Consider the following 72,089-nt stretch of genomic DNA (forward strand, 5'->3'; position numbering starts at 1 on the left):
TTGCGGCCAAAAATATAGTTATTATTTGTCGGCGGAAAGCAACTGCTTGGTCGTCTAGGCCGGCTCTGCATGTATATACAGTTTTTCCTTGGTATGGGAGATATAAGATTTTCTTACAAGATTTTTTTTTTAAAGAAAAGATTATTATTGCAATCTTATATATTAAAAATAAAAGTCACAACCTTGATTCATGTGTGATTTTTTTTAAATGGACCTCTATAGAAAATCATGTTACATTTATTTCTTATTAATATTTTGTGACTTCGTACATCACCTCATATATACGCCTATAATATCGGTTAGTATAACCAACATATTTTAGCATCATTAATTAATCACATACGACCTTGGTATATCTATTTTCAAAACTATTTCTATATCGAACCTTACTTTTTCTTAATAAGATTCAATCTTCAACCCGTTCGCGTTATAGATTTAATAAACAAAAAAAATTGGATTTAACCGGGTTTGACAAACAATACTAATATATGATAGATTGACTACTCAACCTGTTCGGTTTACACAGTTGTTAAACAACATCACACATCGGACATAACCGGACATCAAGTGATCACCATTTCTCATACATTATTATTTTGACTATTCAGCCGTTTCGCTTAATACAGTAAATAAACTTAACAAAATCAGAGTTAACCGGAATGTAATACTATTCATCTTCGAAGTGCTTTCATAGATCTTAAATTATAATTTAGAACCAAGTAAATAGTATACATATATCAAAAGATGATCAACAACATGGTTTAAACAGAATATACGATTAATCTCATTAACATGTTTATCTTTAAAGCACTTAAAAACATATTCAAAACCACAATTCAATTGCAATATAAGATTAATCTCAACAATATTACCTATATTCCATAATATTCACATAATTTATTATGGATTTTCATAAAGTGCTCATCGACCATAACCAATGCACGCAATATCTACTTTTAAAAAATATTCCATAATCGTATAAATTGTCAAATGTAAATTGACAAATCATTTAATATTGCGTGAGGGTTTACTAACTGGATATACTAAGGGTATAATATCAATCAAAGCTATTAGTATAGATCACATTACAATCACTATTGGGTTTAGGATAATTGAATGTAAATATTAACGGCCCATTGGATTTATAGATAGATAGTATATTGTAGCACATTGTCCCAATTTATAAATATACTAGATGATTTTCCCTTATTCATGCACGAGTATAAATATTTTTAAAATAAATATATTATAATAATTGATTGCTACTTACTTTTAATTTTAAATTAATTAATAATTTATATGCATCACTTATATTAATAATATTATATTACTTTAATTATACATATGATTTTATATATGTTATATCTAATCAGTTTTGTTGTTTTTCAGTCGATTTAGTTATCATTTGGGTAAATTAGATTGCATCTATGAATTCAACTATAATATTTTTTATTATATATATATATTAAAATTTTGATTAATTTCTTATTTTCATTTAGGTGGTTGTTGTCTTAGATATGTACATATATTTTATGAAGATTATGTATAACTTAAGATATATTGTGCTTAGAATGAAATAAAAAAAATAAACTAAAGTGTCTGATTCTAAATTACATAAATTAATATAACGAAACGATAATATTCTGAAGTCTCATACATATATATAAATTTTACAAAAGAACTAAATTGTAACAGTTGATTAATATTATATTTTCATTTTAATATGTTTTGAGCTGTCCTATGATTTATATTTATAAAATAAATTACTGTTCTTATAAAATTATATATTCTTATCGTAGTTAAATCTATGATTTTAGATATAAGTTGAATTAGTCGAATCATTCATGTTGTGAGTATATTGAGTTACATATATTCTTTCGAATTCAAAATGAAGTATAATTATTTTTTATTATAATTAAGTTAAATGTGCATGTCTTTTCATAATATTTATCAAATTATATGTTGATTTTTTTAAAAAAATATTAGAAAGTAAAGAGATGATCAATAGGAAGTTACATGCGTAAGTAATTGATACATTTTTAAAAGCTCATGTAGACATATCAACATTTACAATAATTTAAATATCAAACTCTTACTATTTTGTAACTATTTGATCAAACGATGTTTATTTTTGATTTTTTTTTAATATCTCTTAAACATAAGCAGTAAAAAATTATTATTGTATTTAAAAAATAATATTATATAAGTAAAATATAATTTATCGATATTTTTTTGCTGTAATTGAAAGATATTATAGTTAACTAAATTTATGAAAAATAAATAAAACATTTCAATATTACTAATTATAAATATGTTTAGACAATTAAGCATATATGAGTTGATGCTACTTAATTATTTTATGTAATCATCTAAGAAAATATATAGATATATAAAAATATTTTTATTACTTTGAATTTTTGTATTGTTTAAATCTTATATATTAAAACAGAAGTCACGACCTTGATTCATGTGTATTTTTTTTTAAATGGACTTAATGGACATATTCATAGAAAATCATATTACATTTAATCTCTAATCTTATTATTTAAATTTTAGGCTTACCAAAAAATTTTATTGGGCTATCAATAATTGGATTTAAAGAATAGATGATCCATTGAATTTATAAATAGTATAAATTAAATGGATATATTTTAATGTTGTAATACTATACCTTCATATATTAAATATTTAAATATTTGTCGATGTCAACTTTTAAAATTATAAAGAATTTTTTTAAATAACAAAAATCATATTATCTAACAATGATTAATCTTTACTACCTTATACCAATGAAAAAAAAATTTAAACTATATAGTTTATTTTAAAAATTAAACAAAAAATAAATTTTTTATTATTTTCTCGATAATATAAATCTATGACGCAAAGATTTTAATTTTTTTAATCTTTTTAAATTTGTGAAATGTTACAATATCTTTGAATATATCAATAAAACAATATTTACTAATCATTATATATATATAGTTACGATTTTAATAATAAAATAATAATCCGAAAATATATATATATAGAATAAGATACAAATACATTTGAAAATTTAAAAGAATCTATTCGATGAAAAAATATACCGTAAACTTATTATGTTTTAAAAATTGATAGACATATATATTATAATATATACTAATTTAGAATTGAAAACAAAATATTTGTATAAAAATAAATGAAAACAAAAATCCGCGCGATTGCGCGGGTCGAGATCTAGTAGTTGGTTAAAACTGAAGAACAGTCCCACAGGCAATATCTTAAAAATAATAATAGCTCTAGTTGTTGACTTACCACAATAATGGAACATTGTAACGGAGAAACGGTAGAACATTTGAATTATATGTTTCTCAAGATTTTTCTTTGTAGAGGTTTTTAACTTCTTCTTTTTAACCGTAAACTTATCACATTATCATAGCAAATCAGAAATTCTCTTGCAGAGTTCTTACATAGATATTTACACACACTATGAGTCTATCATAGCCAGTTTATTATTAACATATATGTTTGCCTATTAGCTTCCCCATGAACATTATCTGAAGCAAAAAAATTAGACAAAGGCTTCTAGATATCCTGAACATATGTTGCTGAGATCGATCAATATAAAAGTATTATGAATATGCATTATCACAAACTTACATGTGTTTAATAATATATAATGACTGAGAACCTACACCATCTCAATAATGTATAGCAACCACACCTTTCCGGGTTAAACGTTCCTAAATCACTTTTGGTGGAGAAGATGTAATATATATATATATATATATATATATATATATATATATATCTTATGTGTTACAAATCAAAGTACTAAACTTAAGTCAAGTCATTCTATGAGTGTATAAAACCGGATCTATCGTATATCAAAACTATTTCATATTCCTACAAAAGAAAGGAGCATATATTCTCTTCTTGAGTTTCTATTCATCGGTCGGACCAGAAAGCGTGAGCGGCTAAGACCCTATCAAGAAGCTCTTGAGGCACAGGTTCGCCTCTTCTTTGCCTTGCTGATATCTTTGGGGTATGAACCAATGTTTTCCATTTGTCCTGTTTTAGGTTACACATATTATTAAAGACGCTTATTCTATTTAATTATCTTATTAGAGCAAAGATGATTGTTGTAAACAACTTTCTTTTCTTCAAGGGATATATATTCTGGGCTCCTTCGCTACTACAACCTCCATCTTTTGTGGAACAAATCTTTCTTTTTCCGTCCCGTCTTCATAAATCGAAATAAACACTTAAGATTATATAAAAATATTGCGGTACAAATTAATATAGCTAGCGAGTGAGTTTTTTCTTACCGATAGTTTTCTTCTTGTGTAATTGGAGAGCTAGAAATGGAAGGACCAAGAGCTAACCAGTCCTTACACAATAATATTTGAGGAGGTTTCTCCTGACAAGGTTGTGGATTAACCTCAACTTCCATTGTCTCCAAAAGGTAATTTACTACGAAATCTTCCTCTTTTTCCTTTGTTTCATAGGCCCTGTGGTCGCCTGCCACGTGGGCTAAAACTTCGAACATGGATCTATGTTTTTTCATCACTTTTTGCTACGTCCCTGGAATTAAAAAGGCGCAATCTAGTGAACCAATTTTATGTAACTTGTGGAAAAGAAAAAGAAATGTTTTACAAAAAAAATAAGAAGAAGAAATGTTGTTGGAATTCATATACGCACTCTGGGTAATCTATAAGCCCTAGGAACCACATGAGTTTGGTACGCATCGAAACGAAAGTCCAACATGTTCCCGATAGACACGTTACTACGGATTGGTTACGTTAAGCCTGATCCTACACATATTTTATAGTCATGTTTACATAAAACAGAAAGTAGAACAAAAAACGTTGATGAGGAAAATCAAACAGAGGAAAACAAATATTGGATCTAATCATATTACGTGCATAACCTTATAATAAGTCTTTTTTGTTTTTCTGAATCGCTTTCCATTGATTTTGTGCGAGATGGAAAAGTGAGATATATGTTACAACATGGTTGTGACTTGTGGGAAATAAAATTTATAGAAAGATGTGTGCCCCGTAAAACACCTGCCTTTTAAGTTGAGTTTGTGTCTGAACAAAACCCCATGAAACCACGAATTTCTTACAAAATGAATTCTGAAGTTTCAGAAAATGTTTGAACTTATTTTGACATCTGTCAACATCTAATTAGTCTAATCTGATTGGTGACATGTAGTATTAGAACCGAGTTATGATAAAAAATTATGATTTGATGTAACTTGCAGTAAAATCTATGTGATAAAAAATGTAGATTTATGTGGATAGTTTGCTGTAAAGATATGAGTTACTATTTTAGCAACATAATTGATTGGTAATATTTTCGATGTATACACTGAAGTATGAATTATTTTTACATTATAAAGTTCTATAAATAATATTAAATACACAGTTAATAAAATTATTTATAGAAATTAAAATATAATAACTTAAAATTAACTAAAGATATTCAAATACATATATGTTCCACATATATACATATACATATATACTATTAATAGCAATCCCAATTAATTATAATTGACATGTCTTTTTATTATAAATTTGTTCATGCCCGTTTGTGGTACCTTTCGTTTATAAACGCTTTTTTTTTAATTGTATTTTTTTTTTAAATTTATGTCTTTTCAATTCTATTTATTATGTATATAATTTAATATTTGCAACTGTTTTAAAATAAACCATTACAACCTTTAAATGTTAACCATTGCAAGTTTTGGTGTTCAAACATTACAACATTTGGTGATCAACTTTTGAACTTTTTTTTTTTCAACTTTTGAACTTATTAATCATTGCACTCTTTAATGGTTAACAATTGAAATCTCGGGTCTATAAATATCGTAGTGTGAGCAATGAAAACTGCAACAACAAAGAAACATCTAAACAAAAATGAAAGGGTACTTTCATTTGGTACCTTTGAGTGGAGTCTCTTGAAAATAGGGTTAGATTTAGGAGTATCTATTTCGTGATGATGCATCCTTCTCCACAAGTATCTAGGCCATGGTAAAATTGAATCCATAACTTAATTCCAAATTAGTGATAGGGAAGATTGAACACCTTCAGAGACTTTATCGGAAGGATAATTAAAAGTCGTACGTTAAAGAAAACAGAAAGAAACGGACAATACAAACATGTGGCTAACATATATCTACCGCCAGAGAGCAACACTCTCATAGGGAGACAAAAACAGTGACAAAAATCAACTAAATCACCGGTAAGAGAAGACAATTTGAATCAACTCAAGCAAAAATGAATGAAATTATGTGTAAAACAACGCAACTAAGAAATTTTTATATAGCAAAAATACTTTTTTGGAACCATTTTTTCTCTGAGGATGATTCATACACGACCAGTTATAGACTCTCCTTTACTGTTTTTGGATATTCCGGCAGCTTAGGTCGTCCGAATTTCTCATTTTTTTATTTTTCTGTTTGTCTCATAACACATCTACTTGATGGCGATATTGGCGGGATTGGATTTCTTCAATCGATGTCAACTTTCTGTTGATTATTTTCCGATCTATAGAGTGATTGACCGGTATTCTCTAGCAGTGATATTGACACTGTTTTTCCTCCTATGGCTATCGGCATTTTCCCGTGTCACTTATGGCGTGGTGTTTGTCTCCTTTCCGGAGTGTTATTTTCCGGCATTTAATGGTTGAAATGCATGGTGTGTTGGTGTCGGCGTCTTTCTGTTGTCTTTGGACTGTAGTGTTCATTTATCTGGTAAGTTTCTTGGCATTGCTGTGTCAAACGGAATCTTAAGCCGCCATGGCCGATAATTCCAGTGTGTGCATTGCACTTTAAATATAGATACTCTGTTTCTCTTTTACTTCAAGTCAATGGAAAAAGGTCTTGTTACCTCAGATATAGATACTCTGATTGTGCTGGTTCCCTTTACGTAGGTGTGTACGTCATGCATGATGGAGAGTTGTTGTTTCCTGTGTGTCACCGTAATTGTTTCTCAAAGGCCTCGAAGTCACTATCATTATTGTGAAAGGTTGTATCTTTCTATAATTAGCTACGTTGCACGGAAGCTTCATCGGACGTTCGCTTCCCGCTTTGGAACCGGAATCGGAATCGGAACCTTGTGGAAGCTTGCGGAATCTCGCTTCCAAAACGTTTCTAAAATATTCTCTTTAAAAACCTGTTGGAAGCTTATGATTCCGTTTTGGAATCTCGCTTCCGTTTTAAAAAAAAATACAATGTATATCAATAAAATTTAAAACCATGGTTTTAATCTATATAAAATAAAATAAAATTAATAGTAATGAATATTGAGTTATAAATATGCATATATCAAAAATAATACTATAAATTATCTTTATGCATTGAGATTTTTTATTAAAGATATAGCACATATTGAAACATATTGTGTCAATTATTTATGAAGTATTAAAAATAATTAATATAATATTTTTTGTAAACATAATTTATGTGTATTTTTACAGTTTTAATATAAAATCATTTCAAAATTATTATAAATGAATAAATGTTTTATTTTAAATTTAAATCATATAATTTTTAGTGCTAATTTTTTAAAATTTTTGCATATATATATATATATATATATTTATATATGGATATACGCTTCCAACACGTATCCGCTTCCTAATATTTTAAAAAATCTCGCTTTTGCGCTTCCTTACGCTTCCGCTTCCACGTACCCGCTTCTGTTTCCATGTAACATAGATAATTAGGGTCTTGTCATTATAGTGTTTTCAAATTAAATACTGTGTTTTTCAATATGCAGTTATTGGAAAAGTTGTGAAAAAGTTTAATGTGTTTTGTCATCAACTCATCATGAATATGTATCTTTACATCAAAAAATATAGAGTATTTTTTTTTTCATTTTTTTAAATTGTATTAGTTTACTTCCTCACACTTGCCCTTCATTGTGACCAACAAAAAAGGAAACATCAAGCAAATACCCATCTCATTTTCGTCAAACAAAATTGTATTAGTTTAAAGAATTGTCTCCTTCTATTTAAAAATCAAAATGTTTTTAAGAATAGTTAAATCAATAAATGTTTTTCTACAATTGTTAGTGTTAAGAATGTTTTAAAATTATGTCTTTTCATTATAAAAGACTAATTAGTTTCAAAAAGTAGTTTAATCAATAAATGTTTTTCTACAGTTATTAGTGTTATGAATGTTTTAAGATTATATCTTTTCATTATAAAAGACAAATTAGATTTAAAAAGTAGTTAAACTAATTAAGTGGTTTTTATAATTATTAGTTTTAAGAATTATGTGTGTTTATTATATATATTAAAAATTAAATTATTTTAAAAATATATTAAAATATCTTCATAAGCATCTTTATTTAATTATGTGTCTTTTCAGTAAAGGCACTTATTAATTCAAATCTGAAAAGTCTGATTGTTGGTATAGATCTTTTAGAAAACTATAAATAGTCCTTATCCATTATTTTTTTTACAATATTTTAAAATCATGATTTTTCTATTATAACTGAACGTATCTCATCTTCTGATGACATCACATTTTCTAAAGCATTGGTTCCATGGTGGTTTCCATTGAAGTCGACGTGTTGTCAAATCTATTATAATTTGTTCAAAGCAACAATGACTCACCATATAATCATGATGAGTTGATGACCATTGAGAATACCCCCAAACTAACCATAGAAATTAGTTTGGACAAAAAAACATTAGACGACTACTAGCATATATGCCGGAAAGCAAAATATAGTTAAACAAAAACAACACATCTAGAATTGGCTTACTACATCCTGACCAGAACAGATGTGAACAAACTTTTTTTTTTTTGGTAACAATGTTAAGAGTACAAACTTTTGATCAGAAGAGGAAGACTTTAAGTGACTGTAATTGTCAGCAGACAACACCAAAGGAGTACGATAGATAAATAAAAACTGCATATGAATCCATTCTTCTCTCAACTCCTTCGATGATTTCAAATCTAAAAATAAGGAAACAAAGAACAAAGCTAAAGAGAAGATAAGTTGTGTCGCAACTTTGGAGAGAAGAAACGGTTACTGTGTTATGTCAAAAGAGCAATTTTGTTAATTAAGGATGCTAATTAAATAGTTCACAAGATTGAACTTTTAAGAATTTCTAAAAATTGTATATGTGTATCATTTCCTAAATATTAATAGATTTATATATTCCTCCTTATTTGTATGCGTGTATCTTTACTTTATATAGGGTGAAATAGTCTTAAATATAATTTACTTATTAATAAAGCCAACTCTTAATATAATTAACTTTTGATAGGTTGTCAAAATATTCAAAATGTGTCTTTTCAAAATGGTTTGTAACATCCTGTTTTGGTGTAGGTTTTTTTGCTTGATTTAGTTTTGTTTATTTGGGTTTTAAATCAAACGCTCGAACTTACTTAGACAATATTATTTACTAATAGACAAATATTAACAAAATTTAAACCAAGAACAAATGTTTTAATGTTTTTCGATATGCACATTTTTCATCTTTGCATGAATTTTATATAAGTAATATTTAGTTAGTGAATCTCTGGTTATATTTAAATATGGAAGAATTGTTAGTGATTTAAGTGAATCTTTGCAACCGTTTAAGTGGGATTTTGAATTTTTTTCACTGAACAGTTACAACTAATTAAATGGAATATTGCAACCGTTAGTGCTGAACTATTACATTTTTTGGTGATGAACAATTGCAATTATTAGTTATTGATTGTAGATTTTAGTTATGATCTATGCGACTTTTGGTGTTAACTATTGCAACCTTTAGCTAACCCTTGCAATTTTGATTATCAACCACTGCAACCCGTTTTCATCTATATAAATAGTTGTGAGAAACGAAAAATTACAAAAACAATTACACCAAAGAAAAAATTACAACATTCATAAATAAACTAAGAAAGAGAGAGATTCATGGGGAAATTACATGTTTACCACTTTCATGGTACCAGTTTTCATTTTTATCACCACTAATAAGATATTTTCAAAAATACTTTCTTCATTAAATGGTAAAAGACTCTTATGCCATTGTTATTTATATATATAATAAATCATTATTTAAATAAAAAAATAAAAATAAATAAAAAAAAAAAAAAAAAATTAAAATTAAAAAAATAAAAAACTAAAAATTAAAAAAATAAAAAAAAGTAAAAAAATAAAAAAATGTAAAGTTTTTTTTATGTTTTCGAATTATAATTTTTCAAATTCGAACTTTTTTATAAAAAAAAATTTTCAAATTTTTTTTTATTTTTTGTTTTTAAATTTCTGTTTGAAAAACGAAAATTATGTTTGAAACTATTTTTAAAAAAAAGTTATATATTTTTTAAGTAATTATATATTTATTAGAATCATAAATTTCACATTTTAAAAACTCTACCCCACCCCTCAACTCTAAACCATAAGTTTAGATTAGTTAACGCTAAGAGTATAATTGTATTTTACCGTTCATTAAAAGTGAGGGTAAAAGTGGTTAGTGTAAACATGAAAAGTGGTACTATGAATGTGGTATTTGTGGCAATTTCCTGAGATTCATTGTTTAGATAGATTTGTTGTTTAGAGCATCAAAGATCACCGCATGGAATTGTATTTTTTTTAAAGAGGTTGTCAAAATGTATATAAAATTGTCTTTTCATCATAAAGTTGTATATGTTTTTAAGAAGTTGTATTTTCATTCATTATCATATTTTCAGAACTTTTCATTCATTTTCATATATATACTCTTAAAAAGAATCTTAAAACTATAAATTATAGTAATTATATCTGTATTACATTGGTTTTAAATTATTTTATTGTTGTGTAATTTAATTATTTTATGATATTATCTATTTACAAAACTAAATATATTGTTTTTAAACTGTATATGGTTTATAGCATCATGTTTTGGTGCAGGTTTTTCCGTCTAATACGGTTTTGTTTATTCGTATTACAGATAAAATATTTAAAGTTATTTATTATTTAGAAAATATTTATTATTAATAGATAAGTATTAACAAAATGTTAACCAAAATTTTTATGTGAGTCAATTGATCCTCTCCCTAATAAGTGGTCTCTGCCACTTATTTGATATATCACATGTGCTATTTATTTATTGAGTTACTGCTACGTAACTGTTTCAATGAACAGTTGCAACTAATTAAAAAAATATTGTAATTCTTGGTGATGAACAATTAGAATCTTTAGACCAACTTCAATGTATTTCTTTATTTTTACCTCTAAAATAGAGAAACTCTATAATAGAAATATATTTTACTCCAACGTATTTTTCTAAAATAAAGATTTTTACATTTAGAGTAAAATATAGAAGAATGTTATTTTTTCCTCTATAAATTTTTCCTCTATTTATAGAGGAAAAAATAACAATCTCTATTTTAGAAGCATAAATAGAGTTGGGTTGGAGTGATTTTACCTCTATAGAAATAGATACAAAAGTGAGTTGGGGATGCTTTAAGTGATAAATCTTTACAGCCGTGGGTGATTGTTACGTTGGTAATGAATTATTGTAACATTTGGTATTAGGGCATCTCCATCTCAACTCCATTTTTCTTTTAAAATAGAGTAAAAATAAATATGGAGTAATGAATGCTCCAACCCAACTACATATCTCACTCTATAATGGAATTTAGTCCATAAATGGAGTAATATATTTTTTTTTGTTCATCACTCTATTATGGAGTAGGAAATGAAGTAGGGTTGGAGTATTTTTACTTCATATTCACTTTTACTCTATTTTAAAAGAAAAAATGGAATTTTACATTAGAGATTCTCTTAATCATTACATTTTTTACCTAACCATTTTAATTATACATGATATAATATTGTTATAAAATGAGTGTCCATGCGATATTGCACGGATTCTTACCTAGTATATATAAATAATTTATGTACATAAATTTTTAGTTATCAAACAAAATTAAAAATATAAAAACAATTTTCATTAACTAATTATACTGAAAATAACTTTTCTAGGAGATCTTTGGCTAACAATTAGATAGCTATATTAAAAGATCAAATATATCGTATTAATTAATAGAACTAAACGTACTAAACTATTAGATCTTGTTTTGTAATATTGAATTGGCTAAAAATAAAAATAAAAATGGACGAGGGTAGTTATTAGAAAACCCAAAAAATTTTAAACTCAATTCTTAATAGATGAGATTTTGTTGATGTTGATTTAACATTTGAGTTGTCACTTTTACAAAAGCTATAACTCAACAATAATCAATCACAACTCAAATACAACTTCAAAAATTCAAAATTAATTCATGTTTGATAATATTTTTGAGTTATGTGTCTAACTCAAACTAAATCAAGGGTATTACATGTTATCAATCAAAGCCTAAATTTCAGTACATTAAAAACGTTTTCGAGTTTTAATTTTTCTTTTAAGAGGTTGATTGTTTTCAGTTTTTGGATTAGTTTTTGGTTTCTGTTTTTTCAAAAAACTATTTTTTACCCGATCAAGCTTTTCGAGAAATGGCTTTCCTAAAATTTAGGGAAACTAGTTTTTTAAATAACTGCATATTTCTAAGTAAAAACCAAAATCCAACTTTTTCTAGTTTTTTGCTTAAAACGTGTTTTACATTATTTATTATTACAAATAAAAATCACTAATCCAACAAAACTACCGTATAATCCAACCCTGGACCCATATAATTAAGGCATTTTCTATGCTACTTTCTTTTGGTACACACATCTAACAATAAACTGATGTAAAATACAAAATAATTCAGATAAAATTTGAAAATTACCACTAATATAAATGTATTTATTTGAAGTTAGTCATTACAAAACTTTATAATCTATATAAATATTGTTAAAAACTTTTTATTTTATTTAGTGAAATGAGATTTTTTTCTTTTACTATTTGATACATATAAATTATGTTTATTTTTTATTTTTTTGGTGTTACTTAATATTAACTACGACTAGCACAAGTATATTTCTTTTACCATTTCATACTTATAAAATATGTTCTTTTAATTTCCACTTAGTTATTAAATAAGATTAGGAATATTTGCTTTATATAAACTTTACCATTATGAAATAACCTCTTTATAATCTGTTATAATCCAAAAAAATAACCGCTTCAAAAACGCGGATCAAATGTAATTATTTTAAACTAGATCTTTTTTCCGCGCTACGCGCGGATAATATATTTAAATTTGTTACATTGATCATTTTTATTTGTATGTGAATTTTTATATATTAAATTATATATAACTAATTTTTAAATTTGATTTTTTAGTGTGAAGTTAGTATTTCTATTATATGTAACACAATTAACTAATAAAATATGAAGAATCAAGTCCGAGATTTTAGAGTTATGTAAAAAATATATATAATTATGTATAGAACATAAATTATCTTAGTTTAAAAGATCGGAATCTCATCTCGAATAAATTCATGAAAAGAAAAAGTACTCCAATAACCTGCTTAAAATATAAAACCCCCTTTTCAAAAAAAAAAAAGCATACTTAATAATATTTTTTACGTGTAATAGTTGAAAACTAACAATTGAATATCGATCTAGAATATTATTTCAATATATCTAATGGTAAAATATTAATTGTAATAAACAAATTTTGAATTTTGTAATATTACATGAATTAGAAGTCTTTAAAATCTAAAATCTATTTTATTAACATAATATATTTTTTATTCATTTATTATTTTGACGTTAAAAAATATTGTTTTAGTTCTATTTGTATATTAATTTTTTAATAATTTAGTTTCTTTTAAGTAATTTTAAAATTATCTATAATATAATATATTTAAAATTTATTTAAATATATCCAAATATGATGTCTCATTTTTATGTGTGTTTGCGTTGAGCATATTTAATTTGTAGTTTGTATATTTAATAACACCTTGTTGCGTCTTGTTCTATGGTTTAATAAATGTGTTGTTATTACATTTTTATTACTACTAACATGATTTTTTAGTGATCAGTGATAATGTATTTTTAACGTTATGTTTTATATTTTATCGGATATTTTCTATCTCTTCATGCTGGTACCTTTTTTTAGAATCATTTTGATTAGATAATGGGTTTGAAGATGTAAATAAAACTGTGTATGTTGTAAATTTAGACTTTTTAGTGTAACTGAGCACTATCAATTATGAAAATTATATTATGATTTTATTTTACTAAATCTTTCTTTTTGTATATATGTTTTGTTTTATTTTGTATTTTTAAAATTTTATTGCCTTATTCTTTAATTGCAGAGAATTGCTATTTTTAATTTTTGTTTCATATACCTTAAAAGTCTTCGGTTGATTTTTGTTTGTTTTTTTTCTCCAATTACAATGTACAGTTCAACCGTTTTTTTTGGATCAAACTACTAATATCATCAGATAGAAAAGTAATTACACAGTAATTTACATAATTTAGTTGGCCACACAATATACAATAAGTATAAAGTTACATTGAAATATAAAAACAATTTATATAATGAAACAAAAAATACTTTTAAACCATTATATTATAAAACAAAGAGAATATTCAAATTATATTGAAACATTAGAACAGTAAGAATCAAAAAAGTTGAAATCTCAACGTCTATCATTTACATCAGCCATGCTTTAGACCATCTCTAATGTATTCCTCTATTTTTTCTCTAAAATAGAGGAATTTCATAATAGAGATGAATTTGTTTCCGATGTATTTTTCTCTTTTCTCTCCTGAAAAAGAATATTCTTGATATATTCTTTTCTAAGTTTACAAATAATACTTTTTATTTGTGAAAGTTGAAAACAACCCCAATTTATTTTAATATTTTATAAAATTATGATATTATTTACACTAAATATTTCTTTACAAAATATTATGTAAATCAAAAATATAATTATATTTATATAAATAATATATTTCACTAAAAAAATATTTTCGGTTATAATTGTTTAAGTAAAAAGTTAAAGGATCATTTTTAAAAAACAAATAGAGGAGGTGACATGGCAAAAATATAGTTTTTCATTGGCCGATTATTTTCGCCTACGTGGACACTCTATCTAAGGCTTATATCCTCCTTTTTGTTATATTTACTTTTAATTCTATCATTTTACTTTATTTCAATATTATGTATATATTTACATTTATTATTAAAATATAAATTACTAAAAAGAATTTAAAATTAGACTTTATTTTATTAATTTTTGGTCTAGCAAATTTTAAATTTGTACTACTCAAAATTTGTTATTTTACTATTGTAAAAATATTAAAATGATTTAAGCTTAGTTTAATTTGGATATATTTATTACCGCATTTATTTAAGTTTAGGTAAATAAATTTTAAATTAACAGTCGTTTTATATTTTATTTTTTTTTTAATTTTTTTTGGCTTGAGACCCGTTAAATTTATAACTTTTAAGGGTACTAGGACATTTGATCTTTTGATTTCTTTCGTTCCTCTCCATTTAAGTTGATGTATTTGCATTATATATATAATTAGTTTGGATAATGTCATAATTTTATTTGTATAACAATGCTATTTTCTCAGAATGGGTTGGTGAGCAAAATAATTACTAACAAAGTATAAAATTTTGCATTGTGGTTAAAAGTTTATAATATAGTTGTCTTTGGATGATAGTTGTCTTTGGTTGTCACATGCTAATACATGATATATAACTGGAGTTTTTTCTCGTATACGAAATAGGCTTGCATGATCATCAGATCATCCATTTTTACAAATGCTTCTTGTTTTTATATTTATTGTCCTCAACCTTGAAGAGCAAAGCATTAACATATGTTTCATTTTTATGCTTACTCAAGTGTTCTTAAGTATGTTAATTAAGTACTTCCTAATAGTTTAGTCACTCTTGTGTTTTTTGTTTTTTCATAAACCGTCTGCTCACATCTCGGTCATCCAACCTCCAACTTTACATGAAATATGTATATAACATTAAATTTTTACTATAGTGGGCATATTCATTCATGCTAAAATGAGGAAGGTGACTGACTTCATCTTGTTTAAATATAATTGTTCTTCCTTTCTTCTACCACAATTTAAACTATGTAAGAGACGAACTTATAAAGATTATATAACAACCAAAATCTAATAAGCCATGTATCAAACTAAAATCAGAAAGAAAAACAATAATAATATAACTTCTAATAGCATACTAAAAATTTGATCATCATCTTTCTACCTTATTTTCAAAAGAATGTAAAAGCTATCTTCACTCTTGGAGTTGATGTTTATGTGCTTCAAGGGATTGAAGGATGGCTAGCAGAGCAAGTAGAAAGAGGAAGTGATGCTCCTGTAGATACCCTTGAAAAGTCAAAATCAGTACCTAAGATTAAACGTTTGCAAGCAATTAATAAGGTGTATGAATAATAAGACCTTTGTGGTCCATGAACGCTTTAAACAATTGGACAATAGTTTTGCAGGAATAGTTTATGGAAATACAATGAATCAGAGGTCCATGGATTTGCATAATGGTCTACTTCAGCAAGCCCTTAAAACCATCTAAGAAGCGTTAACAAAAATCAACTCGGAAAGGAACTTACTGGTTTACATTGTCAGAGAACTTCTGATAGTGCGGATAGGAGTAATCTACTTCTAGACAACAGGCTCAATCTCCCTTCTCATCCCTCTTGTCTCCTCACCTCGCCACAAACCACCGCGAGAACACGGCACCACAAGAATTTCCACCACCGCATCCGTTGTTGTCTTTCTTAACTTGTGTCCCATCTTGATCTCTGCTGTGATGGCTATTATCCAACTATATTTGAAAATCATGTTCACATCACTCTTCTCTAAGCATTTTCGATTCAAAGCTTCTGTTCATCAAAGTAAGAGTTTTGGTGGCGTATTTGAGAGCTTCTCTACTGACATCGTTTTCATAACGAATCCTATAATTCTCTTCCTTGAGTGCACAATTATCAGCTCTCTTGAGCTGAGCCTGCAAGAAGAAACGATGGAGAAGCAAAACTAAGGACTACTCTTTAATTTATTTTTTCGAGAAGAGACAAAGCGAGGAAGAGAGAAAGTAAAAAGTAGAAAACCTTCGTCTGTGTTCTTCGGTTCTGAAACCAAATCTTGATCCGTCTTGGAGCTAAACCCAATTATATGCCAAGTTGCTCATCTGGATGCTGATACGCTCTGTAAACAAAACCATAAGAGAACAGAAAGAAAGAGATGGAGAAAACAACTGAGTCGAGAAGAACATAGAATACTATTCAAGCCATTGGAGCTGGTGAGGTGTGTGGCGAATCCAACAAAAAAAAAAGAACAAAATTCCAATCTACAATACAAATTAAAGAAACATGATTTCTGAGTGAACCACTCAAATGCTTGCGTTCGTGAATGCAAAATTCAATTTAATAATGTGCCTTAAGAAAAGATAGTACATTTACCTTTTTGGCAACCAAGATCTGAGGGAGTATGGTAGGCGCATCATCACTCGCAGGTATAAACTCATGTAATTAGTTGAAGTTCATCCATGGCTTCTTCTTTATAGCCTCTTCTTGATCTCCAGATTCAGATGATGCAGAATTCCATCTACAACTTGCTATTTGGCCTTGACCACTCTCGCAAAACTCAAGCAGTGCATTCTACGACTATGGAAAACCGAAGAAAGCACAAAGTCAAGTAATATTCAGATCACTTCGAAAACATAAGCATGCATATATAGGGCATACTCTACTCATCATCTCCCAGAAAACAATTTTGTAAGATCTACCGGAACTGACATTAAAATTCTGATTTCACGGAACTGACATCGCCGGCTTTGGCATCGCCGGAGGAAACACTGGTTTGATTGACGGGATCGACTGAAACGGGGGGAACCGTAGCTTCACTGCTCGCTTGCACTGTCTCGGAAACATCGGATAACATCATCGCCGGAGGTATAATATAATCGTGAGTAGATATTAAGATTTTGGTGAAGAGAAGAGCTGGAGTGCGAGATCTATATATACAGAATCTCAGATCGAGAAAGCCAGGAGTCTCCATTAATGAGATCAAATTGCATTTAAGAATGGAGATGGGATTGATTGCTAGTAAGCCAGATCGGCGATCGCACGAAACGAAGATGACGGAGAAAACGAAAAGAAAAGGGGTCGGGATCGTCTTTGTTCAATCCGTGTCTGACGTGTCGTAGAGAAGCCTCCTGATTGGCTGATTTAATTGCTGACGTGGACAGCTTCTCTGATGCTCATATAACCCTTTTAGTATATGTTAGATTTGAAAGAAAAACTAATGTGTAATTAGAATATGCTCGAACCGGTCTTCTTACTCTTCACACACTGTTTGAGTTTGACCGCTTGATTATGAGTCTTCCATCAAAAGATACATTAAATATTTATGGAATTTTGGCAAATCCCACTCGCACATGACACACCAACGGTCAAAACAAATACAGAATATAAGAGAAATATAATATTTGATAAAATTATAAAAACACACAAAGTATTATGCCAAACACAAGAATCTAAACTCAGAATCTAAACTAATTATTCCTAAACCGGAAACATACACGAACAAACCGGAAACATGTCATATGGAAAGTTGGTTTAGGGGGTAGGATTGTGTCATTGTGTGTGATGTAAATTTGGTCAAGACAGTTGACCAACTCTTTCCTTTTTTTGTTTTCAGACACAATCTACGAAGATAGAACTTCCTTTAACTCCAATGTCCAAACCAATATAAACCCCATAGAGACAGACACCAAAAGCAAAAACCCAATCTCAAATCTCTCGAATTTAGCTCAAAAGCTCGAATCTTTAATTGCTTCAATGGGTGAGAAGGAGTCAGAGACAGCTCCGATTTGGGGAAGAACACGACAGAGCGAGAACAACAACATCCACCCAATGGATGTAGAATCGTCTGCTCTATCTGAGCAACATCGATCTCAGAATCGAAGTCGAGGAAGTTCTTATGAAGAACGAGGAAGAGGAGTTAAGGAGTTTCGTAGCTGGTTCTCTTGGCTCATCCCCTGTTTCGTGATCGCTAACGTTGTCGTGTTCGTGATCACCATGTATGTCAACAACTGTCCGAAGAAGTCTGGAGATTGTTTCGCCGGGTTCCTGGGTCGGTTCTCGTTTCAGAGCACAAGGGAGAATCCTCTTCTGGGTCCTTCCTCTCTCACGTAAGCAGAGACTTGAAAGAAGTAGTTAGTGCGACTTGTAGAATCATTTAGGAGTAGGGAATAGAGAAAGTGTGTTTAATTTCTTTCTCCTAATTTGAGATTGATTTTGGTTTATTTTTTTATTACTTGGAAACAGGTTAAGAACAATGGGTGGGTTAGATGTAAAGAAAGTGGTTGAAGGAGATGAAGGGTGGCGTCTGCTTTCTTGCAACTGGTTACATGGAGGAGTTGTTCATTTGTTGGTGAACATGTTGACTCTTTTGTTCATCGGTATGCGTATGGAACGTGAATTTGGTTTTAGTAAGTACTCTCTCTTGTGCCTCTCTTGATAGAGAGATTTGTTACACACACATCTTTGATGAAACATGTGTATAACCTATAGTTTCCATTTTTTGGTTTCTCAGTAAGGATTGGATTGCTTTATTTGATATCTGGGTTTGGAGGAAGTATATTGTCAGCTCTTTTCCTCCGCTCAAACATCTCTGTGGGAGCTTCTGGTGCTGTCTTTGGTTTACTTGGAGGAATGCTCTCTGAGATCTTTATCAACTGGACAATCTATACTAACAAGGTAACCGAAACACATTCAAAAACATGTTTCATATAGGAACAATACACCACCACATGGTCACACATCTGGATAAAAATAATGTGTTAAAAACTACACGAAATGTATCACATTATAAGAATTATTATGTGGTTATGTTGCTAATACCATTTACATTTTTTTAATATCCGAAAAATCAAATCACATATTAGTTCATTGATGTTATTAAAGTTTGGAAGTTCATGTTCTTTGCTAATGCTTTGTATAGGTTGTGACGATTATAACTCTTGTATTGATTGTGGCGGTTAACTTGGGGCTTGGTGTACTCCCTGGAGTTGATAACTTTGCTCATATTGGTGGTTTTGCTACCGGTTTTCTTCTTGGATTTGTGCTCTTAATCCGTCCTCATTACGGATGGATCAACCAAAGAAGTGATCCTGCAGCTAAACCTCACAAGTACAATATCTGTCAGGCCATATTATGGACCGTCTCTCTTCTCCTCTTGCTTGGTTGGTAAGTTCTTTAGTTATATTAACCATAAACCATTCAGTTTGTTTATCCTATAGTAAAGACCATATAGAAAAAATAACACAAAACCGGTTTGTTTCCTTTTCAGGTTCATTGCTGGTTTGATCTCACTTTTTAACAATGTGGATGGAAACAAACATTGTTCATGGTGTCATTATCTATCATGTGTTCCAACTTCTAGATGGAGCTGTAACCGAGAACCAGCCTCTTGCACGGTAACAATCTTTACAGCCATTTTCATTATCCAGTTTCTTTCAGGGTCTCTAATCAACATATCTCTGAGATTCTTTCTTTTTTTTCCTTCGTGCAGACGACTCAGTTAGGCAACCAGTTGAGCATGACTTGTTTGAGGAATGGGAAGTCAGGATCATACATTTTGGCAAATCCCTCCGATTCACGGATTAATAGCTTATGCGTTCAGCTTTGCCGTTGATTTAGAATACACTCATTCACAGTCCATTGTATCTTATTTTTGTGTATATTTAATAGGAGCACCCTGTTGAATAAATAAAATAATGGTATTCTGAATTGCATGGGAGTTTTGAGATCTCTGGTAATTGGTAAACTATCACATTCGTGGTTTTTAGTAAATTTTTGCATGGTCGTCCTTTGAACTTTAGAAGAACTTCATTATTTATAAAAAAAACTCAACCCCAATACATGAATATAGTGGATGAGGTTCTTCATGTGGACAAGCGTTCCTTGATATAAAAGTTGTTTGGAGAACATAAGACAAAAGAATTAGATGAAGCCGAGCTGTTAATTCTGGAAATGGCTTAAATTTCATTGCACCACTAGAATACTGTTAGTGCAAAGATGACACCACAATAAGGTAATGCAGAAGATAAATCAAGAGACAAAATGGATACAAGCAACCAACTATGCTTTATTAGAAATCACCTAAACAATCTATTACAAGACTTGCTTATCAGCTTTTACACATCAGTGTTAACACCCTAACACACGTTACTGACAGATTCCTAATCTACCCAAACATGTCTCTTTCCCGTCAGTACTTCAGCATCTGCTTCAGCACGACCCAAGAACACCCCTAAGGGATTTTCACCCTTCCTCTATAATAATAGCCAGTGTCTTATGGAATACAGACGACTTCATAGCTCTTTTATAGTGATCTCCACGTTCCTGAAACCCTAGTCTCCAAGGCAACATGAATATGGACAACTTCCATATCAATAAGTACACTTTCCTTTTCTTGAAATGTACTTATTCCTCAAGGCATAAACTTGCTCTCCAAGTTTATCTCTTGCTTTTTTCTCCACGGTATAAACTTGCTCCTCAAGTTTATCCCACGCCAGCTCAGCCTCTTGCGTCCACATGGTCTCTACCACTCCGCATGCCTCCTGGTTCACTCTCTGACACACACTGCCTCAGCAACTACTTCAACGACTACGTCAAGACATAAACCTCCAGTTTATCCTTTTCCATCTCAGCATCTCTTGCATCCACATGGTAACCCACCACTCCGCATGCCTTATGTAGTAACGACTAATGCATCCAGCATCAGTGACTTCGTCGTCTAGTTAGTCACGGAAGACCATTGACATCTACAAGCTCCACTTGCATCTTCAAATACCACAATTTTCGATCGGATCGAATGTGGCCATCGTTGGTCCAAGGTATAGTATACCTTCTAAGATTAGGAAAATGCATCTAGTAGACAAGGAAGTTTTTCTGAAAAGAAAATGAATATCAGGTTTTGAGGTTGTATAAATGTATGTCTAAAAAATTATAAATTATTTATTCAAATAATCAATATACTAATTCTAAATGGGTATTTGCCTCAATCATGTTTTCTCTAAATATTCGTGTTTTATTCGCGTTTGTTCACGAACACGAGCAAGATTTGAGTTGTGTAATGAGACGATGTGGTTCCAGTCAGTTGAGTAATCAGTTGTAAGTTGCTTATGTGAGATTCCTACGAGCTATAACAAAGTATAGTAGTAAACGTTCAACCCAGTGCCGTGCTTTTTTTTTTACGCCAAAGAATCTAAATATATAATACGGTATGATACAACTTCATAGTATAAATTTTTGGCAAATATGCTTATTATCTTACTTCAGCATTTGGCCTCTTGACCTGACTACTAGATTCATCTTATTTCTGAGAAAGAACAAAAATAAACTTTTTGTGAAATTCATTTGCCGCAGAAGGTAACTCTGAACCAAACAGTTTCAAATTGAATGAGCTATAAATGTAGCAAATAAAAACATAACAAGTTGTACTTTATTTCTAAGATTCAGATCTGGAAGCTAACCCACACACTGACGCATACTCATAAATTCAGCGGAACTCAAGCTGACAGGCTGGCGAACGCCTCGACGACGAGAACAACTCCTTGATCACCTCAAGTTTCTTGTCAGTGTCATTGGTTTTACTGTGGAAATTAATGGTTGCCTTCTTTAAACACTTTGCGCTTCTAAAAACAAATGCTACTACTTCTTTCTCTTCTTCTGCTCCTTCGTATTTTACCCATTCGAAAGTTTCAATACTTGATAACAAACATTCAGGAACTGAACTCGATTCATTCCATGCCGGGTTCCAGCATGGGCGCGGCTCCTTAGATCGAAGGAAATGACACTGGTGAAGTTTGAGAGCTCGTAGACTAGGAGAATCTTTGAGCACACACATAAGTACATTCACCCATTCTGTCTCACATGTGCATATCTTCAAATGCACAAGACTGGAGAAGACACTACCGGCAGGATACATATCGTTTAAGGATGGTAGGCACAGATAAAGGCGCTTGAACGAAGCAATAGAACCCAACTTCTTCCATAACTTCCAAGTATTAAGGACAAGTTTTGCCTCCACAATCTTACTCATATTGCTCTCAAAGGTAAAAAAACCCACTAAAATGAAAAATGTCGAAATTTTCCAAAGAAGGAGCATCTATCACAAACCCATGAGCATCGTTTCCAAGTTTGTTTTCTAATGTTTTCAAGACTAAACTCTTTAAAGAAGGCACGATAACAGTGAAAATGGTAGCGTTGTCAGCTTCACATTGTTCCACATCCAAGTTTTCAAGGACATGGCAGTTGGATAAAAGATTCTTCACAAATTCACCACTTGGATACTTCATGGACTCAAGACTCAACGTTCTGAGGAATGGGAAAGAAATTGGTTGCTCAAGATTATCCACAAGAACTGCATTGCGTATATTCAAGGTCACAAGCATGCTACATCCCCCTCTATACAAGCTCCAAGGAAGTAAGACTGAATCAGTATCAGTATAAATCTCGATAGTCAGCTCACGCAAAAAAAAAAAAGAAAAAAAAAAGATAGTCAGCTCACGCACACAACGTTTATCAGCAGATCTCATCCACGCGTGAATATCTTCACTACCACAAATACTACCAAGTTTGAAATGCAAAGCTTCTATAACTGGAGCCTCGTGCCTAAAGAAAGATCTGTCTACAAACAGAGAAAAGCTTCCGTACTTGGGGTGCTTATAGGTATCTTTGTATTTGATTCTTGGAACCATCATCCAAAGTAACTGCCATCGCTTTGACAAAAGCATAGTGTCCACAACATCTTTCATGGTAGGAAGCATTGCCAATATTTTCAGTAGAAGCTCATCGGGCAACTGATTTATCCTGTCCATAATTAAGAGCTAGCTTCCGGACAGAACCTATCGCCTGAAAAACATTTGAAAAACGAAACGATAAAAAAACCCTAGGTAGGTGTAGAACAAACCAATATAAGAAAAGAGAAGCACTAAAAATATTGAAGCATTCGCTTAGGGCAACACTTTTATGTTTTTAGGGCATATTTACATAAATATTATTATGTACATGTACTATTATAGTCAATTGGTGAAACACATTTTGTTAAGTACTTTTAACTTAAAACCTAAATTATTGTTCATACTAGGGATTAACCCGGGCTACGCCCGAGATTTTTATTTTTTTCTAATTTAAGTTGTTAAATTATTTATATTTAGGTTATGATATATATTTTTTATAAATCTTAAGATGCATGTCATAATTAAAATTTATTTTAAATTTTAACACGTTCAATTAACATATTTTTACTATTTAAATATTTTTTTGTAATTTTGTTGGCTATCTAATTATCATATTTAGCAAAACTATCTGTTGAGTGTTGGAATAAATGTTTTAGATATTTAATTAAACTGCAGAGTATTTTCGGATCGATCACATGCTCAACAATCGATCGATCCGTAAAAAGATGGTCGATCTCCTTGGCCAGGTAAGTACAATTTTAGCAAAAATATCTTTGATTTTCAAATATTAAGTATATAAGTATTCTTTTGGATATTCTCTTTTTGAATTGTATTTTTTGATTAAATTATTGTATTATAATGTTTATGTAAATATTTTTTTGTGATGTTTGAATTTGTTTTGTTCGTATACTTAACCTAGATGATATTGATGTTTAACAATTTATTATTTTCTAGAAATAAAAAATAATGATATATCAAAACGTATCTAATACTTGTTAAATGATACTATAATGTAAATTACATCCATTATTTGAAAATAACCATTTGTTGTTTTTATTTTTTTTTATATCAGAAATTATTTTTATTTAAAAACATTATTCATATATAATATAATAGTTTAAGTTTGGAAGATTAATATATATATATATATGAATTATGTGTATGTTTTAAAAAATAATTTAAGATGTTATATATTGAGTAACTGAATAAAATCTGAATTTCTTATCTTGAAAATCAAATAATTATATTTTTGTCTTCATGTTATACTCATCAATCCATCATTGATATTTATAACTCAGTATGCTTAAAAAAAACTTAGTTTGAAGTAATAAATGAATTTAATAAATTAAATTCATCACCTATAATGTTCTGTAAACTATATTTGAAAACTCTCTACAATTATATTTTAAGCATAATTACTATTATTTAATTTAAGTTATTTTAAGCATAATATATGCTAAATCAACTTAAATTATATTTACAATAGGACCATCCTAAACCGGTTAATAAACCAAAAACAATACTAAACCAACATGAACTAATACCTGATTCGGCGAGGAAGGAAGTGTTCCGTGATAAACGCTTGAATGGATATTAACTGTAATGGTTTGATCATGAAAGAGTTAGTATGAATATTAACAATAAAATTATGGATTAGATTAATTTAAATTTGTAAGAATACCTTTGAGTCTATGAAAAACAATTCAATTCCCATGAATAAGTTTGCCCTTTGGAAGTTGCGGGGTTCCCAACAATGAATCCACCTAATAAAAAGTTCGTTCTTATAAAAAATCTCCTTCAAGGTCATTAAAAGTTTTTGGGACGGCAAGAGTTAATGGTGGAACCATTTTTTTGCTCGAGTGCTTTGAAGCTTTCCTTGATAGTGTGAGGTTGATGTTGATGGTATAATGAGTTTTATAGGGACTTTCTTGATGTAAAACTATACTTTTTTTTAATGTGGTATTTCCATTTTTATATAATTTATTACCATTTTAAGATAGATGTACATTTTAAGAGAGATGTTTAAATCTTAATATACTTTTTCCATTTTTTAAAATGTTTATTTCCATTTCTTATTTTTTTTACGTAATATCTATATTTTATATTTTAAAATAGATATTTAAATCTTAATGTACTTTTTCCATTTTTTAAATTGTGTATTTCCTTATATTATATATTTTACATTTTAAGATAGATGATTAATGCTTAATGAACTTTTTCCATTTTTTAAATTTTGTTGTGTATTTACTTATTATTATATATATAATTCATATATTATATATTTACATTATTTACTTATTATTTACTTATTATTTATTTTTCTGTATATGTATTTCTATTTCATGTACTTTTTATTTACTTAATATCTCTATTTTACATTTTAATATAGATGTTTAAATCTTAATGTACGTTTTTCATTTTTTTTTAATTGTATATTTTCATTTGTTATACTTTCTATTTACGTAATATCTATATTTTAAATTTTAAGATATATTTTTAAAACTTAATGTAATTTTCCATTTTTTTAATTGGGTATTTACGTATATTATATATTTACTAATTTTTTTTATATTGTGTATTTCTATTTCTTATACTTTCTATTTACTAATAATTTTATATTTTAAGATAGATTTACATTTTAAGATAGATGTTTAAATACTAATGTACTTTGTCCATTTTTTAAATTGTGTATTTCCTTTTCTTATACTTTCTATTTGCGTAATATCTATATTTTACATTTTAAGATGGATGCTTAAATCTTAATATACTTTTTCCATTGTTTTTAAGTTGTGTATTTCTTTTTCTTATACTTTCTATTTACTTAATATCTATATTTTGCATTTTAAGATAGATGTTTAATATTTAATATACTCTTTCCATTTTTTATAAATTGTGCATTTACTTATTATTGTATATATAATTTGTATATTTATAATATTTACTTATTATTTATTTTTCTATATATTGAGTATTTCTCTTTCTTATACTTTATATTTAGTTAATTTATATATTTTACATTTTAAGATAGATGGTTAAATCTTAATGTATTTTTCCATTTTTAGTGTAAAGCGGCAATGTTTAATAGAAGAACTTGGACAAATAGTCAAATAGTTAAATAGTTATATTTATGTTTTTTTCTTTTTTTATATAATGGTAATGTTACATTATGGAGATAAGCCGTTTTTTTAGTGAAAATTGTAAGCTTACATATGTTTAATGTAGTTTTTCTATTTTTTTTATGTTGTGTGTTTACATATTATTGTTATTTTTAAATGTAAAATGGTAATCTTACATATGTTTAATGTAGTATTTCCATTTTTTATGTTGTATGTTTACATATTATTTATTATTTTCGAAATTATATATATTGTTTTTTTACAAAATAGTAATATTACATTATGGAGATAATCCGTTTTTTTATAGTGAAAAATGGTAATCTTACATATGTTTAATTAATGTAGTTTTTCCATTTTTTATGTTGTATGTTTACATATTATTATTTTTAAATAAAAATGTAAAATGGTAATCTTACATATGTTTAATGTAGTATTTCTATTTTTTTATGAAGTATGTTTACATATATTTATTATTTTTGAAATTATATATAATGTTTTTTGTTTTTTTTTATAAAACGGTAATGTTATATTATGGAGATAATCGGTCTTTTTTTTTAAGTGAAAAATGGTAATCTTACATATGTTTAATGTAGTTTTTCTATTTTTTGTGTTGTATGTTTACATATTATTTATAATTTTAAAAAATTTGTAATATTTTATGCCACGTGTCATCTTTTGAGAGAAGTTTTTTTTGCTGATGTGGACGCTCTATGGAGCCTCAAAAGGTCCCTTTTATTAGTAGAGATTTTAAGTTTCCTTATGTACAATCACAACTTAATTTTTTAAAATAGTTAATTACAACTATATACATTCAAACCTTTGAATTTTATTATTTCTTTTTTTTTGAAATATGTTATTGTTTATACTTTATAAAGTGTTGCAATAAAGTATATTTTCTTGAATCTAGACCACTATTAATATCCATAAGCTTTGTAATTTGAAATCAATAGTAAATAGTATTTATTTTAATGGTGTGGTACATTACATTTTAAACCTAAAAATAAAAATAGTTATTTGAGTAAATTTTTCTATCATAATTTATTTCATAAAAAAAACATTTTTTGAATTGTTTTATTGTAAAACAATTTAGTGAAAATTAAAATATTGTTTCATTTGGCCTATGGCATAAAATCCTCTTGGTAACCTTTTGCTCAGAATTCCAGCATTTGATCATTTATAGCCAGCCATGATAAGAACTAGTAGTATTTAGATATAACAAATAAATAGTGTATGTGATCAAGAGAATTAAGCTTTATAATATGGAACTTTTCCAAACCAAAATATCTTATTTCTTTCATAAGTATATATATATAAGACATGACAACTTGTTTATTGAATGATTCACCACATATAAACCCAACTTGCTTATTGACATGTCATGTTGCTACTTGCTAGATAAAGTCAGTACGGTTGATCAATATCAATGAAAAGAAGCATGCGAGGCAAATATTATTTGCCAATACTTATTAGTTCACACGTCAAATTGATGAACTAGAATGAGAAAGAAAACACACATGTAGAGATCATTTGGCTCACAAGATCTTTTTACTCTCGGTGGTTGGAATGCATTGACCGTAGCTCAACGGCATCGAGCTCTCTCGCAAAAGTATCAGGGCGATAGAACCCGGTTTGTGGATCAGGCATCCACCATAACTTTTCACCTCTCCTCATTTTAACTTCAGCATTAGAGGTTGTCACAACGTATGAATCTAACTGTTTTGTTATGGTTTCAGGTCTGTAGTATCCGGTTTCACAGTCTGCTGTCCATGATGGCTTTTCTCTGCTGTTTCCTATTGCATATGCCCTTTGAGTAGCCTTTTTGATCAAAATGTATCCTCTCCTGCAATAGTAAAAAAACTAAGAATTGTCATTCAAGTTAAAACGCTATATATTCAAAAGAATTAACGAAACAAAATATAGAATTCTAGGTTTTACAAAATGGATTGACTTACATTACAATTATGTTATTGAGAGAGCAAGAGAAACTTTTGAGATTGAAAAGCGATTGAGACATTGCTCCCATCATAACTTCTATAGATAACAATAAATGTAAGATAATTTCGATAAAGATTAACATATGTCGGAGCATATGGCTTTATGTTGTATATATAGGGAAGTTGCTACTAATAATAATTCGTCTAATAAACTAATAATGCTTTGACTTTGCAATGGGAGTAAAAGAAGTGGTAGTCTCTCGCTCGATCTTATATGCAATTAAGAATGAGATCTAGAATTTTACACCTGGACAATGACCTATTTCCTTTTTAAAAACTTTTGGATATTTCATACTTCATATCCATAGAGAGGTGCAAATTAATTCCCATAAAGGTGGTGCATCCCACAGATTGATTCTCATTATATGTATTCAAATAATTCCTAAAGCACGGTTTAATATCCGTGTGGCCACAATGTAACATGCAGTAGAATGCCTTTGGGATTATTTAGAGCATGTTTAATGGGTGGGTTATTATTAATTTAAGAACAGGTTTTTAGTTTTTTAATTAAAAGTTAAGAGATGGATTCATATATTCCGCTAAGAACTCCACCCTAAAAACCCTCCTCCATTAAACATGCTCTTAGCATCCTGGAGCCGCCTACCACTACACCACCATGTTGTAGTTGACAATGATCTAATTTTGCTTCCAAAATTATGAGTTTAAGCGTAAGTGCAATTTTTTTAAAAAAATTGAGCAAATAACTAATAAATAATAACGATGAATATAAAACTTGAACAAGTAGGTTGTGCGTGAAAAGGTTCGATAGGCTCAAGGGTTTCTCTAGAACAGTAAGATCGTTTGGACTTTGGAGGGGTCAGAAAGAAAAATGGCTTTTCTTCAAATAAAATAATTACATTCGTGTTTGGCTCAACTGAATACCTGACCAATGGTTACAATTTAAAACATTTTTTTATTAATTTTTTTGTTTTTGGAATGTGTATGTTGATTTGAACAGTTAGATAATAGCAAGACGGTGCATGGTTTCGGGCATCTTTTATGCCTGTCGAGTTAAGAGTATAAAGACAAGCTAACCAACGTGCAGGTGTAATTGTGAAGAGAGCCATTTCTTTTCTTATATTTCATGCATGATGCTTGCTATCTCCAAGAGAGCATCTTGGATTTATAGTAATCCCGGCAGGCCCGGCTCAAAGATTTTGTTTGAGGCATTTGGGCAAATTTGTTTTTAGGTTTTTAATAACAAAAGTATATTTTCAAAATAAAAATAAGATTAGTAGGTTAAAATTATTTTATATATGATATTTTAAATAACGAAATTATTTTTACGTTATACAGAAAAATTGACTTAATTAAAATATACATATTTCACTTTTAATATATTTAAAATATTTTTTATTTAAAAATTAGATCTCTAATATCATATGTCTTATGACAATCCCATACACCGCTTTCTAACTCAGCCGGCTCTGTGTAAACAGGATAAACAAACGCTAATATTAGGTACTATTTCAGTTAAGGGTATGTTTGAGTTTTAAAAAAAAATGGAAAGTAGAAGTGATCACAAGTGTCATTCGAACTTATCCTCTTATATATGGAATCAAATAATTAGCTGGTAGAGAATCATACATTAGTTTCCTCACACTTCTCACCATTGTTATGTGTTATATGATCTACATCCATCCATGTGTATTCTACTTCTGGATAAGAATCGATTTCTATAAATAATTGGTTTATTTGATCTTCAGTTTAGTTGTCATAAAAGGAGTTTTTTCAGACATGGGATTGAAGTTTTGCAGCAGCTATGACACGTACAGATAGATTGGTCTGATCTTAAATCACGATCACATGACGCCATCAAAGGGAAAGTGTATCCATATGTGGACCTACTTTGTTCTCACACGCCTGTCCTTTTCAGCTCAAGAACATAAACTGCCATTTGTGTTTTCTTTGAGTTTTAGAGATGAGATACTATCTATGAAAATTATGTAGAGGGACGAAATTAGATGTGGTATTTTAATTGTGAGTTGTATACTTTTCTATTATAACAAGGTTATATTTGCAATGCAAATATTCATACTGTGAGATACAGACGACATCAAACAATAGTATAGTCTATACGTGATATATGACACTTTTCAAATAATGTCTTCTATAGATTAATGTGTTACTGTAATAATTGAGTTCCACAAAATCAAATATGGGTATACAATGGAGCATACTTTACCCTATAAAATTCGGAAAACTTAGATGTTGTTATTCGCTCACACAGTGGTCTTATCCAACAAAAGAGAAGAAGGAACAAGACAACCATGCTACATAGAGATACTTAAGTTCTTTGAAATGTCTTAGGCCAGAATCTGAAAAATACTGAAGAACAACAAATAGCAGCAGGAAGAACGAAGGTAAAACTTATCAAGGATAAACTGGAAACCCCACGGGGCAGAGACTTAACTTTAAACTCAAAAGCATTTCCTGTGAACAATCGACGGGCCTGACTCATCATATTCTGCCTTTGCAATCCACATCTACAAAAATCAAGAACAGAGGTTGGGCCCAATCAGTCAAGTCACACATGAATAGGATCATTTGATTTAAGGGAGATGAAGTTACCTGCTGGAAGGTACTGAGGGAGGCCAAGATGGACCCTCCAATCCAGACAGAGTATTTCCTCTCAGGCGGTGCAACGACTTTGATCTTCATGCTGCTTGGTGCCAAAGCAGTGATCTCTTTGCTCATCCTATCAGCAATCCCAGGGAACATAGTTGTTCCACCACTGAGCACAATGTTACCATACAAATCCTTTCTGATATCCACATCACATTTCATTATGGAGTTGTAGGTGGTTTCATGGATACCAGCATTCTCCATACCGATCATAGATGGCTGGTAAAGAACCTCCGGGCAACGGAACCGCTCCGACCCAATGGTGATCACTTGCCCATCTGGTAACTCATAGTTCTTCTCAACGGACGAGCTGGTGTTAGCCGTCTCAAGCTCCTGCTCATAGTCCAGAGCAATGTAACAGAGCTTCTCCTTAATGTCTCTGACGATTTCACGCTCAGCTGTCGTGGTGAAAGAGTAGCCACGCTCAGTGAGGATCTTCATCAGCGCATCAGTGAGGTCACGGCCCGCGAGATCGAGACGCAGGATGGCGTGTGGAAGAGCGTAACCCTCGTAGATAGGTACCGTGTGGCTCACACCATCTCCAGAGTCAAGAACAATACCAGTGGTACGACCACTAGCGTAAAGAGACAGGACAGCTTGAATAGCAACATACATGGCGGGAGCGTTGAAAGTTTCGAACATGATCTGAGTCATCTTCTCACGGTTAGCCTTTGGGTTGAGAGGAGCTTCAGTGAGGAGAATGGGATGCTCCTCGGGGGCAACACGGAGCTCATTGTAGAAAGTGTGATGCCATATCTTCTCCATGTCATCCCAGTTGTTGACGATACCGTGCTCAATAGGGTACTTGAGAGTTAGAATACCACGCTTGGATTGAGCTTCGTCGCCAACGTATGCATCCTTCTGTCCCATCCCAACCATGACTCCAGTGTGACGAGGACGGCCTACGATACTTGGGAACACAGCCCTCGGTGCATCATCCCCAGCAAAACCAGCCTAAAGAGTCAACACAGAACAATACAACCAACTTAGATTATCATAGGAAACAGAGTAATGATGATTCACAAAAGATTCATTTTTTTTTACAATCCAGTGACATGTTACTGATGAAAGATTCAAGCTTGAACAAAAAAAAAGATTTGATTTTTAGGGATTACCTTAACCATTCCGGTTCCATTGTCGCAGACAAGGGGTTGAATGTCTTCACCGTCAGCCATTTTCTAATTTCTGCAAAACAATTAATAAAAAGATCAATTTGGCATAAAAATAATAATTAAAAGGAAAAGGAATCAATGTTCTTTTTCATCATATATGCTAAAACTAGTGGGGAATATATATATGACATTATAATAAAACAATTCTATATTCAACGAGTCAATCAAAGATGTAAAAGGAATGTAACAAAGATTCTAGATCCAGTAGAATCACGTTATCAATTAGATTTTTTTATAATATTAAACCAACATCAACCAGTTGATAAAACAATACTATCACACTTGCGCTCTGAACACAGATCGAATTTCAAGAAAAAATGTGATATTCTCGAATAAACATAATGAGGAAACCACAGATCCAGAAAACAAATTCAAAGTGACAATTGCCAAATCATAACGAGGCAGAGAAATATCGATATCGCTGGACAATATTTACCGGAAACGGGAAAAAAAAAGGTAGATGAAAACCTTTTGATCGCGGCAGGCAGGAGGAATGTAAATCGAACAAGGTGAAATGATGAGGGAGGAGGAACACGAAAGAGAAACGAATGGGAAAAAGTAAATTAAAAAAAAACGGGTCAATAGGCTTCGAACTCGCGGCTCACCTCTTTTTCCGCTTCTATTCCTTGTCCAAAAGACCTTTTTACCCTCTTTTTTAATTATCATCGGTGGGGTCAGTTACACAGTTTAAGTCCAAAACTTACCCCGAGTATTAAGACCCAATACGGGCCCATATTATGTGGAAATGAGTTTACGGTTTTTCTCGAGTCTCCCTCCGTTTTCTTATTAAGAGTTTTCATTTTTCGGTTATCTTGTTCCTTACGAATCCAAAGACAAAGGTAGGATATGAGATTCAACTTTCTTTTCTCTCATTGTTTTTATCACTCTGAAAATGGATTTCTTTTCATTGATTTTATTACATGTTTGTTCATTGTGATTCATGGCATTCTTATTGTACATTTTGATGTGGATATAATTCTCGTGACATGTTTCTCATGTGTTTTTCAGAATTCAAGGTGTTGGATAGATCTGATATGTACCATCATAACCACCTAAACCGAGAGAAAATTGACAATTACACCATTTTCTCCTGCCGAAGGTAATCTTTGTGCATGGTTCAGCAAGTTGATCAGAATGACTCCAGCAGATGGTTTAGAAGATTGCGTAGGAAGTTGCTTGGGTAGCAACTTAAGAGATTGTGCTCGATATATATTTGTCATTCAAAAGGATGACTAACCTGGTGAACATGAACTTTAAGAGTCTGCTGAACGGCAATATGAAGACTCTCCTGAATGTGAATCTGAAGACTTTGTTAAATGGTAGCTATCCGTCAGCAACCTCGTGAGCTGCCACCCGAGCAACCTGTTCACCTGCATCCTGAGCAGCTTGCCTATTTGTCTCTTGAACCATCTGCCTGAAGGCATGATCAATCTGCTGAACCACAGACATGCCTTTTATCTGATACTTCATGCGACAACATGATCATCTACAACCTCATGAGGTTCAGCCCTGCTATGGCTATTTGTGTACGGTTAACTCTTCTTGGCGAGAAGAGAAGAACAAAATGGTTAACTGCGGCTGGAATCGGAGTATTAACAGCTAAGAAGTTATCAAACATAAATGAAAATTTGTTTTTTAAATTCCCAAATATATGTTGGAAGTTTTTAAAAACTGAGTCATGCCATTATACAAGGGGGCTTCCACCATGACAAGTTCTATAACTTGATTTTATGATTACTTTTTGACAAATATATTTTAATGATTTTTTATAATCTAAAGTGTATTAGCAAATTACCTTCACATATAACTAAAACACACATATAATTAAAAGCAAACGTATACAGAACAAAACATGAATGTGAACAAAAGTTATATGCAAACACAAACGTGGATAAGAAAATGGATTTGGGCGCAAAGGCTAAACGTCAATTATAAGAGGGACATTTGCTAAAACCAACCCAAATATTCAAGTCAAATATAAAAGTGTACCCCACTTTCAGTCAAATGCAAAACCAACCTAAAGGGGTAGTGAAAGTACTATTTAACCCTTATGACCAAACAAAAAACATAAATGTATTTTACGTTTTTATCCTTTGGAAGTCTACACGTAAAAAACGAAGTCTACAAATGTTTAGACTTTCTTAGAAGTCTACCTTATAGACTTAGTTTGTAGTCTATACTCTAATTTGATCTAAAATTTTAATTTTGAAAATGTATAAAAATAATTATAGTGATATTTTTAACTAATCATCAATATAATGGATAATATGAACTAAATAAATTAAAATTTCATATAATTGAACAATTTTCAAGAATATATACTAATTTGGTTATCATGTGTTGGACAATGTTTATAGTTTACAAACAAAAGGTTATAACATGTTATGTCTTTTAGTGGTTGATTTCATAGGGTTAGATTTTAGATTTTGTTTTTTTTTGTTTTATTAACTTAAATCTGCATATTAATGTTTAGTAGTTTATATTTTGTATAATTGGGACTTTTTGATTATCAAGCAAAACATTTAGGGTTTGATATTTGGGGTTTAGGGTTTCGTAGACCTACAGAAAAGTCTATTTAGCTGGAGACGTCCTTTTCAGTCTATTTTATTGGTGTTCACATAAAATCTTTTTATTTTAAATTAAATTTCCATATTTATGAATAAGAATGTTAAATCATATATTAATAAATATAAAAAATAAATAAAAAATTTAGTAAGTTATCTTTTTAATTTTCGCAAATAATAAAGGGAAAGAAAAAAATCGTTGTAGACTGACAAAGAAGTCCACATATCAAATTTAACCTAACCGGATTTAACCAATATAATATTAACCAAATCGAATTTAAACCAAACCTCTTTTAACCTAACCAGAAAAGTTACCCAGAATATAAATACGATTTGTTAAGCTTTTTGGGGTAAAAAAAACCCTAATCCCCGCCGTTCTCTCTCTCATGCGATTTTCGGGGAGATTTCCGGCGAACTCTAGCCACACCGTTTCCGCCGCTTAAACTAGTCGTTGTCCACTCCGTCGCTCTGGTAAGTTAAATGTCTTCGGCTTGTCTTCGGCTTCGTCCGCTCCGTTGCTAAAAGTAACCACCTTTACCTTTTTCTTTTTCAGATCTGAGCCGGCGACTTCCAAATCTCTGCTTCCTGTCAGTCTCACGGCTACTACTCTAGCGAGCTAACAAACTGTGTTTCATCTTTTCAGGGAACGAACGGTACGTCATCTCTCTATGTCTTCTCTCGTTTAACTAATAACCTAACTAGTTGACTTATATTCCTGTAACCTCTCTCTTAGTTTGTTAACTAACCTATTAGTTTCTTCTCTAATCCATTTTCTGCTTCCGGTCAGTCTACTTTAAGGTACACATCATTGTTGATATGTAGACATATTTTTTGAATTGTTGTATACTGTTTTTGGCTTCCGTCGAAGGATGACAAATTTAGTTTGGTTAGATGGTTTCGTATTCTCGATTTATGATAGAGTTTGGGTTATTAATTTAGTTTGAATGGTTAATTCTCGTGTAGACTTCATTTTGATTTGTAGACTTCTCGGATAGACTTCATCTTGCATTGTAGACTTCTCGGGTAAACTTCATCTTGCATTGTAGACTTCTCGTGTAGTCTTCACTCTGCATTGTAGACTTCTCGTGTAGACTTCACTCTGCATTGTAGACTTCTCGTGTAGACTTCATTCTGAATTGTAGACTTCTCGCATAGAATTAATTTTGAATTGTAGACTTCTTTTATTCGTTTGTAAACTTCTCTTGTGTAATTTTTTGTTTGTGCTTTTTTGCTGCAGGTTTCAAAATGGATAAACTTGATTTCCCACAAAGGCTGTATAGTGTAGGCCAGGAACCTTTTCCGAATAAAAGCATTGCCTACTACAGCAATGACAGCAAGCTCTTCCCTGCTCTTAAAGAAGCACTCGAGGCAGATGAATGGGAGGAGCTCAAGAACTCGAGAGTAGGAGTGTTCTTAAAGTTCCACGAAATGAAGTTTGGATGGGCTTCAAGGCTGGTGCACTATATACTGTGTTTTCAGCTTGACTGCAAGAAGAAGTTTGAGTTGTGGAGTCTCGTAGGTGCTGAACCATTGAGGTTTTCTCTTCATGAATTTGAAGAGATAACTGGCCTGAACTGCGAGTATGTGAAGAATCTCGAGAATCCGTTGGTTGAGGTAACGGCTGACATGAAAGCATTTTGGGCGCAGATGGGAGTGAATTTCGACCGGGGGCCAAGTATTGATGAATTAACTGCAGCGTGTCAGATGTGCAGAACATGGTCTCGAGATGATCGGCTGCGTTTAGGGTATCTAGCCATCTACGCTGGCTTCATCGAAGCAAGAAGAACCTCGTCACCCACACGGGCTAGCCTGGCTAGGTTAGTGATGGATCTAGATGCTTTTGAAGATTATCCGTGGGGAAGAGTAGCCTTTAAATTCTTGATGGAGTCGGTGAAGGGTGTAGACTTGACAAAGACGTATGCTATTGAAGGCTTTGTTCAGGTTCTTCAAGTCTGGGTCTACTGCTGTCTCCCTGAATTCGGAGCTGGGTATGGTCTCCCTATAGAAGGTTCTCCGACCCCACCTCTACTTGCCTTCTTAGGTGCCAAAGGCCAGAGAAGACTCCAGGAGAATATCTTGAAACAGGTATGCTTCTTATGTTTATATATGCATTAATTTGATATAAAGTGGTTTTATACTAACTTAATAGTTTTATCTTCTGCAGACTAGGACTAAGAACTTTGCTATGAAGGATTACTCTGAAATGTTCCCTCGCTGGGATGGTGAGCTGGAAGATGAGAAGGCTGATAACATAGTGAAGGCAATGTTTTCTTCAGGCTGGGCGTGGGAACAAAGTCACTGGCCTCTTGTCGGAACAAAACTGTGGACAAATGTGAAGGTGGAGATCCATCCGATGAAGACAGAAGCTGGTCAGATGATGCGAAGCTTGAAGACAGTGTCCCCTTCTCGCACAGAGTCTGATGCAGAATCACGCAAAAAGGCTCGTGAGTCCCCTGGCCTGGATGTGGAGACCATGAAAGGAGAAATAGTTCGTTGGCTAACTGGCCTGACTTCTAATATGGTTGAGGGGCTGAGCAGATGCGAGAACACTCTGAAGACACAATCCCACATGATTGAGGGCCTTACAACTCAAGTGGGAGCTGTTGAGAAGATGGTGCGTGAAGGTTGGAAAGAAGACCACACCAAAGCTGGTTCATCTACTGATGTACCTGAGGCAAACAAATCTGATGGAGACAAAGCTAAGAAGGACAGCGCTGAAGGAAGCAAAGGTGATGAAAGCAAAGGTGATGAAAGCAAAGGTGATGAAAGCAAAGGTGAGGAAAGCAGAGCCGAGAAAAGCAAAGCTGCGGAAACAGCTCCCAAAGGAATGACAACAAGAGCCAAAGCTAGAGACACCCAAGCCACTGTGGTTAGTACCAAAACATCTCCCAAACCACTTGATCCGAAAAGAGGAAAAAAATCAGTGAAAAAGAAGTAACTTGTTTGCATTTGCATTTGGATTTGGAACGGTGGAACCTTTTTCATGTTGTGCGGAACCTTGGAATATTAGCCCTTTTTCATGTTGTTTTGGAACCTTGGAAAATTAGCTTGTTTGGTTTGAAAAACGTGTGCATTTGTATGTTCTCTTTTGGTTTGTATAAAATTTGTGGCTGTTATTAATGTGTTATTTCTACTGAAAACAAATGCAGAGTGAGAGTGAAAATGAGAATGGAGGCATAAGTGTGGTTGTAGTAGATAAAGAACAATCACACATTGATTATGGTTCTGTGAAAAAACTGAAACAAGTTGGTAAACTGAGAGCTGCTCGCATTGTGGCCCGTGCTAAGAGTGAGCGGCAACGTAGGCTTGCTGCAACTCAGCAGTCTCCTTTTGATGGAAACAGCACGGCAAAGGTTATTATACCTAACCAGCCGAAGCAAGGCCAGGGATATAACCCATTTGCTAATCCTGATCGCCAAAAGCTCTCTGCTCTTCTTGATTGGGTGAAACTTGACCCGTAAGTCATCTATTTCCTAAATTAATTGCTCTTTATATAAAGACTTTGTAGTGTTTTATTTATTTAATTTGATTATTCACAGCAAATGGCGACAGAAGGTCAAAGGTTCATCAAGTGATTGGTTCTACATACTACTAACTCCAACAAAATGGTTGATTGACACGGTATGTAGACTTCTCTCTCATGTAGACTTCTCTCGCATGTAGATGTCTCTGATGTAGAAGTCTCTAATGTTGTAACTGCAGCACATGGATGCTGGCATTAATCTTTTAAGGCTCCGATACACAAAGCACCCTGAATGGTTTAGGTCGGACAGAATTTGCATGTTGGATGCTGTATTTACTCAAATGTGGACAGCAAAGTACTCAGAGTTTCTGGCCTCTCCTGCCAATCCTGACGGCTCAGGTAAACTACTCCCTCCTGGCGCCTTAGACTACTACACAGGCGAGGAACCAGCGTATAGCAGATCAAATAAGACATGGGCACTGGAGATTGATGATATATATGCGCCATTATTGGTCAAGAACGATCATTGGGTAGCTTGCTGGATATCAATCCCGAGGAGACGCATAGTCATTTGGGATAGTGATCTTGCTTACGCTACGGATGCAGAAATTGCTAAGGCCGTGAAGCCTATTGCACACATGCTGCCGTACATGCTGCGTATGTTATCTACCGGTGCGGAGAGGGAGTTGTACACGGTTGATTTCACACATGAGCGTGAATCTGGGGTGCCACAAAACAAACAAAGTGGTGACTGTGGAGTGTATTGCTTGAAGTATATAGAATGTCATGCACTTGGCATGCCATTCCCACCTCATGAGCTGTGTGATAAGAAGATCAAGACAATCAGGTCTCAGATGGCGAGTGAGATATTTGATGAGACCAGGATAAACGGCACAGAGAAACGTGATTACAAGCATCTCGGTGTCTATGACTAAGGTTAATCCACTTCTTTGGGTAGAATTGAGGGAAAGTATGAAGTTTTTTGGTGACTTTTCTCATCGGATATATGTAGGTTGATGTAGTAGTCTTTTGTACCAGACTATTGTATTGTGCTGTGAGTAACATGCTGATGTAGCACACTTTTGTTTGTAACAAACTTATGTAATTTGCTTGCAGCAGACTTAAGTATTAGTCTTCTTTTACAGAAGACTTTTACAGAAGTCTGCTACTCGACTACTATCTAGACATCATCTTTTTATCAGTATATTAGTCTTTCTTAGCTCATATTCGATCAAAAATACAAATTCGAGACAACTCAGAGACTTAGTCTTCTTTTCAAAAAGACTACAAAAGAAGTCTGCGGTAAGTAAAAGAAGACTATAAAAGAAGTCTGCGTTCTGTAAAAGAAGACTACAAAAGAAGTCTGCGTTCTGTAACAGAAGACTAACACATTAAGACATAAGACATGAGACAACATCCAAAGCAATAAGACAACTGATAAGCTTCACACATCACATAAGACATAAGACAACATCCAAAGCAATAAGACAACTGATAAGTTTCACACATCACATAAGACATAAGACAACATCCAGCTTCTACTTGGCTCTGGCTTGATACACAAAGGCGTACAAAGTGTGTCTTGGCCAACTCGATCAAGTTCCGCACTTGTCTATCATTCGTGACATGCATAGGAGGAGTATCCGGAGCCATTTGCTGTAGAATGACGTCTGGTAAGGAATATGTTAGCTCCACCTTCTCGATTTTCTTGTCCATACCATAATCTTCTTGTGCCATTTCATGAAGTTCACCATGTGTACAACCATCTGGCACAAGAAACATTCTCCCTCCTTTCCGATTATTGACCACAAACTCCCACAAAGAGCCTTTCACCACCCATTCTCCATATACAACAGGTATCTGAGCCATATCCTGCAAAAAAAAATACAGGTTTACATAATCAGCAAAGAAATATTTCATGTTTCATAAAACTATAAACGAAGACTTACAAATACGTCTACAATTATTAGCTAACAACATTGTCAAATCAAATAAATTATACCTTCATAATTATAAAAACAATTCTTTTCAAAATCACCCAAACCCATTAGGATTAACTAACACACAGTTTCAAACAAAAAAAACTAGAAAAAACTTAATGAATAATACACAAATTTGCATTTTTATAGATTTTTCTACGTAGACTTAATATTCCGTCTCTGACAATTTAGACGTTCGTTTCAGTTTACAAACGTAGACTGTGAAATAGGTCTACGATTTGGGTTGGTTTTTGCAATTGACCATTTCACGGGTTGCTTTCTATAGTTGAAAAAAAGTTGTGATTTTGTTCATGTAGACTTTCATTTCAGTATACAATTTAAAAAGGTTAGTTTTTGCAATTGACCAGAATTCATCCAAAATTTGACTTTCAGAACTAGACTTCATATGCAGTCTATATGTTTGAATTTTTTTGAAAGAGGTTAGTTTTGCAATTGACCAAGTTTGACTTCCAATCACTAGATCGAAATGAATGTCTACGTTGTGTGTAGACTTTTTTGAAATCTACTTTCAAATCTGACGGGTTGGTTTTGCATTTGACCAAAATAAAAAGACAGACTTTATACGCAGTCTACAATTTTTTTTCTAGGATAAGAAGACTGCATATGAAGTCTACAATTTAATAAATTTTTTACTGCTTTTTAAACTTTTTGGTCAAACACAAAACTAACCTATTCCACGAAGTCAAAATTTTGGTCAAATGCAAAACTGACATTTTATAGACTTCGTTGGCAGTCTACACTTTGTAGACTTCCGTTGAAGTCTATTTTGTAAAGTCAAAAGTTCGGTCAAATGAAAAACTAACCTCTTTTAAGTAGACGTCTGAGTAAGTCTACCGAAAGTTTTATTTTTGTTGTCAAAGGTAAAGACAGAGACTACTGGGGAATTCTGCGTTAGAAAAAAAATTTGTCTGGTCAATTGCAAAACTAACCCATGTGTTGACAAATAGACTGCATCGTAAGTCTCCATGGAGGCGTAGACATACAAAACAGTCTACCGTCGCGACACAGATCTGAAAAAAAAATGAAAACCATGTGAATAGTTACCTTTTTCCTGTGTAAAGCTCGTTTCCAACCTTTTCAACTGTCCAAACTCCAAGTATGAGCAAAAAGAAGCATGTTTAACGATTCACTAATGAAGAAACTCGAAAATATGAAGTTTGTGGTTTTGAAAATGAGAGTTATGAGAGTTTTTTAGATGGAAATGTAGAGGAGATGAGAGGAAATGAAGTTTTTTGGGTTAGAATGAGAAAAAAAGTGGTTGAAAATTGAATTCTAGAGCTTTAGAGCTCAAAAATGGTGGTTCATGGTGGTTGGAAAAATTGATGATGATGGCATTTTTGTAAATAAGAAGAAATGGTTTGGGTGTATTTGGTTTTTTGCTAATTTCGAAATTAATAAAAAAATAAATAAAAATGGCAATTTTGTGAATAATTCAAAAACATAAGGATAGTATGAAAATTTTATTGATGAATAGTATGGACAAAAAAAAAGGGATTGGTTTTGGATTTGAATTGAAAATATGGGTTGGTTTTGAAAAACACCCATTATAAGAAGACAAACGTAGACAGAATGAAACATAAACGTGAACCAAAGCTGTATTAAACGCAAACGCAAATCCGATTGTCAACAGAAACACGAGATTCAAACACAATCAAATAACAAGCACAAAATCAATTCAAACCCGATTTCTAAGATACTACTTTTGTCAATACTGTTTTTCAAATAAATATTAATTATTAAAAAAAACTCTGCCACAACAGTTTATTGATGAATTATATAATTAGGGCAAAATAAAAATATTGAATTTCTTTTCTAATATAAATCCAAACTTTTTGAATTTTTTTTTACGTTTGAAACAATTAATAACGTTGCGAATCTGATTGACTCTACTAGCTTATAAACAATCCAGGTGAGAAATATATCAAACTTATAATATTAAGGACAAAGCATCTAAAGACTGAAACGAGCGACCAGTAATAGTTCAGATTCACGAAACTTTGCTATCTATTTCCTTGAGATGTGACGTAGAAGAAAGATGGTAAAACCAAACTTGCTATGTTTTTGAACTAACTGTTCCTAAAAAATTTGGACGACCACTTGTTGGCACTTTTGTCTTGTCTTCATGAAAAGTCCAAATCTATTTCACAGAAAGAGAAACTGAAAAAACGCTCACTCCGTGATTTGCAATTTAATTTTTATATATTGCTTATTTATTTTGTAATCAGTATTCTCGTGAATTCTCCTACTATTATCTTTTGTGATCTGAGACTTTTTTAAAGTAATATGTTTAACGTTTCTCAAATAATAGGTAACTAGATTTTGACCCGCGCTTTCAAAGCGCGGGTTTTTTTTTGTTTTTTTTTCAATTGACAAATATTTAGTAAATGTCACATTTTCATATATTTGCGTTTTATTTTATAAAAGACTTAAAAATTTTATCTTTATTTATCGTATTTCATTTTAAATGACTATTTATGTTAAAAAAATTAAACTTTATTTTTTAATGAATTAAGTTGGTATAACTCTGATAAATTAATTTTATTATGGGGTTAATATTTTAATTAAAAAATTATATACTTTTAATAAAGATTTATACTTTTCAATAAAAAATTCAATTATTTTTATGAATGCTTAAATTATATTAAGAAAAGAAAAAAATAATAATTAAGAATAGTTGAAAAAAAAATATTTGAACTTGGACTCAATGGCCCAAAAGAAAAAAAAAGTGAGAATTGAATCTGATTTTTTAATAGGCCCAAATGGCCCAAGAGAGATTTGATTTGGACTGGATCCAAAAATAATGACCCAATATAGATTTGTTATTAATATTACTTAATTGCCCTTAATGAAACATGCAAGGTTAGTGAAGAAAACATGCCCCTAAGGTAATTATGACAATAGGATCCTGCTTTAATAGTATAGACTAGGTTAAGATCAGCGCCTTGCGTGGGATGAACATTATATATATAAATTATTTTATATATTATATGTTTATAGCATATTATGAAATAATAAATATATATTGAATAATTAAAAAGTCATTATCTACTACTTATATAATTAAATTGGTGCAAACATATAAATAAATTTAATAAATCGAAAAAATATTTTTTCTATTTGATATGATATATAATTAAATTTAAATGATAGTAATATATATATGGTATATGTTAATATTAATATTTATTAGATGATGCTTTTTGCTCATATTTTTTTTATCATTTGTATTTGTTATTGCAAAAAGTCTAAATTAGTGATAACAAAATTTTTATTGTGGGAATAATGGTTTAAGTAATTTATAATATTTAAAAAATTAAGTTGTCAATATTTTTTCAATTTTTTTATCAAAAAAATGCTCAAAGTAAATTTCAAAATTACGATATTTATGTATTTTTATATGGCATATAGTTTAATTTAAAATGATACATATATTTATATATCTTTTATTTTGATACTTATTAGATGAGACTTTCAACTTATATTATTTTTCAATTATTTCTATCATGTCATAACAAAAGTTTTAAATCATAGATCACAAAATTTGAATGTGAAACTTTTGACAGTTTTAGTAATTTATACTCATTTTTAAAAATTCAAAATATAATATATAAATAATTTTTTTAATTTTTATTATATGGTTACTATGATTGTTTAATTTATTTTAATAGCTTAAAATTACACAAATATAATTATAATACACACTTATTTTTATCAAATCTTTATTATTCAAAATCATTAATTGTCATATATATTTTAGCCACATTAGGAAATTCCGTAATTTTATTTAAGGAAATAATGAATCACATTAATAATGTATTTATTGTGGTTTAATAAAAAGCTTATTATATATTTAAATGGACCAACTTATTTCTCAAAGGATTCTAAGAATCATTCTAGTGATGACACGTGGCTAAAAAAAAATGTTGCAATGCTTCTCAAATAATATATAGGGGATAACTAATAAGAGTGTTTTCTTAGTTTACATTGTAAAAGATCCACTATGGTAATTAACAAGTAATTTTAAATAGATAGTATTTGCACATATAATTTTTTTTTTCTAGTTTATGCTCTTTTGTAACAAGTTTTAGAATTTGGAGACACATAAAAAAAACCTTGTGTTATATACATACTCTATTGATAGATTAAACAGAGAGATATTTATTATACATTTATACTACAAAACTGGTTTTACAAAGTTGAACTGATGATAACTCTAAAACTTAATGAGTGTTCAAAAAAAAAAAAAAAAAAACTCTAAAACTTAATCTTCATTCAACAGTTTAGCTATTTTATTTTCCTAAATAATTTGAATGGGGTTAAATACTTGATATACCGACTTACTGTATATGATCCGTAATCGTGTAGCATATGAGTGGGAAAGAAGAAGGTGTGTAATCATGCATGTATGAGTGGGGAAAAAGGTCTAGTTCACGACAAACATAAGTAAGTTGAAGATGAAAATGGCCTGATTGAACTAAAGTGTAATTAAGTCATTTATAGCATTACCATCGGTAGATTTAGGGCTGGGCAAATAAACCGAATCCAAAAATCTGAACCGAACCCGATCTGATAAAAATGAATCCGAACCGATCCGAACCCGACATAAATACCGAATGGATCCTGTTTTTTGGTATTTTGGGTTATGGGTATTATCCGAACCGAACCCGGACCTAAATGGATATCCGATAGAACCCGAAACATTTAAAATCACAAAAAGAACTTCTACCAAATAGGGCTGGGCAAATAAACCGAACCCGAAAATCTGAACCGAACCCGATCCGATAAAAATGAATCCGAACCGATCCGAACCCGACATAAATACCGAATGGATCCTGTTTTTTGGTATTTTGGGTTATGGGTATTATCCGAACCGAACCCGAACCTAAATGGATATCCGATAGAATCCGAAACATTTAAAATCACAAAAAGAACTTCTACCAAATATGATCTTAATTCTTAATATGTATCCAAAATACTTTAAGATATTATTGAACTTCTAAAATAATTATCTGTTACATGAAGGTTGATGGTGGAATGTGGCGGTTGATGCATGAAGTTTTTAGATTTTGGTTTTGTTTTTATTGAATAATGTTTCTCATTTCACGAGAACTTATTTCTTGTTTTATGATTTCATTTATCTAGTTTTTTTTTCTATCACTAATTATGTTTATCTTTCGCTTGATTTTGAATGATCACGTTTGATGTTTTTTCTTATTTTTGCACTACAAGAAAATATATTTTTTACGAGGGCAATATACGTTGTAATTTCGTCGTAAACGGGGTGTTACGACGAATGAACCTCGAAACACGTTTCGTCGTAAAACGCCCGTCGTAACCGACGTTGCGTCGTAAATGACTTGTTAAGTTTACGACGAAATATATTCCTCGTAAAGCGCAGGGCAGAGATTCGTCGTAAACGACACGTAAAATTTCGTGGTAAACTCCACGTAACGGATTCGATGTAAAGCACACGTAAACATTTTCGTTGTAACACCCTCGTAAATATTTCGATGTAAACTCCACGTAACATTTCGATGTAAAGACCACGTAAAAACTTCGATGTAAAAGACTCGTAAATATTTTCGACGGTAATCAGTTGTAAATGTTTACGTCGAGCCTACATCGACGTTTCGTTTTATAATATATTTTGAATATTGTTTTTAACCTCAAATATATATATATATATATTTGAATTTATTTAAAATTCAGAATTTTAAATAATTTTAATTTTAAAACGAAATATGAAAATAAAAAACATATATAAAAAAGCATTTAAAAGTCATAATATTTAAATTCATAATACAAACCGAAATATTAAAAAAACTACATATCATCGAAGTAGCCGGTGGGGTTGCTCGGCTGTTGACGGGTTGGATCGGACTCTTGGGGATCTCGTACTGGCAACCCAAGAGCGGCTCGTCTCTGACTCAACATTCTCTGCATAACCGGGTTTCCCACGGCCATCACGTCTAGCAAATCCTCAAGAGAGTCTAAACGAACCTGCTGGCTATCCATTCGAGCTTTCATCTGAGAAGTCTCTTCATCCCGTCTCGAAGTGTATGACGAAGTTGCCCTTGCAACTTGGTTAACAGAGCCTATACCGACTATTCGTCCCTTCTTTCTAGGAGCCAGCTATAAAATTAAAACATATATTAATATAGTTATTAAAAATAATGTAAACAAAAATTTTTAGTTGTACTACCTCTTCGAAGATTCTGTCGGCTTCTTCGGTGGACAATGTGACGGGTAATCCATCGGGAGACTCCTGAGTTAGTTGCATCTCCCGTTCTTCAATCCGAGTAGCCACTGCTTGAGCGAGTTTCTCAGATGCAGGATCCACAAAAACTCCGTCGGATGTGGCGTGAGTCATCTTGAATAGGTCAGACAGAGATGGTAAGACTCCCGTCTTCTCCAACTACAAAAAAAAATATTAAAAATTATATTAATTGAATATTTTAAAATAAATATTTAAAAATAAAACTTACAACTTCTAGACGGATGCTTGCATGTGGTTTTTGGCCGGTTCTGTGAAGCATGGGCAAATTACCATCTTTATCCTTCGTTCTTCGAGAAGCCGAGCACGAATTGGCTTTTTTGATCGAAGAGGGGTGCTTCCAATAGGAGATGAGGCCATCCCACACATCCTTCGTGAGCTCAGTGGGCTTTCCCTCATACCCGTCGAGCTCCCACTTGTCCTTCCAATCGGAGACTGTGTTGCAGAGGCGGATCTTTGCTTTTGCAACGAATTCCGCCTTCACCATCTCGGTGATTCCCAAAGACCAATGCCACTTTTGCTGAAACACAAAAAATTTGAAAAAATTACATATAATAATAATATTTAAAAAATATATACATATTTAAAAGTAAAAATTTAATTAAATTTAAAAATCTTACCGCAAACATTTTAAACCAAGTGATCTTAACGTGATTTGGAGTCTTGCTCCAGTTCGGATATGCCCCGTCGTAGTAACCTTTAATCGTTTTCGAAACGCTCCGGCCAACACGGTTGTTAGCTCCAAACCTGAAAGGAAAACAATTTAACCGTTAGAAAATAAAAATAATTTAAATTTTAATGTAATAAAAATTAATAACTTACCAATAAGTTCCTCGGGGTCTATCGGGGTCTAGAACATCCAAACCCTCCCGTCCAGGCTGGGCAAGCAAATCCTCTACCGTATATCTCGCGAATGGGGCATATGAAGGCACACGCAAATCCGGATGAACTGCACCTTCTGGGACAGGCCCAGGTGCAGCCGCTGGAGGAGGAGGTGGAGGCATATGCGGTGGAGGCATTTGCGGTGGAGGCATCTGCGGTGGAGGAGGACTCCAAGCAACTCTCTCAGAAGGCTGAGAGTCTGGAACTGCGGTGGAGGATGATGGACCGGAAGACGATGGACCGGAAGAAGATGTACCGGAACCATCGTCGCCAAACAAATCTCTATAACTAGGTGCTCTGGATTTTCTTCTAGGAGCCATCTAAAAAAAACTAAAATAAATTTAATCAGTTACGACATAATAAAAATATTATTCCGTTACCTAACTAATCACCTAAACTAATTACCTAACTAATCACCTAAACTAATTCCGTTACCTAACTAATCACCTAAAACTAATTTAAAAAAAAAAAAAAGAGAGAAGAGAGTGTTTACCTTAGAGAGAGCAAAGGAATTTGGGAGGAATGAGCGAGGCAGCCTCGCTCTCGGCGTCTCCTTATATAGATTAGGATTCGTCGTAAAAGCGACATAAATTTACGACGAATTTACCAGGCCCGCGTTTTTCCATTTACGACGAATTTACCAGGCCCGCGTTTTTTCATTTACGACGAAATTACCAGGCCCGTGTTTTTCCATTTACGACGCAATTACGACGCTTAACCCTAAACACCGAGAATGAAATCCCTAAACCCCAAAGTCACATATCATCTAACATCATATCTTATTTCATACTACTTCTTACTCTTTCTTTTAGAAAATGTTACAATAGAGAAATCCAACATTTGATACATATATTACATCACTCTAAATCGTTTTCGTTCTCATCACTATTACATCACTCTAAATCGTTTTCGTTCTCATCACTATCATTACAATCATCATCGTCGCTTCTCTCGAACTCGTCTTCACGTGCTTCATCTGTCGCATCTTCGGGAATATCTTCATATTGAAAGTTTTGCGGGTCGATCAAAAGGATTTCATCAGTTGGTTGTTCTGGTACCTCAACTTCAGTGATAGCGTCTTCTTCTTGCAAGGGCGGTTCTTCTCCAACGACAATGCGTCCACGAGGTGTAACTTTGATAGCAGTTACCCAGTTTATCCCGAAGTTCGAAGCCGAGGATAAGGAAGGAAGCTAACTTGCTCGGCTTGTGAAGCTAAAATGAAAGGCTCAAATTTGTTGTATCTTCTCCCAAAATTGACATCCACAACACCAAATTTGTTATACCGAATCCCTCGGTTCACAACAGGATCGAACCATTCACATTTGAAAAGGACGCATTTTAGCTTCAATAACCCCGGAAATTCCACTTCAATAATCTCCTGCAATATCCCGTAAAAGTCTGTTTCACCTTTCACACATATTCCGTAGTTACTCGTTGCCCGATGTCTCCCATACTCGTATGTGTGAAAGGTAAATCCTCGTGTGAAATATATAGGTGATGTGGTGACCTTTGCAACTGGACCTTGAACCAATTCGTGAAACCATACGGGATAATAAGGATCGTTATAATCAACCTGCAAAAAACATATATATATTCTTAAACACTTACTTAATTAATATAATAGTATGAGATATATTACCTGCGATTTTAACCACTTGACAAAGTGCTTATCTTTACGTGTATCCACATCAGTTGCAGATATTCCTGGTATTGCTTCTTCAACTTGAGATACAAACATCCTGCAAATTGAACAAATAATCAAATCATACATAATTAACTTTAATTCATATAATTAACATTCACAAAAATATTTACTTTTCAAAGTAACGGGTCATTGCATCCTCGCAGTTGAGCAGAATATAAGTGTGGGCACTATGTTTTTCTTCTTCACATGACCACCATACTTCTTTCGTTTTACCACCAAACCGTCCAATTTCGCAGAAAATGTCAGGAACACCATCAATTGGATATGATGTCGGTACTCCACCATCATCATATCTCCTAGAACTTTTTTTCTCGTACGAACAGTTGGAGCAAAGTAGTATGATGTGAAGTTAGATGTTTCGGCTGTCAAACTCCCTGCAACTATTGAACCTTCTACCTTTTCAAGATTTCTTGCTTTCCCCTTCAAATGTTTCATCTGTCGCTCATACGGATACATCCATCCGTTGTGAACAGGTCCACGAAGCAATGCTTCATACGGTAGGTGGACAACTAGATGCTCCATGACGTCAAAAAATGAAGGAGGAAATATCTTCTCCAGGTTGCACAATATGATCGGAATGTTCTGATGAAGTTGTTCGATGACTTCTTCTTTGAACGTACGTGTGCTAAGATCTCTGAAAAATGCTCCGATGGCTGTATATTTTAAAAGGAATCAAATTAATAACATTTCGTAACATATGTATATATATAAATTTATAATTACCTGCAAGTGCTTCGTGGACATTTGCTGGAAGGAGCTCGGCAAAAGCAAATGGAAGCAGTCGTTGCATAAACACATGACAATCATGACTTTTCATTCCGGAGAACTTTTGACCTCGTTCAATACATCTTGACATATTTGAAACATAACCATCAGGAAACTTAACTTCCGATGCAACCCAGTCAAACAAGGTTGTTTTGGCTGCTGATGACAACCGGAAGATGGGAACAGGAACGTTTCCATTGCTCTTGATATGTAACTCACTTCTTGAGCAAATATCAGGTAAGTCCATCCTTGACTTTTTGTTATCTTTTGTCTTCCCAGGGACGTTAAGTAATGTATTCATGATGTTCTCAAAAAAGTTCTTCTCGATATGCATGACATCCAGATTGTGGCGTAAGAGAAGATCCTTCCAATAGGGTAGCTCCCAAAATATACTCTTCTTATGCCAATTGTGAGATACACCATACCCATCAGGCATATTTCCAGGAACATGCCAATTTCCTCCAACCTTAACTGTTTCCTGAGCTCCGTAATAATCAATGTCCGCTTCGATCTGCTGGCCGGTGAGATATGGAGGAGGACTGTCTCTGACAATTTTTTTTGTGTCGAAACAATGTCTTATTTCTTCTGTACGGATGGGCAAGTGGAAGAAACCGACGATGACAATCAAACCAACAACTCTTCCTACCATTCTTCAGTTGGAAAGCATCTGTGGATCCAAGACAATACGGACAAGATAATCTTCCATGTGTTGTCCAGCCAGACAACATCCCATAAGCAGGGAAATCACTTATCGTCCACATCAGAACTGCTCGCATCGTAAAATTGTTTTTCAAAGAACAATCGTACGTCCTCACCCCTTCTGACCACAATTGCTTTAGCTCTTCTATCAACGGTTGAAGAAAAATATCAAGAGACCGTTTTGGATGCTTCGGCCCTGGGATTAATATGGTCAAAAATAGAAATTCTTGTTCCATGCACATATCCGGCGGTAAATTATACGGCGTAAGAATGACTGGCCACAAAGAATATTGTCTACCAGACATTCCAAATGGACTAAATCCATCGGTGCATAACCCAAGATAGACATTCCGAATATTTGTAGCAAAATCTCCGTGTACCTTGTTGAAATGTTTCCACGCTCTTGCGTCTGATGGATGTGCAACCTCACCATCTCTCTGGACATGTTCGGCATGCCACCTCATCGACGCAGCAGTCCTCTCAGATTGATATAATCTTTTCAATCTGTCTGTAATTGGTAGGTACCACATCCTTTGGTACGGTACCCTATTCCTCCCACGGCCTTGCGGTTTGAATCGTGGTTTTTTGCAGAATCGACACTCTTCTAACTTGTCATCTTCCTTCCAGTAGATCATGCAGTTGTCGATGCAAACATCAATCATCTCCGAGGGTAACCCAAGACTATAAACCAATTTCTGAATCTCATAATAAGATTCAGCAGACACGTTGTCTTCTGGCAAATACTCTTTAAACAACTCCGCCCATGCATCCATGCAATTCTCAGGTAAATTATGATCCGTTTTAATATTCATCATCCTAGCTGCTAGAGACAATTTAGAGAGACCTTCTCTACAACCAGTGTAGATTGGTTGATTTGCAGCATCTAGCATTTCATAAAACCTTTTTGCATCCAAATTAGGTTCTTCTACATTTCTAGTTCCATCTGCTATTGTTGTAGTTGTTTCTAAAAATGCATCACTAATCATATCTTGAACCCTATCATGATCTACCATCTGCGTCTCTTGATGATAATTATATTCATTATGCACATGATTCAGTTCTTCATTATGATGAGCATCCTAAAAATTAGCATTACTACTACTAGCTTCATTTCCCCCATAACCCTCTCCATGTTGATACCAAATGTAGTACTGTGGTGTAAATCCTCTGTTTACTAAATGATTCCATACAGTTTCACTACGTGCAAATTTCGAATTCTTGCATTTTGAACAGGGGCAGAACATCTTACCGCTTTCCTGCGTGATCGGTGTACAGCCCGCCTGGTGCATGAATGTCTCTAGCCCGTTCAGAAATGCATTCGTCACTCTCCCGTCGGAATCTTTGTGCAAATACATCCAACTTCGTAACTCGTAAATACTACCGCCACCGACCATTTTTTCTTCTATTTTTTTTTTAATTTTTTTTTTCCGTTTGGGTCTTGTGAGGAAGAGAGTTGTGTGTTGTGAGGAAGAGAGTTGTGGGAAATGACATATATATAGAGAAATTTTCGAGTTGGGTAGTTGAAATATAACAACGATTTTACAAGAAAACTTTTACATGGATTTTACAGAGTTTTTTTACAACGACTTTACAACGAACTTCGATAAGTTTTTCACCTAAATATAACGGTAACATGATTCGTTGTAATATCGATGTAAAGTTTTCTTTTCGACGTACTTACGTCGTAATATTACATGGCGTTTACGACGAAATTTGGTTTCGTTGGTTTCGTCGTAATTGCGTTGTTAACCCACCATTTACTAATTCTAAGACAACGATAAGGAACCTGAGTCGTTCGTCTGTCTGCCAATTCAGTGGAACGACAAGGAGAAAGTGGACGGAAGTGCAGCTGGTTTGTACTTGAGAGGAACCTTTGACGATGGTCGGAGGTTCCACTCAAGTATAAACCAACTGCACTTCCCTCCATTTTCTCCTTGTCGCTCCACTGAATTGGCAGACAGACGAATGACTCATGTTCGTTATCGTTATCTTCGAAATAGTAATTGGTGGCTGAATGAGGAGTTGTGTGTTGTGAGGAAGAGAGTTGTGTGTTATGAGGAAGAGAGTTGTGGGAAATGACATATATATAGAGAAATATGGTAAGTTTTACATGGATTTTACATGGAAAATTTACAATGCGTTTACAACGAATTTAGGTAAGTTAAAGCACATTGAATACACGTTTTCACCTTTATATAACGGTAACATGATTCGTTGTAATGTCGATGTAACGTTTACAACTATTTCGCATTCCACGTACTTTCGTCGTAAACTTACATTGACTTTACGACGAAAATGTTTCGTCGTAAATTACCATGGAGTTTACGACGAAGTTATGTCTCGTCGTAATTGCGTTGTAAAGCGTATGTAAATTTACGAGGAAATTATTTCCTCGTAAAACGCCGTTGTTACTGCTACGTTTTCTTGTAGTGTTGAATCGATTTTACTTATGTTTTGGCTATTAAAATATGTACAAATCATGTATTTTAAATCCGAAGAACCGATTTCATTTATGTTTTAGTTACAAAATAGGTACAAATCATGTATTTTTAAACTGAAGAACCGATTGGGACCCGAACCCGAAAGTACAATGGATTATACCGGTTCTTTGAATATTTACTAACCCCGACCCGAACCCGATAGAACCCGAACCGGTCCCGAACCGAAATTTTATATAACCCGAATGGGGTTAATTTTAATAAACCCGAAAAACCGAAACCCGAATGGATAAAACCGAAATCCGATTGGGACCCCGAATGCCCATGCCTACTACCAAATATGTCTTAATTCTTAATATGTATCCAAAATACTTTAAGATATTATTGAACTTCTAAAATAATTATCTGTTACATGAAGGTTGATGGTGGAATGTAGCGGTTGATGCATGAAGTTTTTAGATTTTGGTTTTGTTTTTATTGAATAATGTTTCTCATTTCATGAGAACTTATTTTTGTTTTATGATTTCATTTATTTGGTTTTCTTTCTATCACTAACTATGTTTATCTTTCGTTTGATTTTGAATGATCACGTTTGATGTTTTTTCTTATTTTTGAATCGATTTTACTTATGTTTTGGCTATTAAAATGTGTACAAATCATGTATTTTAAATCCGAAGAACCGATTTTATTTATGTTTTAGTTACAAAATAGGTACAAATCAGGTATTTTTAAACCGAAGAACCGATTGGGACCCGAATCCGAAAGTACAATGGGTTATACCGGTTTTTTGAAGATTTACTAACCCTAACCCGAACCCGATAGAACCCGAATCGGTCCCGAACCAAACTTTTATATAACCCGAATAGGATTGATTTTGATAAACCCGAAAAACCGAAATCCGAATGGATAAAACCGAAACCCGATTGGGACTCCGAATGCCCATGCCTAGGTAGATTTTGGAAGTGATTTAAATTTCAATACACTAATAAAATGTCATAACCCGTGGTATGTAATATCTTTAAGGATTAGAAAAAGAAAAAACCATTTTAGTAGATAATGAAATTTTCATTTAAAGATATCAGGTTTTGAAGTTGTATAAACACATTCTAAAATATTGTAAACTATTCATGTACATAATCAATATACAATCCCTAAAACAGATATTTGTCTCAATCATATTTTCTTGTTAAGTACTGTATTTTTATTTTCTTAGTGCTTTTGTTCACGACAACATCTATGAGGCAGTCCACTACTTTAGATCAGGTTTTTTTCATAGAAGCTCAAATCTGGTTATGCCACCATTCCATACTCGTGTAACGTCATTTGGCTCGTAAAGTCAACCACAACTATTCTTATTTCAAACTTGGCCATCAATTGAATTATAGAACTATCTAGTCGTGTAAAAGTAAGGAGAAAAGTCGTAAATACAAACATCGTTATAGAGAAACCACTTCTTGGAAAAATCCACAGCTCTATTTGCTGAAAATAATGCCAAAACTATATTCTAAAAGGATGGATTAATATGGGAAGTCATAGATACGTACGTGGTCAACTGGTTGCATTATTTGCTTAAACACATCCCCACCGACGTAGCATAATGTCAGCGCCGGTGTCTCGCGTCCCACGTGCGATTCACATGATTCCTACTTCGTTGATAAGCCAGTCTATTATTTTGCAATTTCCCGTTGTAAGATGAGTTTCGTTCGTAAGTTGTCTAGAATTAATTTCATGAGCAAATATTAATTTTTTTATTAGAATACAAAAGTGCCGTAAAGAAACAAAAAGACAAAAACTACAATCAAATGGCATAGTTATAACATAAATTAAGAGACTGACCAAAAACGACAAAGAAAAAATCACCCGCATCCAGCAACATACCCATAAAACTCCAACAAAGAAACACTATTTCCAACCCCAAAACATATTTGCAGATGTTGTTTCTAAAGTTTGTTAAAGGGTTAAAGAATATATATATTTAATCAACCAAAATAAATATATATGTTTATAATTAGTTAATTAGGTCTAGAATTAGTTAATTAGGCAAGGGGCTAAAAATATATATTTTTAAAAGTATTTGTAACAAAGTAAAGTGGTGGCAACATAAGTACCTAAACGTTGTTTTGCGTATATCCTAATAAAATAACATGTCATCTGATCAAATAATATGTTATTGAGAAAACAATTAAAAATAATGTAACTTAAAAAAAATGACAAGCACAATAAACATTCATGAATTTTACTGTTACATGCCGACTTAAAAGAGAAACTTAAGAATTTGATTAAAGTTTATAACAACCACACGGTTGGATGTGTGAGTACATATTTAAAGCTTTTTTTGGGTCAAATACATTTTTACAATTTATACGTTACAGACTTGCAGTAAACCAGAATAGTTCAAAGTCACACGTGATATACAGAAAGTGAACACAAGTTAGAAGCAAACATGATTAACTTTTTGAATCTTCAAACAAAAAAAATGCCTATAAATGTCTTCACGTAACCTTCTGGTCACTTGAACTATATCCCAAGTTCCAAATATAGCCTTTCTGAATAGAGAAGAGAAGAGAGACAAAAGAGTCCAACGAAATCTCCAAAATGACCTTTAACATAACCGCCGTGAAAACCTCATCTAACGGAGCATGGCAAGGCGACAATCCCTTGAACTTCGCGTTTCCGTTACTCATAATCCAAACGGCGTTAATCATCGCCGTCAGTCGCTCCCTCGCCGTCCTTTTCAAACCACTTCGCCAACCTAAAGTCATCGCCGAGATCGTCGTACGTTGACACTACACTCTTAACTCTAACACACACTATTTACAATTCTGCCATCGTTCTTATTTACGAATTTGCCATCATCTCTTTTGTTTATCTTTCAAGGGAGGGATCTTGTTAGGACCGTCTGCTTTAGGACGAAACACGACGTACATGGACCGTATCTTCCCGACATGGAGCATGCCTATACTCGAATCCGTCGCGAGCATAGGCCTCCTCTTTTTCCTCTTCCTCGTCGGTCTCGAGCTCGACTTATCGTCCATCCGACGAAGCGGGAAACGCGCGTTCGGAATCGCGGTCGCCGGAATCACGCTCCCGTTTCTCGGCGGCGTCGGAGTCGCGTTTGTGATCCGCAACACTCTCTACACCGCCGTCGAGAGACCGGGATACGCCGAGTTTCTCGTTTTCATGGGAGTCGCTCTCTCCATCACAGCCTTCCCTGTGTTGGCGCGTATCTTGGCGGAGCTCAAGCTTTTGACGACTCAGATCGGAGAAACCGCGATGGCTGCAGCCGCTTTCAACGATGTAGCCGCGTGGATTTTACTCGCTTTAGCGGTTGCGTTAGCGGGTAACGGTGAGGGCGGTGGGGAGAAGAAGAGTCCGTTGGTGTCTGTGTGGGTTATGTTGTCAGGTGTGGGATTTGTTGTTTTTATGTTGGTTGTGATCCGACCCGGAATGAAATGGGTCGCGAAACGGGGATCTCTTGAAAACGGCGTCGTACGTGAGTCTTTCGTGTGTTTGACGTTAGCTGGAGTTATGGTTTCCGGTTTCGCGACGGATTTGATTGGGATTCATTCTATTTTCGGAGCGTTTGTTTTCGGTTTGACTATACCGAAAGATGGAGAGTTTGGTCAGCGATTGATTGAACGGATTGAGGATTTTGTCTCCGGGTTACTCTTACCGCTTTATTTCGCCACGAGTGGATTGAAAACTGACGTGGCGAAGATCAGAGGAGCTGTGTCGTGGGGGATGTTGGGTCTTGTTGTGGTTACGGCTTGCGTTGGAAAGATCGTCGGGACTTTCGCGGTAGCGGTGATGGTTAAGGTTCCGGCGAGAGAAGCGTTGACTCTTGGTTTCTTGATGAATACGAAAGGTTTGGTGGAGCTCATTGTACTCAATATAGGCAAGGAGAAAAAGGTTAGTTTTTTTCCATTTTTAAGAGCACCCCCATTAGTGAACTTATGGGGGGTTCACACAGATTCCAAAAAAAAAAAAATATTATAATAATGAATAGTAATGAACCTGTCTCTCCCAAGCTCTTCCCGGTGAACCTGGTTCATCACTGTAGCGCGGGCCCCACGACACGTGGCGGCCCGCGATTGGTCCGATTAATTAATTTTTTTTTTTTTTAAAAAAAACAAAAATCAAACAGTAAAAAAAAATAATAAAAAAATACTTTGTGAACCCCTTTCATGGGGTTCACTGATGCACATGCTCTAAGGCCATGAATATTGGTTGGACTAAAAACAGAGTCCTTAGGATATTTTAATCATATTTGTAGTTTAGGACAATTATAAGGACTTTGGTTAATTTATGTGATTATTAGTGGGACTTTTGTTTGGTCCTTAAGTTTTTTTTTTTTTTTGCTGAAACTTAAATATAGAAGATAAATCAAATTGAATAATTAATAAGAAATCAAATTTTATTCATTTAATTAGAAAATTTCAAACATTTTATTACATTGCAATTACAAAACAAACACAAATAAAAAAAAGGAAACACACATTTTATTCATTATATAGCAATTTTAACCTTACCTTTAATTTGGAATATGTCCAAATTTAGCCCATATATGTTCAACCAAATCTTGTTTTAATTGTTGATGGGTATGTGGATTCCGAACTTCTTGCCGACGAGCAATTGAACAGCCGGTATTTTTTGATCTTTTAACAGTAAAGTTTAAATCCTCATCTTCAAATTCTTCCAGAGTGTTTGCATCTTTTTCATCTTCGACAATCATATTATGAAGTATGATACATGCTTTCATAATATTTCCAATTTTTTCTTTATCCCATAACTTAGAAGGATTTTTGACAACGGCAAATCTTGCTTGCAAGACTCCGAAGGCACGCTCAACATCTTTACGAACTGCTTCTTGGGTTGTAGCAAACTTTGTCTGCATTTCAGTTTGAGGTAGCCGAATAGATTGAATAAAAGTTGCCCATTTAGGATATATACCATCTGCTAGATAATATGCTAGATGATACTCTTTTCCGTTGACATAATAGTTGACTTGTGGCGCGATGCCGTTAATAACGTCATCAAAAACAGGCGATCGATCAAGAATATTAAGATCGTTCATAGTACCTGGAGCTCCAAAGAATGCATGCCATATCCAGAGGTCATACGAAGCGACAGCCTCCAAGACAATAGTTGGTTTTCCGGTTCCGCGTGAATACATTCCTTTCCAAGCGGTGGGACAATTCTTCCACTCCCAATGCATACAGTCGATGCTTCCAATCATTCCCGGAAATCCACGTTCCTCGTTCTCATATAGAAGTCTTTGCAGATCCTCCGGTGTGGGATGTCGTAGGTATTCATCGCCAAACAAGGAGATGATTCCCGCGGTAAAATTGTGCAAACATTTTCGAGCAGTTGTAGCAGCTAGACGTATATACTCGTCTACCATATCGGCCGCACCACCATATGCCAATTGTCGAATTGCTGCCGTACATTTTTGTAGAGGTGAAAGACTTCCTCGTCCGGTTGCATCTTCTGACGGTCGGAAATACGGAATTTCTGTGGAGAGGCGATGCACAATACGGAGGAACAAATTTTTATTCATCCTAAACCGTCTCCGGAATAAACTAGTAGAATATGTCGGATTGTCGGAAAAATAATCATTCCAAAGCTGGTTGTGGCCTTCCTCTCGATGTCTCTCAATAAAAATACGCTTTTTCCTCTCTTTTGGTTCTGGTATAGGATCATACTCCTCTAAAAATTCCTCAATGTGGGTATCGAAATCATCATTATCATCATCTCTGTGGTAATGATAATGAGATGAAGATGCCATTAAGGATAAATCAAGAGATGTGGTTGTGATAGTTTAGAAAATGAGGGAAACCAAAGAGAAGAGAGATTTGAGTATTTGTTTTGACAAGAAGAAACTCATATTTATAAGCTACAATCTTTATAACTCCGTGACTTGATAATGAAAGATACAATGACATGTGATGGAAAATCTTGTCACGGGTTATTACATTTGCTATTAACAATCACATGGAAACAACAATCTTGTCACGGGTTATTTCAAGTCTTAAGAGTTCATGTGATTGGTAGGTGTAAAAAACGTGTGTTTGGTAGGTGAAAAAAACGTATTATTTGATCCATCATACTTTTCGACAATCATGTAAGAACAATAGATTCTGACATCATTAGAAATACATAATCCAAGCATCACCAAACATGGATAGAAATTAGAAATTTTAATGTATCACAGATTGTATACATTACAAACATGGATCTAAGTTCATACACATTACTAGCATTCCTAATTAAATACTACAAACATGGATACTACCATTACTAGAAGAACCATAACACCTAGACCGAGCTCAAACCCATGACATTTTTTGGCCAAATCAGAGACAGTTTTCTCAAGCATAGTCACCTTCAGCTCCGTCTGGTAATGGAGATCTTTTACCTGGTTTAGTTCAGACTCGTAGTCACTAACACCGGCAATATAATCAATCTTATCTGATAGCAGAGCATACTGTGTACCTAAAGCTTTGATCTCCTCTGTAGCCGCTTCCTCCCAGCACTTGTATACATGGCAGTCTCCATCGTCGATGTTCTCACATGAGTAGAACCTTCTCCCCGTGATAGATGTCCTAAGAACCGGTTCTCCACCGCAGTAGCATTCCCTGGGGAAGCCGAACTCAACCTCCGGCTGCGGAGGGTACTGAACACGCGAAGCTTCAATCTCTGCTTGGTCGAGCATAATATTCATTTCTGTTGAGCAGTGTTCACTCTCTGTTGTGTTCCCTAAACCATAATCATCCGACTGAGACGGCTGCGTGTAGCTATAATCCAAACCCATGACCTGAGCAAACATTAAAACAGGACACACCACGCGAGATGATTTCATTAGTTAAAACTTAAGATCACATATAACACAAGCTCATAAAACATAAGAGAAGCATTATCATTAGTTAAAACATAACATCACATATAACACAAGCACATAAAACATAAACCACGACATAAGCTACATTTTCATACATATTAAACAAGACAGAGACAGGTTCACAACGGCTTAAGAGGAATTCTTAATTAGAAAAACTAGAAGAGTTCGGCCAAGAGCTTGTTCATTACGGTTTCTTGACTCTCACTTAGTGGACTGGTCTTAGCAAGGAGAGTATCTAATATCGCCATCTTAGACAGCTTCTCCTTCCTAGCCAAATCTTCACACTTGAGCTCGTAGATGCTCTTATAGTCCTCAATAGCCTTCCCTTTACTACTATTCCTGCTTGATTTGGCAGCTTTGATACCTTCAGGACGCACTGGTGCTTGTGGACTCTCCTCACCTACATGAGCGCCGGCAGTTTCAGAATTCACTTCACCACTCTTTCTCTTTGCACCGGTGGGCGTAGGGGTGTTAAGGCTTATCCACTTTTGCTCGTGCCGCAGGACACACCACGCGTGCTCGAGGTTAAACTTGTGACCCTGATCAGCGTAGAAGATTTGATGAGCCACATTTAGTAAGTCATTGTCACTCTGGCCGCTGGTTATTTGTCTCTCTGCAGCAGAGAATGCGGCACAGAACTTGTTCGTTTGATCATTGATTCTGTGCCACCTCTGCTTGCAGTGAACATTCTCTATCTTCTCATGAAGAGTTTCTGCAACAAACTCATCAACGCGTTTCCAAAAGGTCTTTAACTTCATAGAATTTCCGACAACAGCGTCCTTTGATGTGTTAAGCCACGCACTAATCACCGCCTCGTCGTCACGCGGCGTCCATTTCCTTCTCACACGTTCCACAGGTGTGTCCTGAGGTTGGGATGGACCGTCAGGCTCTTGGGAACTGAAGGGAGGGTTTTCAGAGGCGCCAATGTCGACACTGGAAGGATAACTTTCATAAGGAAAGTTATCCTGAACATTGTTATTCTGAAGGTTGTTAAGAAGCCCCACATAACCAGAGTTTGGCCTATATGGATTCCTTGGATCCATTGGAAGAAGAAGAGAAGAGATTATAGAGAATGAGAAGAGATTTTAGAGAATGAGAACAGATTAGAGAGAAGGGAAAGACGATTTGGAGATTTAATAGGGGAAACTTTAACAAGTAATAACTCCAAAACCAACTAACCATTATCTACCTATGTCTAATCAAGGAGTTATTACTATACTACAAGTACGAAAGCTATCAGCTCTGCTAGATTAATGGATCATTAAATTTTACTACGAAAGCTATCAGCTCTACTACAACTACAAAACCTATAGAAGTCTAGATGGAACAACAAGCCAAGCAGACAACACCATTTCGTTAAAGTAACTTCTTAACCAAACTATATAAATATTTTTAAAACTTGTTTTTTTTTTTTTGAACTTGTCAGCTCTCTTGCACAATCGTTTACAGTGTGATTAACTACAACAGTTATAAGAGTGATCAATAAGTTTAGTTACTTCAATACATATTAACAAGTGTTTCGTAAGCTATCAAAAACCTACAAACCATTTAACCTATCATCTCTACGTAAATACAAATCTAAAACAGAGCTATCGAGGACACAATAACAAAGACAATTGTTGATACGATACAACTACCAAGCTATGAACGATCATCATCATCATTCAATAAAGAGACAGAATGTAATATACTTAACTTATCATCACAACAAAGATTCACACGAATACTTAACTTATCATCACAACAATACAGAAACTGAACCTAATCAACAGAACATATAATCAAAATATAGAATCGATAACAGCCTCTGTAATCTACCAAACAAATCCTCACAACTAAAATCGAAGAACCCATAAGGCGGAGGAAGTAGATCGATAACGACAAAGGAACACATACCTTTTTAACTGAAAACAAACGGCAGGGAATGGGCTTAGAGACAGGCTCCGGAATGACTCGTGAGGGCTTCGTGACCGATTCGGGGGAGATGAGAGGAGAGATGAGAGGAGAAAACAGCGAGCACGTCGTCGGTGTACTATCGCCACATGAGTCGCCAGAGAGAGAATCAGAAGACGGTGAGATCGATAGACTGAAACGAAACGAGGGTTTCCCCTACCCGACGACGCCGTTTCATCTCCACTCGACAGCTGGCAACGAAGGACGACATTTAGATCGACCTTAGTTAAGGCTCGTCCCGCATAATTAAACCCATTTTCTATTTATTTTTCGGCCCAAAATTGCTAAGGACCCATATTTGGACCACCGATAACTATGGCCTAAGGTTCTTGTTTTCGCTATATAAATATGACCAAAGAAAAAGCTATGAATTATAAAAGAACTAAAGAAAACTATAACCTAGTAACATAATCTGGACATATGGGTCGTCACTCCTCAGTCCTCGCTAATCATTAAAGAAGTCATTCGATCATTTTATGGGGACAGCTAGCATATAAAACAAAACAAGACGAATATTTTTTTTGTTTTGGTAATCAACAAGACGAATATTTGTTCATTATTATTTACATAATTTTAAGTTTTATATATCCTTCGATTTCAGAAGATAAATATTTATAGAAAATTGTTTAAATATTTTTGACTTTTTATATGTTTTACTTATTAATTAACCGTACGTGCGTGGGGTTGGGTTTAACTAGGTGCTAAACGACGAGACGTTTGCGATACTAGTGCTAATGGCACTCTTCACAACGTTCATTACGACGCCGACTGTAATGGCCATTTACAAGCCGGCACGTGGTACACACCGCAAACTAAAGGACTTGTCGGCGAGCGAAGACTCCACCAAGGAAGAGCTTCGTATCCTCGCCTGCCTCCATGGTCCAGCCAATGTCTCATCTCTTATCTCTGTCATCGAGTCCATCCGAACCACCAAGGTTACCTTTCTTTATATATGTTTGTTTGTGTCTAAATCTGTTTTTAAATCTATGCATGGTCTGATGCCTATATTAGAATGTTATATATGCTACATGTTCGTTTTATACGTTGATATATGTATATCACATTTGATCTTTTGCATTAGGTACTAATCTTGGTTAATATCATATTTTATTGGCAGATGCTGCAGCTAAAACTATTCGTCATGCACCTCATGGAGCTAACAGAACGATCCTCGTCAATCATAATGGTGCAAAAAGCCCGTAAAAACGGGTTCCCTTTCGTCCAGCGTTACCGTCACGGGGAGTGTCACAGTAGCGTCATAGGAGGCTTCCAAGCCTACCGTCAACTGGGCCGAGTCGCGGTCCGGCCTATTACCGCAGTCTCTCCCTTACCAACAATGCACGAAGACATTTGCCACATGGCAGAGACCAAGAGAGTCACAATGATTATTTTATCTTTCCACAAACGATGGAACGTTGATCATGGTCATAGCCACCACCACCACCATCAAGACGGAGGAGATGGAAACGTGCCGGAAAACGTCGGCCATGGCTGGAGATTAGTAAACCAGAGGGTTTTGAAGAACGCGCCGTGTTCCGTGGCGGTTCTTGTTGACCGTGGACTTGGCTCCATTGAGGCCCAAAGTTCGAACATTGATGGCTCTAATGTGGTGGAAAGGGTTTGTGTGATTTTCTTTGGTGGGCCTGACGACCGTGAGGCTTTAGAGCTCGCCGGGAGAATGGCGGAGCATCCTGCGGTTAAAGTTACCGTTATTAGGTTTTTGGTGAGAGAAACGTTGAGGAGTAACGCCGTCACGTTACGGCCGGCACCGAGTAAATGCAAGGAGAAGAATTATGCCTTCTTGACAAACAACGTGGATCCAGAAAAGGAAAAGGTATAATCCTATGAACCCTAATTAATTTGTTGCTGGTATTTTAGTAGTTAAATTAGGTAAACTAAATTCAGATTTTGATCTGTCATTAGGAATTAGATGAAGGAGCATTAGAAGATTTCAAGAACAAATGGAAAGAAATGGTGGAGTACAAAGAAAAGGAACCAAACAACATAATTGAAGAAACATTGTCAATAGGACAGAGTCAAGACTTTGACCTCATAGTGGTTGGAAGAGGGAGGTTGCCGTCCGCCGAGGTGGCGACGTTAGCTGAGCGTCAGGCCGAACATCCTGAGTTAGGTCCTATCGGGGACGTGCTTGCCTCTTCGATCAACCAAATCATCCCATCAATACTTGTGGTTCAACAACACAACAAAGCTCATGTAGAAGAGATGACGGTTTCCAAAATCGTCAATGAGTCTTCTCTAAGTATTAACGGAGATACAAATGTATAAACATAAGGTATTGATGTACCTAGTTGAACTTTGCCTTAGTGCTTAAAGTGGTAAGAATTGTAGAAAGATCGTTCTACTTATAAATAAATAACCATGATTATGCATCAAATTGCATCTTGTGAGATAACGTGGGATTATTGGTTGGTGTATTTTAATAAATTTAAAAATCCAAACTAAATATAGTGTTGTTTGTTATCTATACTATTATTTATGAAGTGATTTGGCTTATTTATCACATTTTCCATAATTTTAGGTTTTTTGCTTATTTGTCATATTCTTATTAGTTTTTAGGTTAAAATTTGTATATATGATTAAAAACGAATTTATATTAATCATATTAATTTTCTTTTAAAATAAGATAATTCTTATATATTTTGTTGTTATCTTAAAATAATTATTTCTATTATAAAAGTTAAAAATAAGATATAAAACTATTTATCTATATCTATAATATTATTTGCGAATTTATTATATAATTAAAACTGAATTTATATTAATAATAAAGTGATTTGGCTTATTTGTCACATTCTCCATAATTTTAGGTTTTTTGCTTATTTGTCATATTCTTATTAGTTTTTAGGTTAAAATTTGTATATATAATTAAAACCGAATTTATATTAATCATATTAATTTTCTTTTAAAATAAGATAATTCTTATATATTTTGTTGTTATCTTAAAATAATTATTTCTATTATAAAAATTAAAAATAAGATATAAAACTATTTATCTATATCTATAATATTATTTGCGAATTTATTATATAATTAAAACTGAATTTATATTAATAATATTAATTCTTTTTAAATAAGATAAGTAATTATTATTTATGAAGTGTTTTGGCTTATTTGTCACATTCTCCATAATTTTAGGTTTTTTTGCTTATTTGTCATATTCTTATTAGTTTTAGGTTAAAATTTGTATATATAATTAAAAACGAATTTATATTAATCATATTAATTTTCTTTTAAAATAAGATAATTTTTATATATTTTGTTGTTATCTTAAAATAATTATTTCTATTATAAAAGTTAAAAATAAGATATAAAACTATTTATCTATATCTATAATATTATTTGCAAATTTATTATATAATTAAAACTGAATTTATATTAATAATATTAATTTTTTTAAAATAAGATAATTCTTACATATTTTGTTGTTATTTTAAAATAATCCATAGATTTTGCTTATTTGTCATATTTTTATTAGTTTTTAGATTAAATCATCAATTTATTAATTTAAATAATATAAATATTTCTGTTTCTAATTGGAATTATGATTATAATTATTTTAACTTTCACAATATTTTTATTAGTTTTTAGATTAAATCATTAATTTATTAATTTAAATAACATAACTATTTCAAACTTTCTAATTGGAATTACAACTATAATTATTTTAGAAAAGTTATGACCAATTCTTATTTTCATATGATGGAAGATGTTTTAAACTCTATAGTTTCAATTTTTTCATTCATTCCAAATTGTCTCGATTATAGTTTTTGACATCTATATTTATATTCTTTTGATATTTGTTTTTTATAGTTGGAGTTCTATGTTTTTCTTCTTTCTTTGAGTTTGAAATACTATGAGCAAATCGGTTTTGTTACATGGAATTTAGAATTATGAATTAAGTATTTTGAATTACTTCAGTAGTTATTTCACATGTATGTTTTATTACTGTTTAATCTACAAAAAAATATGCTTTGAAATTAAATATAGAGAATTGCTTATGTAATCATGTTATGAACATGTCTTTAATGGTTTAGTTTCTAAAACAGATAAAAGTAAATATATTTTTAATGAATAATTAGATTTATCATTATATAATTAACCATACATTAACTTTAATAAAACTATCATTATCTATGGTTTCTTTTATTAAAAGTAAACTTATGAAATATTAAGATAAGTCAATGTATATTTTGATCAAGTAAACCAATGAAATATTGTCATTATCTCAATTCATGTTTATGGTTCAAAAATATAAAGTAGATTAAGAAAGACCAAAAGTCCATATTTTTATTTTACTTTTATTGTGTGGAATATTTTGATATATAATTATGCTCTTATAGTCTTATAGTTTTATAGCTTTTCCTTTGTATTATTAAGACATAAATCAAAATAAAAATCGAAGAGAACTAAAATGATTAAAAATATAAAGAATAAGTTATCATGATGTTTAACACATAATAGTAAAACGATTATGCCCGCATGTACGGGTAAAACACCTAGTATGATTTTAAAATATATACTGAAATCATGTGTTATTGGCTAAATGATTCATAAATTGTAATTCAAATCAAGTATTATTCAATTATATGGATTTACTAATAGATTTGATTTCATAATGAATTTGAATAAATTTGTATGGATTTCTTTGTTAAAAATACTAATACTCAAATTCGAGATAAACATCTGGATTCGTAAACACTAATCTGAGAGAATTTATAAATATATATATATTTTACTTGGATTTATAAAAAATTTTCATGGATTTCTAAATCAATCAAAATATATAAACCAATAACACAAACTTGTAGAGTTTTTTTTCTGCAAAATTCAAATAGTATACATGGAAAAAGCTTACATAGCCATTGTACAAAAGCGTTGCACTTGACACCCAGTTTGGTCAAAGAAAACATGAAGATTCGAAAAATAAAATTGTGGCTCTTGCCTAGCTTCTTAGATTGAGCTTTATAATTTGAGCTAGGCCCATACATATTGCAAATATTCGAATTAATCTATACTATTAAAAAAGAATCATTTTGAAAAAATCTAATTAAACAAAGTTGTTGCACCTATTCATTGCTTATTTATTATTTTTGGTCATGCCCTTATTTTTCTCTAACTATAAAATATTTTTAATGAAATCATTTATTGCTTCTCAGTTTTAGGAAACTGAATATAAAATGATTTTTATGAATATAAAAATATACTCTATGAATTCAGTAATGGATCTTTTTTTATTTTATCAAATTAACTTTTTGTAGAATTTTTTTATTGTATTATTTGAATATGAAAATTTCACAAACCAATATTGCATTCTAATATAGTACTACATAATAATAGAAATGTCATTATTGAATTCTATGTTGTTGTATAAAACATAGGTTAACATAGGTTTCTAAGACAACCTTTATCATAACATATATATTCATAAAAGGTTTAAACAAGTGTTTGAGCACGATTTATAACATCTGAAATATTCTTTTTATACAAACTTACATCAATATATAGTCATTCTTTTTTACATATAGATTCAGTAATATTCTAGAAAAATGCATTATTGATAAGTGCTAACCTATTTTACCATCTACAAACTCATATCATGTAAACCCAATTATTAATAATGAAAATTGATGATGAAATTTAAATAATGTATATACAATGTATATATAATCTTAACTTACATCTATACAATTTATATATAATCTTACTAGAATTGTAAAATATCTTATATTTATATCAAACCAAATATTCCATATAAAACAGCTAATCAAATATAAATTTTAAACACTTAAAGTAAATAAAAAAAATCATAAATTTAAAATTATATTAGAAGTTTCATTCATCTGTTAAAATATTATTGAAGATTATTTTTTTTATACCAGGTCAACCAAATGTCGGGTCACATTTGATTGCGGGTTTTTTCAAAGTTTGCATGTTTTAAATTAACGAGTTTTCATTAAATCTAAACCAGCTTATGTACAAGTCATCGTGTTTACCGGTTCGACCACGGGTTCAAATTTGATATAAAAGTATTGTTCTCATCTAATTTAAAATGATTTATTTTAAAATAATAAACGCACTGAGTCTGATCAAACCATATAATTGTTATTTAAAAATAATCAAATGATTAAAAATATAATTACATTAACTAACTAAATAAAAATAATAATGGTTTTTTTATATAATATAATTTTGTAAAATAATAATGTATAACAAGACTAAAATACTAATTCATATCATATATTTTTATTAACTGAAAAATAACCCGCGCTTTTAAGCGCGGGTCAAAATCTAGTTCTATATTATTACACATTCAGTCTTTACTGGTATCCTTACATCATCAAACCATGAAAAACTCTTAGTGCACTGCTTTTTAGAGCTTTAGCCAACTGCTTTTTAGAGCTTCAGCCAATAGCTTCACGTGACTTTCATGAAATGTTCAATATTGACTCCTAAGTTTTGAACGATACTCTGTTTGATTCAATGTTTAGAGTATCATAATTAAACCCAATCCAAAACACACTACAGATTTAAGCAGTCTTAGCTATTATTATACTTGCATCATAATCTAGTGCAAGCTACATGAATCTCTTAGCATATATTGGTATGATTCTATATAACCATACATGCAACCTTTGTATATCACTTGCAAGAAATCCTGAGAACTTGTTTTCCAACGTTTTGTCCACGGAAGAGTCCAACAAGAGCAGCAGAACCATTCTTTAGTCCTTTAACAATGTCTTCAATATATATGAACTTCCTTTCTTTTATGTATGGAAGCAGAAACTCCAAAAACTTGGTGAATCTATCAATGAAGTCAACAGCCACAGACCTTTGCATCTTGATCTTTGTAGATAACAACGGGTAGATTTTGAATCATTTCTTTGGTTTCAAAATGGTAAGTACTGGCTTTGGATACAAGCCCATAAAACATGTATGTGCTTTAGTGCCGATAGTCTTAAAACTTTAGTATGTTTTAGGGGCCTATATTTCAATACTCCGTTGGTTCAATTGGTCTTCAATACGTGTGTGGTTGGTCAGCTTTCCCAATTCAAAATTTTCTAGCCACATTTTCATAGTATGTAGAGGTTTCAACACACTTTTCAAACAATGTTTTAATCGTCAAACATAACTTTACAATAATATTGTTAAAAGAAAATAAATGGTAGCTATTGATTATGGATGATTAAGAAATAGATAAACATTTATTCTAATATCAATGATAATAATTTATTTATTGAATCAAGTTCTTAGAAGTGTTTTCCCAAAATTTTGGTATGGAATATGAATTTTTTACTCATGGATAATATATGATAGTACTTTTTAATTATATATATACTCTTTTAATAAAAAATAAAGGAAATAATCTATTACTAAAAAAATAATTTAAAATCTAACTATATTACAAATTTAGTACAATTCAAAACTAATATTTTGTTCTCAAACATTGATTTCCTAATATTTTGTTATACACCTTGAACACATTTTTTGGCTTTACCATTTATGTAATCTTCATTTGCTAAGGTATCTAATTTATTAAAATAGAAACCATGACTTCTTTTCATGTGTAATTTTTTAGTTTGGACCATTCCTAGAAAATATCATATTTTATATAAGTTCATTATTATATCTTTTAATATCTTTATCTTTTTATTTGAAATATAAATGAATATATTTAAAATGTTCTAACAAAATCTTTGTAAAATCTTCTTAGAATCTTTTTAAATTTACTTTCGAAAAAAAGTTAGTTTTAATTTAAATTATCATAAAATATAATTAGAAATTAAAATTGAATATAGGTTTGGTTTATAAACGAAATTTAAATAAAATGAAATTAATTAATTTCAAAAATACATTTACTAATAATTTTGTTAGAAATAAATATTTATTTCTATTTTAATTTTTTTTGAAATTTGTTTTCTAATAAAATAAAAATCATGATTTTTTGATGAGTGATATTTTTATCTGGACAATCATTTAAATTTTCTATTAAATGTAATATCACTAATGCTAATATATATAATATTTTTAACTACTTTAATCATAATATCTTTTATATCTTTTAATTTTAAAAAAAAAATTCTAACAAATCTCTTGAAAAAGATTATAATAAAATCTTAATTGTCATAAATTGAATATAAATATTTTCAACTAATTTTGTAATTAGTAATGAAATGTTACTAAAAGAATAAAATTATATCCTATTTTATCAATTTTATAATAATATCTATCATTTTAAAGAAAAATTATATTGAACAAAATATGATAAAATTATTTTAAATTGATAAGTTAACATATTTTATTTTCATAAATATAAAATATTTATGCTAAAAATATAATATGTTGGTAGAATGGGTTAATATTAGTAAACTATATAATACATATATAAAAATTTATCTTATCTTAAACTTTTTATATACAGTAATTTATTATATAAAATTAATAAACATTAAAAATTACTAAAAAAATCTAGCGATTTGAATTACAGATCATGATTATAATAAATTAAATACAAAATGGTTTTCATATATGTTGTTTCATGCATTAAAAAATTTAGTTTAGTAATCAAACGCAAATTCAATAGGACAAATATATAATAAACAATATATATGTGATGATTTTAATTTACAGCATGAATACTATAAAATTATTATATTTGGCATAATTCTACAAACATTTAAATATGTGAGTAACATTAAAAATATATAATAATTATTTAAAAAAAATATCTATATATATATATATATAAATGTGAAAATATATACCCGCACGGTTGTGCGGGTGGAAATCTAGTTCTTAATTAAAATAGATGACTTCTAAAAAGGTTTTGAGCTATAAACAGCTATGAAGGATCTAGTATACTATCCACAATGATCACATAGTGGTCGTTGGTTTCTTTATGCTGTCATTTGTTGATGATGTGGAGAGCAATAATGCACCACACATCTTTGATAATCACAAATGTGGCACTACATGTAGTGGCTTAAAGATTTGTCTTATGCATATTCACTAGATAAACCAAAAAAATTGTTAAATAACAACAAATGTCTACTTAAAAATAATTATTTTACGACATTAACAATCCAAAATTTAACTTAGTAATTCACATAGCTTTCAATTTCATTACATGGATTCAACATGTTAATATATATATATTATACATATCTATACGAATAATAACAAATTGACTATGCTATATATATAATATACTCAGAAACTAACATATATGTAAATATATGTGTATTGCCTAAATAGCATATCCATAAAGAAGATGAGACGTACTAGTATTGCCTACACATTTTTTTATGATCTCTTCAGCTATCCAATATTTTCAACCAACATCTGCAAGTTCAACCTATTGAAGATAGTCGAGTCTTCCTTTCCATATCTTTAGGCAAGCCTCAAAGTGGACTATTGTGGAAACATTACACTACAAAGCCCACAGTTGCACTAAATGCCAATATGAGACACATTTTTTCCACTCGAAGGAACACTTATTTCATCTTCGCTGCATAAGACGGTATTGGTATCCACTAACTCTTTTTTCGACCATGGATGAATAACAATAACGAGAATCCAAGCATAACGAAAAGGTGCCAAATACCTAATAAAATCCAAATAAACTACCAGTCAAGGACAACAATACCCCTTACACTATGTCTCTGCCTCTAGTGGTGATTCTTTTATCCCTCTTGAAAACTTGGTATACTCATTTCGTTACATGCTTATATAGTTGTCTAATATGGATTTCCCTGATTTAGTATGAATCTTAATCTTAACCTTGCCCATTGTTCAAGTTTCTATATATTGATGTTGTAGAGCCGATAACAATGTTCTTTCCACGCTTTTTCTACTTAAACATATTGGTGTAGCTACCCACACATTCCA

The 72,089-nt window shown here is 32.3% G+C and overlaps 6 protein-coding genes, 2 long non-coding RNA genes and 1 pseudogene across 11 annotated transcripts; 4 read left to right on the top strand and 5 right to left on the bottom strand.

Moving 5' to 3' along the window:
• The first annotated feature begins 3,031 nt into the window (after positions 1 to 3,031).
• LOC117133710 lies at positions 3,032 to 7,963 on the top strand. The gene is made up of 2 exons (XR_004457648.1): positions 3,032 to 4,957; positions 7,706 to 7,963. It is a non-coding gene; the product is annotated as an uncharacterized LOC117133710 (long non-coding RNA).
• A 7,354-nt stretch (positions 7,964 to 15,317) lies between these two features.
• Positions 15,318 to 18,160, bottom strand: LOC108871700. The gene is made up of 2 exons (XR_004457577.1): positions 16,995 to 18,160; positions 15,318 to 16,891 (listed from the first exon to the last, which is right to left on the bottom strand). It is a non-coding gene; the product is annotated as an uncharacterized LOC108871700 (long non-coding RNA).
• Positions 18,161 to 18,460: 300 nt separating this feature from the next.
• Positions 18,461 to 20,749, top strand: LOC103863281 (RHOMBOID-like protein 4). Its single transcript, XM_033290337.1, has 6 exons — positions 18,461 to 19,078; positions 19,215 to 19,378; positions 19,483 to 19,646; positions 19,891 to 20,135; positions 20,239 to 20,365; positions 20,461 to 20,749. Exons 1-6 carry the CDS (start codon positions 18,726 to 18,728, stop codon positions 20,581 to 20,583), a joined length of 1,176 nt encoding a protein of 391 aa, XP_033146228.1. The 5' UTR covers positions 18,461 to 18,725; the 3' UTR covers positions 20,584 to 20,749.
• LOC117133638 lies at positions 20,452 to 24,677 on the bottom strand (annotated as a pseudogene).
• Positions 24,678 to 27,444: 2,767 nt separating this feature from the next.
• LOC103863284 (late embryogenesis abundant protein 37) lies at positions 27,445 to 30,654 on the bottom strand. The gene is made up of 2 exons (XM_009141047.2): positions 28,704 to 30,654; positions 27,445 to 28,591 (listed from the first exon to the last, which is right to left on the bottom strand). The coding sequence occupies exons 1-2, from the start codon at positions 28,838 to 28,840 to the stop codon at positions 28,297 to 28,299; spliced, it is 432 nt and encodes a 143-aa protein (XP_009139295.2). The 5' UTR covers positions 28,841 to 30,654; the 3' UTR covers positions 27,445 to 28,296.
• A 285-nt stretch (positions 30,655 to 30,939) lies between these two features.
• On the bottom strand, positions 30,940 to 33,186 carry LOC103863285 (actin-1). 3 transcript variants are annotated; one of them, XM_009141048.2, is made up of 4 exons: positions 33,011 to 33,186; positions 32,486 to 32,555; positions 31,317 to 32,324; positions 30,940 to 31,231 (listed from the first exon to the last, which is right to left on the bottom strand). In XM_009141048.2, exons 2-4 carry the CDS (start codon positions 32,543 to 32,545, stop codon positions 31,166 to 31,168), a joined length of 1,134 nt encoding a protein of 377 aa, XP_009139296.1. In that variant the 5' UTR covers positions 32,546 to 32,555; positions 33,011 to 33,186; the 3' UTR covers positions 30,940 to 31,165. The 3 variants fall into 3 exon arrangements, with proteins under 3 accessions (XP_009139296.1, XP_009139297.1, XP_033145903.1); XM_009141049.3 differs by having other exon boundaries at positions 32,979 to 33,156; XM_033290012.1 differs by lacking the exon at positions 33,011 to 33,186 and adding an exon at positions 32,799 to 32,822.
• Positions 33,187 to 33,438: 252 nt separating this feature from the next.
• On the top strand, positions 33,439 to 41,361 carry LOC103833945. Of its 2 annotated transcripts, XM_033290011.1 has the most exons (7): positions 33,439 to 35,577; positions 35,660 to 35,759; positions 36,344 to 37,191; positions 37,271 to 37,975; positions 38,256 to 38,563; positions 38,646 to 38,727; positions 38,809 to 41,361. In XM_033290011.1, exons 3-7 carry the CDS (start codon positions 36,352 to 36,354, stop codon positions 39,502 to 39,504), a joined length of 2,631 nt encoding a protein of 876 aa, XP_033145902.1. In that variant the 5' UTR covers positions 33,439 to 35,577; positions 35,660 to 35,759; positions 36,344 to 36,351; the 3' UTR covers positions 39,505 to 41,361. The 2 variants fall into 2 exon arrangements, with proteins under 2 accessions (XP_033145902.1, XP_033145901.1); XM_033290010.1 differs by having other exon boundaries at positions 33,439 to 35,759.
• Positions 41,362 to 48,891: 7,530 nt separating this feature from the next.
• On the bottom strand, positions 48,892 to 51,331 carry LOC103853426. Its single transcript, XM_033290028.1, has 2 exons — positions 50,154 to 51,331; positions 48,892 to 50,083 (listed from the first exon to the last, which is right to left on the bottom strand). Exons 1-2 carry the CDS (start codon positions 50,842 to 50,844, stop codon positions 49,557 to 49,559), a joined length of 1,218 nt encoding a protein of 405 aa, XP_033145919.1. The 5' UTR covers positions 50,845 to 51,331; the 3' UTR covers positions 48,892 to 49,556.
• A 2,963-nt stretch (positions 51,332 to 54,294) lies between these two features.
• Positions 54,295 to 64,684, top strand: LOC103863382 (cation/H(+) antiporter 20). The gene is made up of 5 exons (XM_009141131.3): positions 54,295 to 56,107; positions 56,210 to 57,241; positions 62,882 to 63,118; positions 63,301 to 64,017; positions 64,107 to 64,684. The coding sequence occupies exons 1-5, from the start codon at positions 55,928 to 55,930 to the stop codon at positions 64,467 to 64,469; spliced, it is 2,529 nt and encodes an 842-aa protein (XP_009139379.1). The 5' UTR covers positions 54,295 to 55,927; the 3' UTR covers positions 64,470 to 64,684.
• The last annotated feature ends 7,405 nt before the right edge of the window (positions 64,685 to 72,089 follow it).

This window comes from Brassica rapa, chromosome A04 (genome assembly GCF_000309985.2).
Source record: "Brassica rapa cultivar Chiifu-401-42 chromosome A04, CAAS_Brap_v3.01, whole genome shotgun sequence".
NCBI classification, from domain to species: Eukaryota; Viridiplantae; Streptophyta; class Magnoliopsida; order Brassicales; family Brassicaceae; genus Brassica; species Brassica rapa.

Bases quoted from the DNA above. Each gene is read 5' to 3' on its own strand.
- LOC103863281 (XM_033290337.1), top strand. From the start codon at position 18,726: ATGGGTGAGAAGGAGTCAGAGACAGCTCCGATTTGGGGAAGAACACGA. The intron at 19,079-19,214 runs GTAAGCAGAGAC...ACTTGGAAACAG, and splicing joins CTGGGTCCTTCCTCTCTCAC to GTTAAGAACAATGGGTGGGT. The intron at 20,366-20,460 runs GTAACAATCTTT...TCCTTCGTGCAG, and splicing joins GAGAACCAGCCTCTTGCACG to ACGACTCAGTTAGGCAACCA.
- LOC103863284 (XM_009141047.2), bottom strand. From the start codon at position 28,840: ATGCTCCGACATATGTTAATCTTTATCGAAATTATCTTACATTTATTG. The intron at 28,592-28,703 runs GTAAGTCAATCC...TTACTATTGCAG, and splicing joins CTCAATAACATAATTGTAAT to GAGAGGATACATTTTGATCA.
- LOC103863285 (XM_009141048.2), bottom strand. From the start codon at position 32,545: ATGGCTGACGGTGAAGACATTCAACCCCTTGTCTGCGACAATGGAACC. The intron at 32,325-32,485 runs GTAATCCCTAAA...TTGACTCTTTAG, and splicing joins ATGGAACCGGAATGGTTAAG to GCTGGTTTTGCTGGGGATGA. The intron at 31,232-31,316 runs GTAACTTCATCT...TGATTTTTGTAG, and splicing joins CCCTCAGTACCTTCCAGCAG to ATGTGGATTGCAAAGGCAGA.
- LOC103833945 (XM_033290010.1), top strand. From the start codon at position 36,352: ATGGATAAACTTGATTTCCCACAAAGGCTGTATAGTGTAGGCCAGGAA. The intron at 37,192-37,270 runs GTATGCTTCTTA...TATCTTCTGCAG, and splicing joins AGGAGAATATCTTGAAACAG to ACTAGGACTAAGAACTTTGC. The intron at 38,728-38,808 runs GTATGTAGACTT...TTGTAACTGCAG, and splicing joins CAAAATGGTTGATTGACACG to CACATGGATGCTGGCATTAA.
- LOC103853426 (XM_033290028.1), bottom strand. From the start codon at position 50,844: ATGGTAGGAAGAGTTGTTGGTTTGATTGTCATCGTCGGTTTCTTCCAC. The intron at 50,084-50,153 runs GTAATTATAAAT...TAAAATATACAG, and splicing joins TGTCCACGAAGCACTTGCAG to CCATCGGAGCATTTTTCAGA.
- LOC103863382 (XM_009141131.3), top strand. From the start codon at position 55,928: ATGACCTTTAACATAACCGCCGTGAAAACCTCATCTAACGGAGCATGG. The intron at 57,242-62,881 runs GTTAGTTTTTTT...GGGTTTAACTAG, and splicing joins ATATAGGCAAGGAGAAAAAG to GTGCTAAACGACGAGACGTT. The intron at 64,018-64,106 runs GTATAATCCTAT...ATCTGTCATTAG, and splicing joins TGGATCCAGAAAAGGAAAAG to GAATTAGATGAAGGAGCATT.